This window comes from Arachis hypogaea, chromosome 14, assembly GCF_003086295.3.
Source record: "Arachis hypogaea cultivar Tifrunner chromosome 14, arahy.Tifrunner.gnm2.J5K5, whole genome shotgun sequence".
Taxonomy (NCBI): Eukaryota; Viridiplantae; Streptophyta; class Magnoliopsida; order Fabales; family Fabaceae; genus Arachis; species Arachis hypogaea.
Window position 1 is genome coordinate 119,084,168 of NC_092049.1, and position 59,934 is coordinate 119,144,101.

Here is a 59,934-nt window from a genome sequence, read left to right on the forward strand (position 1 = left end):
GAATTCTGTATTTCGTTGCTTGCATTCCAAGGAATCTTCTTTCTTTATTCACTTCATGAATATGCTTCGCTTCGAGTGCTTTGTATCTACTTGGCTATAGGCTTATACTATATTATTTCTGTTTTTCAGGATGTCGGATAAAGGAAAGGCTATAGCCGCTACTTCCAAAAAGAGGAAGCGCTCTAAGACCTCTACACCCTCACCATATGCTAACTATGCTAAGAATCCGATGAATGATGAAGAAAAAGAAAATCAGTTACTTCCATCCACTGATTCGATTAAATTCCCAAACCTCTACTGCGAGCTACGCCTTTCTCGTTATGCAAAGACAAAGCTGAACATTGAGAAGAAGATGAATCTTCCCAATGATGTGAGGCGTGCCATAAATGCCCGTATTTCTGAGTTGGGATTGGATTTCGTCGATAGAGACTTGGGACGGATTAACATCTCGTGGGTCAGGGAATTTTACTGTAACTTCTTCCGACCAGGCTTGGATTCAGTACACTTGAGGGGTAGAGAGATTATGATCACTGAGGATGCCATAAGGGATGCACTGCTTTGCAGAGTTGGTACTCCTGAGACTTGTGCCTACCAGCAGGCAGAGGTAGCTCTCCTCTCCATGACTTTTGACTATGAGGCACTTAAGCGCGTGATTGCTACACCAGATGCCTCCTGGGTGATGGATTCGAGCACCACGAATCCCAAGGGAATGCTATTTGCATATCTGACTAGGGAGGCTAGGACCTGACAGCAGATATTTGCCCACTATGTCTTTCCTACCACTCACTTCTCAGAGATTTCGATGGATATGCTAGTTCTAATTGGGTGTGTCATGGAGGGGAAGGAGGTGTATTTCCCCCAGTTGATTAGGCATAGAATGTGGAGAGCTCATATCCGTGGCTTGCTACCGTTTTCGACACTGATTACTAGCTTAGCTGAGCTAGCTGATGTCCCATGGGAGGACGATGACGTGACACCACCACCTCCAGATGACGATGACAAGGAAGTTACTATTCCCTGGGGTCTATGGGTGCACGAGAAGCCCCCGACTAGCCGCCGTTCTCGAGCTAGAGCGGTAGCCGAGGCGGCTAGACCTTCATCCTCCATAGCAGCACCTGCACCACCATCAGCACCTGAGCTGACCTATCTGTTAGTGCAGCACCTTCTTCGCTTCATGGAGCGCTTCGAGCATCGTGTCATGCGACGCCTCGACCGCTTAGACCAGGCGGCTGCATCACAGGGTATCGAGCTCCCTCCACTTCCAGAGTCCCCCACTTCTGATGAGCAGGATCTGGAGGAGGAGCATGGTGAGGAGCCGATACAGCAGGAGGCACCACCAGAGATGCAGAACACCACTCCTGAGGTCCAGCATGACATTCCTGAGCCACAGCCAGTGCCACCTCCAGTTCCACCACCCGAGCCTGAGCATGAGCCACAGCCTGGTGCGATAGTTGACCCCCATTCCGAGCTTCCGTAGTAGCATCGAGGACGATGCTAAATTCTAAAGTGTGGGGAGGTCACCGTTCGTGACCGGTGTTTGCACTTATGTGGTGAACTTTCAGACTTTTATTTCTATTCGCTGCTACTCTATTTTGTTTTATTCCGCACTTTATGTTTTAGATCATTTTGGGATTACTGTACATAGTTATGCTTTTGTAGACACTCTTATTTTGGTTGTTGCACACTTTTAGTATATATATATATATATATATATATATATATATATATATATATATATATATATATATATATATATATATATATATATTTTGCATCTTAGTTGTTGGTTGTGATTAGAAAATTAATGGATTGCTGAAAATCTAGTTGACCCTTCTTATAGAAGAAATGTGTTTTGATTGAAAAAGGGATAAACTAGAAAAATTTTAAAATTTTTTTTCTAAATCACAATTTTGCATTAGAATAAGCTCAATCAATATGATGAAAATTTCCAAGAAACTCATTTTTAGGGCACCACCTCAATTGGTTGAAAAATTTTTTGTAGAACTTGCTTGAAATATATACTTTGTGGATCATGTTTTGAGCTAAGAACACAAGCATGTGAGGTTTGAGCCTAATTGTGTGGTTACATCATATATAACCACTTATTTTCATTCTTGTGTGCATTATTCTCTCTCTATAATTGTAATCTTTGATTTGTTTGATTCTTTATATCCATTACTTTGTGTATACATGCATTTAAATGATTGAGGCCATTGTTCAAATAGCTCACTTACCCAAATAGCCTATCTTTTATCTTTCATTGTTAGCCAATTTTGAGCCTATGCTTAACCCACTTATTCTTAATTGTAGCACATTACAAACCTAAGTGAAAAACAATAAATATCCCTTGTTTGGATCTTTGATTAGCTTAGGCTAGTGAGAGTGTTCATTATTTGATTTTGGGAGAGTTGGGAACATTGGGTAGAGATAAAAGTGTTCTTGTATTTTTGTTGAAAAATCTTGGGAATTGGGTACATACTCATGTAGTAATCAAATGTAAAATCGTATGCATTGATATCCTTGTACATATACTTAAAAAAAATTTATAATATAAAATTTGTAATAAAAAGGGGACAAAATACCCCAAGTTGAAGTTCAATAAGAGCCAATGCATATGTGTGATGATCAAAAAGAGAATGCATGAGTGTGTGAAAAAATGAAGAATGGGTAGTTAGGTTTGTTTAGAATTGTATAGATTATCATAGGTTAGGTGGGAAGTTTAAGTTAATCAAAGATTCGAATTTCTAGCTCACTTGACCATATGCAACCTACCTTGACCCTAGTCCCATTACAACCTATGGGAAAGCCCTCATGATAATTGTATGCATGCATGATTTGATTGTTGATTGTTAGATGAAAAAAACAAATCTTGGAAAGCATGATTAGGGGAGAATTGAGTAAATCAACCCTATACGCTTGAGTGCCTAGAGCGGATACATATCCGGTGAGGGTTCGATCGCTCAATTACATGTTTCCACCCTTAATAATCTGCTCTTGCAAGTTTGTAAACTCTTTCGATGATTCAATCCAATTGTGGTTTGCTTGATTGCTAATACCCTAGCCCTTGTGCTTATGTATGTACTCTTGGAAATTAACTTGTTTTGACTGAGCCATTGCATTCATGTAGATAACTTGCACATAGATAGATTGCATTTAGTTAGTAGTTTGCATTGAATAAATGTGATACCCCTTGCTTCTTTCTTAATTTTAGCATGAGGACATGCTTAGTTTAAGTGTGGCGAGATTTGATAAACCCCGATTTCATGGTTTATTTTGTGCTTATTTTGGGGGATTTATTCACCTTTTCCCACATTTATTCAATGGAATAGCATGGTTTTGTAATTCTCCCTTGAATTATGCTTAAATGTAAAAACATGCTTTTTAGGCCCTAATTTGGTGATTTTAGATCCACTTTAATTCCATTCGATGCCTTGATGTGTTTGTTAAGTAATTTCAGGTTCATAAGGCAAGTATTGGATGGAAGAAATGAGAAGAAAAGCATACAAAGAGGAGAGTGCATGAAGAAACAAAGATTTGGAATGTATCAACGGACGCGCACGCGTACAAGGCGCGCACGCGCAAAAGTGGTTTTTCACAAGGACGCGCCCGCGCACATACCGCTTCCGCACAGATTAGGAATTTGCCAGCGACGCGCACGCGCACATGGCGTGCGCGCGCCGATACTCTTACTTGGCCCACTTAATGGCAAAATGCTGGGGCGATTTCTGAGCTGCCCAGGCCCAAATCCAACTTGTTTCTGAGTGTATTTCATGCAGAATTGAAGTCCAAGCAAAGGGAGAGCAATTAGTTTAGCCAACATGAGTCTTTAGTTAGTTTCTAGAGAGAGAAGCTCTCTCTTCTCTCTAGAATTAGGTTAGGATTAGGTTAGATTATTTTATTTTCATGTTTAACTGCTTGATCTTATTTAGTTTCTTCTATAATGTCTCTTTTCTACATCATAATTCTCTTAGTTTTTATGTTAATCTTCCCTTTTGCTCTTTTTTGTGATGATGAACTCATGTTGGATTTGTTTATATTTAATGCAATTTTAATGTTGATGTTTCTTTAATTGATGTTGATTTGGATTGTGATTTTACATTTCTTGCAATTGATAGTTAGTAGATTTACAATTCTTGCACTTTCACTAAGCTTTTCTTTACTACCCACCAAGTGTTTGACAAAATGCTTAGTTGGACCTTAGAGTAGATTGTGAGCATTCTTGGCTTGGAAAGAGTAATTGGGCGATCTTGAGTCATGAAAACCCAACTTACGTTGGTGATTCAGAATTGTTAGCTAGTATTGTTTCCATTAACGCTAACCTTTTGCTAATCTGATTAGTAAATGGGTTAGGACTTTTGGATTGAGACTAGCTAGTCTCGTTAGACTTTCTCCCTATTTGTTGGAGATGACGTAATGAGATAAATTCTTGTTTATAACTGTGACTCGATTAATTGGTCTTGTTTGACATTCTCCCGATGTGTGAGTTAACTAAACAAGATAAATTAATCGTGCATGACTAGGATAGAAAGCCTAAGATCTCAATTCAATGCCATGAATGTCTCTCTTCCTTAATTGCTTCTTTTAATTGTTTGCTTGAGTTACTTTCCATGCACAATTAAATTCCTTGTCGATCATCAACCAAAACCCCCTTTTTTTTTTCCCTTCTATAGCCAATACACATGCACTCCATTGGTTCCTAAGGAGACGACCCGGAGTCCAAATACTCCGGTTATAATTTTATTTGGGGTTTGTTACTAGTGACAACCTAAATTTTTGCATGAGAGGACTCTTGATTGGTTTGGAAACTATACTTTACAACGAGATTTCATTCATTTGAGGAAATTCTAAACCGAACAAGAGAATATCGTTCATCAGTAAGCTTTGATGTTCCAAGACCCAGAATAATAAAACCTAGGAATAAAAAAAAAGATACTTTACTATAATTTTCACGATTCTTCAAAATATTCGTGGAGCCCTCAAATACATCCGTTGTCACAGAATGTCGATGTTGTATTTGATATTGTCAACAAACAGCATATACACCCTAAATTGAATAAGACCAAAATCAAATGGATAAAGAGATAGAAAAACACAATAAATTAAAAAAGGTAATAGCTTAATTAAGCATTGGGGACTTAAGAACTTCTAAAGTATACAAAGTTAAAAATTTGACAAGAAAAATGATAATGGGATAGCAATTGCAAATCAACTAGTTCATTAATTCTTCTATAGTAAGGTTAACCACTTTAAGTTTAGTGTTTTTAGTTGTAATTTCTCTTCTCTACAATAAACCAAGCACTTTATGCTTGATCTTCATTCGATTAGTGTTACTCAACTCCACTCCCTTAAGTAGTTGATATCCTAACTAAACCACTCTTAACACCAACTTTTGAGATCAGAGTTTCAAAGTTAAAGCAAAAATCAATTTTAATTAGAAAAAGATATATCTAAGATTATGTTTGAGAAGTGATGTATAGAATAATAACACAGTTAAGCAATTCTCATATATTTTGAGGCAAGGTAGCACAGTTTGTTATAAGCTACTATCGCTTATGTTGTTTATTGTTTCTACTCCTAATCCAATGTGAATTCTCTCATACAAAACATCATGTATTAAATTTTGGCTCTTCAGAATCATTGTCCTAGTTTTACAACAGAGGTTAAATTTCAAATAAAAAAAATAGGAATTTTATTCAATTAAAAATTAAAATAGTTTCTACCAACCAAATTACAACAATCAAATTCAATCATTCAAGCATGATCAAAGACTCCTAATCCATTTTAAAACTTTTCACTGGTTTATTATGAAATTCTTTTAAAATTAAAACAACATTCAAGTAAAACTATTAAACTCATAAATAAATTTATTGTCAATGAAAATTACACATTTGCACACTTTTCAGAAGGCATATTCTGCCATACGAAGAACATTTAAATTCACATAAAATTTTCATAGAAAAGGAAATAAAGTAAAATAAAAATAAAAATAAAATGGAACCTTAAAGGAGTAGGTCGCAGAGATAGAGGTGGAGGGAGAAGGACAGAAATCAGAGTCGCTGGTGAAGAAGAGGAACAGAGAGGCGACAAAAAACAATGAAGTGGTCGACCTGAGTGTAACAGCGGCAGCGCAGCGTATTGCGACGTTGAAGATAGCACGGTGCAGGGGAGAATGAGCAACCGCGCAAATGGAGAGGATCAGAGAACAAACACGGCGTAGGAAGAGGATCAGAAAGCGAGTTACCGCGGAGAGGAAGGCATAAGAAACAAGTGACGTTGAAAGGAAGTTGAGAGAGGGGCAAAAATCTTAGGAGAACTCTTGTCTCTTTAGTCTTTTCTTTGAAACTCAAATTAAAAGGGATAAGAGGAATATGTAAAATAAAGAAATTAGAGGGATCAATATTTAATTATTAATTTTTTTAAAAATAAAAAAGTAGAGTTTATTTTGTAAATATTGTAGTGATGGTTAATGATACTCCCACATAAAAATGGGAGTAAGGAATTCATAGCCTAAATAAATTAAGCTTAAATGCTCAAAGTCTCAAACCCATTTTTTAATTTTTTTATTATTTTGACTATTAGTTAACCTAATCAAATTTAGTCTTCTTCCATTCTCAAATTTCAGCCGTCACTCTTTTATTTCTTTAAACGCTTAGTTTCATGTTTTTAATTTTTTTCTATTCCTTATCAAGTGGTCATCTTCTCTTTATTAAAAGATAAATTTCAAATTTGTTACCTAAATTATTTTCTTTATTAGTTTAATATTGATGGTAATTAATTATAGTAAGAATACATAAAAAATACATAAAATTTTTTATTTTTATGTATTTCTTATGTACTCCTATTATAATTAATTACTATTAATAGAGATGTCAATTGAGTCCAATACCTTAAGACTGGCCTTAAATTCTTCAAAATAATTTCAGCTCACAGTCTCATAAATTATAAAAATATATTGTGTAAACCCTGACTCTAATTAAACCCCACAAAAAAATTAAAATAGGATTGATCTTACAAATTTTAAAAACCCTAAAATCTCTCTTCCTCCTAAGACCTACGCGAAAAAGACGAATGCGTACGATTAAAAAGACGAATGCGTGCGATGAACATTACGTCGAAATAAATGCATATTATTTTTTATGTGAGTTGATATTAAGTGCATATTATTTTTCACGTGACTTGATATTATCTTAAGTATGTCACGCTTGGGTTGATATTATTTTTCAAAGGATATTATAGGAAACATTGCTCTCAATGTAAAAATAAAAAATATAAAAAATTATATACAAAACGGAATAATGGACAGATTATAAAAAAAGTAAATAATAATTAAAAAATATAAAATAATTTTAAAATTATAAAATAAAGTAAATAATAATTAAAAAAATAAAATAAAATAATTTTATATAGCTAAGGTTAATCATATTTTTAACTTTTTTTTATTTTTTGTCTAGATGATCTTCTCTTTATCAAAAAATAAATTTTAAATATTACTTAAATTATTTTTTTATTAATTTAATATTGATGGTAATTAATTATAGTAGGAGTACATAAGATTTTTTACTTTTATATACTCCTTATATATTCTTACTATAATTAATTACCATCATCTAGTCTATCAACATTACACTAATAAAAAAATAATTTAGATAACAAAATTCTTTATTTTTTTTATATAATTCTATATGTATCTCCCAATTTCATTATTTCTCTTTTTATATTTTTAATTACAAATTTTAATTCAAGCAATTATAATTTAGGTAATAATATAATTTTTTATTCTCTTCATGAATTTATATATTTTATTTTATTCTCAATTTATTGATTTTTTTTATCTTTCGTTCTATTTTATTATATATAACTATCTCCATATAAATTTTTAAAGTAAATTGGTCAATCTACTAATTTAAAATATATTTTTTATTTTTAGAAATAGTAATAAAAATATTTTAAAAGAAAGTTACCATTAAAATGTGGAGTCACTCCATTAGTATCTTCTAATCAAAAGATGTTCTTAAAATTCAATGTAAAAAATATGATAGTAATGTGCACTTCGAATAACTAATGTACACTTTTTTAATTTTGAATTAATATATCCTTTGACAGTAATGTGTATTATTTTTGTTCTCCCAACATAAATTTGTTAGGTCCGTCATCTATAAGAATATCGTTTATTAGTCTTTTCAAATGTATTGCATATTGCGTATAATATTGCTTTAAAATAAATTAATTAAAAATATAATTTAATTAAATTTAGGCATGACTAATTAAATAATTTAATACATGTGAATATTATTATACATAAGAGAATATATTATTTAGAGTAATTATCTAGATCAGTTTCCGAAGTTTTTAAAATCAGACACTTTAGTCTCTGAAGTTTTAAAATATACAAAATAGTTTCTAATGTTTATTTTCATTAGACAATACAGTCTCCCTTCGTTAGTCACTCAGGTTTTAGCTGGCATGGAATGTTAGCTTGTACATGTGGTCCCACAGTAAAGTACAAAATAATCCTCGAAAAATTTTAAAAATCTCAAAACAGCCATTGAAAATATTTTTAAAATTTTAAAATATTCTCTTCAAATATTTTTAATCTTTTTTAAAAGTCACCGTCTTCGGTGGCGGAGCTTGAAACAAAATTTTGGCGGGCCAAAAATTTAACATAAAAATTTAAGGTCAAACTCATCTGATGCAACTCTTTGAATTTTTGAAGGTTGTATCTCGCTTTCTTCGTGATTCAATAAAGTAGAAGAACTATTTTACAGGTGTTGATATTGTAGAAATTATATGTTCTCCTTCTTAAATATTAGTCTTCCTTTTAAAAAATACATCAATTCTTTTATTTTTTATTATTATTTTGTAAAAAAAATTGAATATATATCCTATAAAATATATAAAAAAAATTAGAAAGATAAATATTAAAATTTATAATATTTATTGATTTTTTTATCAATTTATATAAATACAATAATATTAATATTTATTAAATATTCTAATATTTTTTATCATATAAAAATTAAATTAAATAAACAGTAATATATAAAATAATATTAAATTAAATAAATAAAAATATCTAATTTTATAACGAGAAGGAAAGCAGCAAGCAAGTAGCAAATGTGTTGTGAAACCAACAAAGTAAAGTATTTGAACCAATTGAACTACTCTATATTTTTTGAAGAACTACTACTAATTTTTTTTATAAAAAGTTTGGAGGGCCATGGCCTTATTGTCCTAGTTAAGCTCCACCACTGACCGTCTTATAATATGTTTGTAAATAAAATATTATTAAAAAATATATAATAAATAAAAAATACAAAAAATAACAAAATATATTCTGAAATATAATTTTATTTATTAACACTAAATGTTATAAAAAATACTATTATTTAATCATTAACATATGATACTTATATTGAGGTGATGTAGAAACCATAATAATAACAACTAAATTTAAGAGGTTATTGAATTATGAAGGCCATTATTTATATATCTAACCTCCTAAGATATTAACACTAAATAAATTTAGAATTTTTTTTTTGGCATAATTGCTATCTATGATAGCACAAACAACTTTAACTCTAAGCCCATTTTGTGCAACATTACAATAATTAAATTTTAAAACTTTTTAAAGAACATGAACAGAACACTTAGATTTGCCAAGATATTTATTCTTCAAGTATTGTAAAGTACGAGAAGTTTCATATTAAAATTTTGTAAATTATCTACGTTAATTTTGTGGTTGACTAACTTTTACAAATTTGACCTCAGATAATTTAGTTCACATTGCATATAAATTATTTGTACAAATACTTTTAATTATTTGTATGAAAAATTAAATGTTCAATAAGAATTCTCCAATCTTTTTAAACAACAATACTCATTTTCTTCTCATTATAAAAGAATGGTCATAAAATATGACATCTATAATTACATTAAATTTATATGTAGCATGGTCAAAAATAAATATAGATTTATTTATTTTATAAATTGCTTTTTAAAAAATACCTTTTCAAATCAATTTATAATTTATTTTAAAAATATATAAAAAAATTTTGTATATAAATAATCAAATTTGAGATAAATAGACCGAAAATATTAGAAATTAAAATTTATTAATTTAGAAATAATTATATATAAATAATTTGAAATGACTATTTTAAAATTTTTTAAATTTTTTAGAGACTGTTGTGAGATTTTTTAAATTCTCTAAAGATTATTTTGTACTTCATCGTAGTAATTGATTTATCCAAAACACACATATGGACACTTAACGGCCACATGTGTAACACCCTAACTATCAAAATGTCACGCTTCCGGCTGCGCCACTCTGATAGCTCGAGTATTACCACGACTCTTATAATATTTAACACTAAAATATGAGCCTGCTTAAAACTTAAAACCGCATAACCTTTCGATAACTCTTTTTCGTGAAAACATAAACATACATGTACATACAAATCAGATACAACCTTAAGCTATATATATATATATATACATAACACTAGTTTACAAATATACATATCATAATTTCCTATCCCTCTTACAAACTTAATAAGGATAAAGGCGAGGGAAAAACAATAGCTACGGTAATACAAAAAGACCGAGTAAACAGAAAATAAACATAACTCTCCTGGAGCCTCATCTTCCATATCCTGAAAAGAAATAACCTGTAGGGGAGTGAGAACGTCGTCCTCGCTTGTTCTCACTATAGAATTACAGAAATTGTTATAACAAGATACGTAAAGACAAAATCATTCTTAGAGTTCAGTGATCATTGCTCGTCTTATGAGTCTTTCCAAAAACCATAGGTTCACATTCGAAATCCAGAAAATTCCTTTTTGAAGACTTGCTAAGTTTCTCAAATATTCTAAAACAAAACCTTTTTCCTTTCTTAAAGAAAATGTCTGAAAAGTTTTTCCTAGACCGCAACCATGAAAGCAGTTACCTACGCGGTATAAATGATCATCCCGTTCCAAGCATAGGTTCATTAAGTCTATGCTGAACCGATCAGATACTTTATACAGAACTAGGACTCAATATACCAATCACGGCCTCAAGCCCATCCAATCCAACACGGCCCCCGGCCCAAACAACTCAAACATCAACTAATTCATCACAAGTCAACCAATCAAACACAATCACAAATAATGTAGTTCAAACACAATCAAGAGCAATTACAACAAGTATAACAGTTAACATAAGTATTCACATAAGCAAACCAAATATAATATGCACACCCAAACAATATCACATAGATGCAAATGATGAATGCCTGTCCTACTGGCTGTGATATCACATTGTCGGTTCAATTGCCAACCCGACACATTCCCATGGGAATGTTACCCTTCGGTCACGTATAAATGGGAACCCTCTGGGATAACGTGCCTGCCACACGGTCCAGGATGTCAGTGCCTGCACACTCTTGTGATCCGAAAGGATGTGAGCGGGATACTTTGCCTCCGACCTCACATCTACACGTAAGCGAGATTAACCACCGTCCTTACGCGGGCGTCGCAACCTCGACAAGCGGGATTAACCACCGTCCTTGCCAGGCGCAAGCGACTTATCAACAATCTCGTCAATTATCAATCTCTCAGCATAAGCGGGACGAACCCGGCCCTTACGCCTACCAAACAATAACTCATTAATCTTGATGATATCCACAATCAATCAGGCTCAATACCTTATTTCAAAATCATTCTTGGCCCATTTACTTTTAAATAACAAACGTAGTCAAATCACAGCTAGCCAAGAATCACTTTTCAAAACGGAGCCACTTTCCACATCTTTCCAACACTTCCAAAAATCTCAAAACCATGCCGAGTTCAAAATCTCTTTGAAAGACTCAATCATTCATTTCTAAATCAAGATTTGGTCGTAAGATTCCTCAGCAGAGTCCCAAGACTTCAGGGGAGAATAACCTAACTTATTTCTTAAATTCCTTGAAAACCTCCGAAACTTTAACTTCTTGAGTTGAATAAATAGAATAGGGTTTAAACCCAAAACCAAATCGTGTTTCCAATTATGCCGAACCAATTTCAAGACCAACCAAACTTAAGCCAAAACCAATTTCAGTTTCATTCTTAAATCTGTTTCCAAGGGCTCGGGAAGTGTTTCAATTTTAATAAATCAAAGTTCCAGAAAATACTTCAAGCTCTTCCTAAATGTCGTAAAGTGAAATAGATTAATTGAAAACCAGGTTTATTTTAAATCCATTAAAACCCCTCCAAAATCTGTTTATGTAAATAAAATTCCAAAACATAAAAAAATTTCATATTTAAATTGATTTTTAAGGCATAATTCCTTTCTTAATAATTACATCAAAAATATAGAGATTTTCCTAATAAGGCAAGTTCAAACATAATTTATTTCTCAAACATTTAAGTCAAAGCATAATTTATTCTTTTCCAAAATAACAATTCCAATCAAAATCTCAGATTTTCTAGAAATTTCGGCAGCATCTCCCCTAAAACTTGGACTTTGCCACCCTTTCCGGGTCCCAACAAAACCAATCATCAACTCTTTCTAACAGGTTCAAGACCAAATCAGTTTCCAATAAAACAAAACTCAACTTTCAAATTATCAAAAATCATTCAAATCAACCAATCCAGAAATCTCCAATTTATCAAAATCATACATTGTTACAATCAAACAGGCAACCATATTCATTCAAGATAAAACCAGACAATTCATAAGACTCACATAACCACCAAAAATACATTTTGTACAGCATATCTATTTATAACAATTTCTAATTTAAATAAAACTAGTTTGTACAAAAGCCCCTACCTCAAAACGCATAACATAACCCAAACGCGTCACAGAGTCCTTTTCGCCTCAACCCGAAATCAACAACCAAAACCTCGGCTCCAAGTCACTTTCGCAGTAGCCATAGCAACTCTAATCGCAACACATAACAACCAAAACTCAATCTTATAGCAATTAACGTCACAAACCTCAGCGTATGATAACAGAACAATAACCAGAGGGCTTTTCAAATCGAAGACGCTTATCGAACGAAGAAGGAACGACTGAACTGATACAGCGACGGTCTCTGAACCGGTTTGGCGGCAGCCCGGCAGCCACCTCAAGCAGCAGCGGCGACCCGGACTCCGGCAATGAAAACTGAAACCAATCATACAACAACAATAAAGCTTCTGGAAACCCAAAGAAAACGAAGATCAACTTAAACCCTTACCGGCAGGATTTTCCGGTGACGGCGGCGAGGTTTTTCCGGCAGCCAGAAACACAGAAGCGCAGCTCCCTTCTCCAGCAGCAATTCCTGCGGCAGTGGCTGGTGCAGTAGCTCACCACGCAAGTAGCAGCGGCGGCCTAAACCTCTCCTTTCCCTCCGATCAGGTCGGGCGGACCTCCAGCCGTGGCGGTGGACCAGAGAAGTAGAAACGGAGCTCCATCAATGGTGGCTTGGACCACAGGACCCAGGTAGCGGCGACGGCAAGGCAGCAGCAGCAGCGGCGCCTCCTCTCCCTCACGACACCTCTCTCTTTGCCCGATCTCTCTCTCTCGCGACTGGTGACGGCGCGGCTAGTGGTGACGGCGTGACGAACAGTGGCGGCGGTGGTGCCAGGCTTCTCCTCCGACGACGCCCTTCCTTCACAGCTCTCTCGGATCTCACTCTTTTTTCTATCAACTGCGGCGGCAACAAGAGAACGGTGATGGCACTTCGGCGGTTCGGTGGCAGCACGACGGTGGCAGGGACAGGCTGAACGGCGGCGACATTTTCTCCTCCCTTCCCTTCTTCCGATTGCAGCCCCTCTCCTCGTTTCCCCTTCTTTTTATTTTCCTTTCCTTCTTTCTTTCAAATTGAAGGAGCTAGGTGTGTGTGCGTGCTTGCTGAGAGCAAGAGAGGGTTTGGATGTGGCTGAAAGGGAATCGGGTTATTGGGTTAGGGTTTCAGGGTTAGAGTTTCATTTTCAAAAATTAGGGTTATGGGCATTTTAGTAATTCCAAATAAAAGTAGGGATAATACAGTAATTAGAAATGAATTTTAACCCAACAATGATAATGTATAAAAATACTATTTGTGCATCAATTTTACAAATTATTTTCAATAAAATAATTTCTTGAAAATAAAACTGTAAATAAATATATGGTTTGAGATTAGTTTAAAATAGGACTTTTCAAAAGTCTTGGGTCTTACAACATGTGCGAGTTAACATTCCACGTCAGCAGTCATCGTTAGTGACTAACAAAAAAAGATTGTATTGTCTAACCAAAATAAATGTCGGAGAATATTTTGTATATTTTAAAATTTGAAAGACTAAAGTATCCAACTTCAAAAAACTTAGGGACTAATTCGAATAATTATATTATTTAAATAAAAATAGCCAATAAAAAATACAATTATTTAATAATAACCTAACATGATAAAATTTTACGAAAAAAATTTATTTTATATATAATTAATCAAATTTTAATATTATGCTCTTTCAACGAATTAAATTGAATCCAAATAAGCAATCATATCAATTAAATATTTAACTCAAATGAACCAAACTAACAAATTCAACCAACTTAAACTCACATGGTTTATATTTCATTTGGATTTGGATCCTCTAAAGTTTGAATTTCATTTTAGAGAATAAAGTGTAATCTTTCACCATTAATTTCATAGGTGGGACCAAGAATAAATATAAAAGAGAAACTATTCAAGGGTAGAAAATCACACTTTACTCTCTAAAGTGAAATTCAAACTTTAGAGGATCCAAATCCATTTCATCTAACTACTTGAGTTTAAATATGCTAGCATGACAATTAATTAATTATAACAAGATAAACTAATATATCATTATTCTAACATATTCTTTAATTAAAAATATTCAACATATAATAACGTATCAACTAAAATTTAAATAAATCAAAATATCATAACATATTAACTAATTAACTATTCAAAATAAGAAATAGACAAACTAACCTCAAAATTCAATGTCTTGACCACATGCTATGTTGTATTCATTCTGTTAATGTTTTCCGATCGCATGTAACCCCTTCGTTGAGCCATGTATACTTTTTAAATTTTTCTAAATTCAAAAAAATATCAAATGAACATAAACATCTCAGATGTGAAAGAGTCCAACAACAGAAACAACACAAATATCTAATACAAGAATAATATGAAAGTACTCACAACATAATATGGCAGCAATTATAAATAAGAAAATGCATCAACTAAAACAATAACAAGAACGCACCGATATTTTAACGTGGAAACCCCTCAATGTGAGAGGTAAAAACTACGAGTCACCAAGACCAAGAAAATGGCTCGACTATAATCAAATATGAGGTACAAGAGAGTCTCAAATAAAGCACAAATCATGCATACAATAAGTTAAAATACCAAAGCACCAAAGCTTACAAATGAGTAATAAGAAGATAAAAAATATCCAATAATAGAGCTATTGTTCGAAGTAGATTTCTCCCTCTACAAACTTCTAATCAAACTCTCCACCGTTCAGAATGAAGAACAAGATGAGTTGAAGCTGCAGTTCAAATTTCAAGTCGATCCAACGGTGAACGAATAAGAAACTGCTATTTAAAATCTGCTGCTCTGTACAAAAATAAAAATTATGTTTTCTCTCTTTTCTCTCTTTTTGTGGCTACTCTCTCACTCTTAATGACAAAAAAAAATCTAATTAGGGTAGTGATACAAGGGTGCAAGAAAAAACTCCAAAAATTGGATTTGGGCCTCACAATAGAGAGAAAAAACCCAACAAATCTTCTCTTTCTTGACTAGGTGGAGGCCCTCGCCACCCCGGCGATTAAACAACATGTTTCAAACTTATATCTTGACAATGCTTTTGTCATCATATTAGCACCATTATCATCAGTGTGAATTTTTTCAAGTTCTAACAACTTGAAATTCAACACATCCCATATCCAATGATACTTAATATCAATATATTTAGATCTTGCATGAAAAGTAGAATTCTTAGCAAGATGAATAGCACTTTGATTGTCACACGACAACAAATAACAGTCTTGCTTGAAACCAAGCTTTCGAAGAAACTTCTTTTTCATCCATAACAACTCTTTACATGTTTCAGTTGATGCAATAAACTCAGCCTCTATAGTAGAAAGTGCAACACACTTCTGTAGTCTTGACTGCCATGAAAGAACTCTTCGTGCAAACTTGACCAAATAACCTGAAGTAGACTTTTGAGAATCGACATCTCTTGCCATGTCTGCATCAGTAAAGCCTACTGGCAAAGGTTTATCACCACCAAAACTCAAACTCAAGTTAATTGTATCTTTGACATATCTCATAATCCATTTAACAGTATTCCAATATTCTTTACTTGGATTAGAGAGGAAACGACTCACAATACCAACCGCATGAGTAATGTCTGGTCTAGTATACACCATAGCATACATCAAACTTTCAGGCTAACTGTTGTGGCATAAGAAATTTCTTCCATTGCTTGTTTTTTCTCATTAGTGATTGAACACTTCTTAGTACTCAACTTAAAATGAAGAGCAAAAGAACTAACAACATATTTAGTATCATTCATGCCAAACCTTTAAAACACTTTCTTTATGTACTTCTCTTGTTACAAATAAAGCTTCTTGGAATTTCTATAACGAGTAATAGTTATGTCCAAAATCTGTTTGGCAAGACCCAAGTCCTTCATAGCAAAGAACTTGCTCAACTGTTCCTTTAACTCATTAATCCTCAAAGCATTCTTACCTACAATTAAAATATCATCCGTATAAAGTAAAAGAATAATAAATCACCATAGAAATTCTTGCACAAACACATAATGATCTGAAGTTGTCTTATGGTAACCATGCTTACCTATAACGGATTCAAATTTCTTGTACCATTATCTTGGAGCTTGTTTCAACCCATAACGACTCTTCTTAGGTTGGGTTTGGTAAAGATTTTCGAAGAGGTGCTTGTGTTTTTTAAAAGCACAAGTATCTCATTTTGCGTTTGGTAAATTGAAAAGCCTAAGTGCTTGTGCTTGTGACTTTTAAAAGTTAGGGGTGCTTTTGAAAGCACCTAAGAAGGAGCTTTTCAAAGTTGGCTTGTGCTTATCAAAATTAAAAAAAAATCTAATATAATAAATATTCAAAATTACCATTAATAATTATTAACACCAGATTTTATTTATTTTTCCACATATATTTTCCGCCATTATATTGCCATTGAAATACTCATATATTTCTAATTTCTCAACTTAAACTTCACAAATTCTAACACAATCTTCATATATTTTTTTATTTTTCAACCTAATCTTCACAATTTCAACACAAATACATCTCTATCACGCATTAGGTATGAACTTCTATCAATTTATATTATTTTTTATGCGTTGTTTTTGTATTTTTTAGTAGATGTTTGTTTTTCTCTGTTCTTTAAAAACGTGAAGGAGACCTGATATATGAAAACCAATCATAAAATTTTCGTACACCAATTTCATGAACATTAGTCAAAATTATAATAACAACATATATATACATATGTAAATATAGATATATAATTTTACTTGAGATATGTGTCCCATTTTCTGTGATTTGTAAAAGTGAGTCAATATATATAGATGGGTAATGGACGTATCAGAAAAAAATATTGGATTACATACAAGTTTTATTATTGACTAATGATAACTCTATTTATATTAATATAGAGAGTAAATTAAATAAATATTTAAATTATTGGTCTCTAAAATTTGAAAAAAAAAAATTATTCTTCGTTATAAATATGTTTATTATAATTTTTTTAATTTTTAAAAGTTGCTTTACTAAACACAATTGTAGTGCTTGTGCTTATTAAAAGCTATTTTTAACGTAATTTTACCAAACGCAAGTGCGACAGCTTTTAAAAAGCTGTCTTTTAAAAGACAGCTTTCATAAGCTACTTTCGAAAAGTAAAAACTTTACCAAACTAAGCCTTAATCTTGCACACAAGGTCTTCCTTTTCTTTAACAACAAAGCTCTCTGATTGTTCGATGTAAATTTTCTTGTCCAAATCACCATGAAAAAAGCTATCTTCACATCCATTTGCTTAATCTCCAGATCAAGAGAAGCTGCTAATCAAGAATAACATGAATGGAGGACATCCTCACAATAGGAGAAAAAATCTCCTAAAAGTAGACACATTTTCTCTGACTAAAGCCTCTAACAACCAATGTATCTTTATACTGAGGTTTAGAATTGTATTCTTCATTTTTTATTCTGAATATCCATTTGTCCTTCAAAACAATAACACCTTTAGGTAGCTTCACCAACTCATAGGTATCATTCTCAAGCAAGAACTTCATTTCTTCTTGTGTAGCTTCAAGTCATTGAGCTTTGCTTTCATCTTCAACAGCCTCTCCAAAGCATTTAGGTTCTTCCTCATTAGTCAAGAAGACAAACTCATGTGGAGAATACCTTGACAAAGACTTTCGCTCTCTTGTAAACCTTCTGAGTGCATTTGCAGGAATTTTTAAAGTTGGTTATTCATCATGAGCATCATCACCAACTATATCAAGCGTTAGATCAACCATTCCATCTTCACCTGCACATGTATTATGCTCATTATTTTGAGCTTTAACTTTATCATCTTCCACCATAGGTATAAAGAGAGTAATATCCAAGTCAGAAAAATTATCATTAGACTGAACCATTGGCTTCTCTTTATTATCAATATTCTTCAATGTTTGGTCTTCAATAAAGATAACATCTCTACTTTGAATCACCTTCTTGCTAACAGGATCATAAAACCTGTAACCAAACTCATGCATGCCATAACCAATAAAAATACATTACCTAGTATTTACATCAAGCTTTGATCTCTCATCTTTGAAAATATGAACAAAGGTTTTGTATCCAAAGACTCTTAAATGATTATAAAAAATATCTTTATCTGATCATACCTTCTTTGACACTTTAAATTACAAGAGAATATATGGTGTCTGGTTCAAGACATGAACAATATTGCTCAAAGCTTCACCTCAAAAGGATTTTGCCAATTTATACTATGACAATAAACACCTAACTTTTTTAACGAATATTATGTTCATCTTTTCAGCCAAATCATTCAACTGAGGAGTCTTCGGTGGAGTCTTCTGATGTCTTATACTATACACTTTACAATAAGTATCAAATGGATCTATGTACTTGTAAGAACCACGATTAATTAACTATTTAATTAAATAATTAAATTGAACAAAATAGGTTCCAAAAATTTAGAATGATAATTAGAAAATTTAAATATAATTTTTGGACTTAGTAGATTTTTCTGAGTTGGAAAATGTAATTTTCTGTAAAAAAAACCGCATAAAAATGCGAACCGGTAAATTAACCGGCAGTACCGGCTTAAATCTGTCCAGTACTGTGCAAGAATAATAAAAGCAGTAGAAAACCTTAGGAAAATAATTAAAGTTGAAAACTAGGTACTAATTTTAAAGGTTTGTCCCGAAATTGGGCCAAACGGACTAAAAAACACTAACAGGTTGGACCGGGCCCAAGTTGGGCCCAAACCCAACACATATAACACTCCAAACATAACCATTCAGCTCATAACTCCCATTCAAACATAAATCCAGCTGCATGAGTTAAGAGTAAAAGGGGAGAGAAAGTTACTATTCACACCTCACTTCAATTAATCATATCTCGAGTTACAGTGCTCCGATTCGCATGCCGTCAACGGCTATGCAAAGCTCTCGCCGAGCCCGTTAGTTTCATTTAACTTTTGTAGGTAAGATTTTGAAATTTTATCTCCTTCTTGCAGTCCTAAAAAATTCGAAAATTTTGATTTTGGTTTTGAGTGAATTTTTGTGTTTTGATTGTTTAGGTGGTATCTAAGGTTGGGCTATTGGTGGTTTGTGCCCCAAACACCATCGGAGTAGGTAAGAAAACTTTTTGCCTTTGTGAATCTGTGATTTTGGTAACTCTAGATTGATTGGTGGTAATTTGTATGATTTAGTTGAGTTCTTGCACTTGTTGGAGTGATTTGGAGCTTTGAATGTGAGATTGGTGATTTATTGGTGGTTGAAAGCTTGTTTGGGCTCAAATTTGGTGTATAGCACATATTGGGACCATGGTATGGTTTTAGTTTTCTCTATGTAATATATAATATTTTTGGACACTTAGGCTAGTGAACCTTAGGATATGATTGAATTGATTGTTGAATTTGATAATGTATGATGGCATTGTTGATTTTGATGAATTATGACGTTGAACTTTGAGATTGTTGTTGGTTATTAAAATGGAAGTTGAAAATGATGATTTTGAGTGTTGATAAAGAATTGTGAAGCTTATTGATGTTGATATGTGTTGAGGTTAGGGAAATGATGCTTTTAATGTAATAATTGAGAATTTGAGGAAGGAAAATGAGGATTATTGGATGAAATTGGTGAAATGACATGTTGGTAGGTTATGAAATGAATTGGAAGATATTTGAATATCATTTAGGTCTATTGAAACTGCTATAGTTGTAGGATATTTTGTATCGATCGTGAATTTTGGAAATTTAAGAACCTTGCTGATTTTTGCAAAAATCTTGTTTTATCGAACTTTAACAGATCATAACTTGAGCCTCAAAGTGTGAAAGTGAATGAACTTTGTTTTGAATTAAAGGCTACTTTGAGAGCTTTAAATTGATATAAAGTTTGAGAAAAATAGATTTTTATAGAGGGAGTTATGACTGTTTAAAGTTTGGTGCCAAAAACTGAATTATGCAACTTTGAAATTTTACTAAGTCTGGTGAGAGTTGCGAACGCAACATGGTGCACGCGACGCGACCAACCCATTCGAGTTGGGCATCTTGCGTACACGAGCAGGGGGTTGCATACGCGACCACCCCTTTTTCAATAGCATGCGTACGCGAGGCAGGGGCTTGCGTACGTGAGACGCCTGTTTTGCTGAAACATGATTTGTTTTTGTTTTCAAAGGTTCTCCTACTTTCTAAAATTTTTTCAAAGGCTGATTAAGAGTATTGTCTAATATTTAGGTTCTAATATTGCTAAAGATAATTAGTGAATTATTTTAGTAAATTTCTATGTGTGTTTAGAAAACGGAGACTTAGGTTTCTGGAGTACTGATGGCGGATTAGTTAATTGAGATGGTGAAGTACTATATTGATGATTAGTGACATGAGTTGTGAAAATTGTGGATCTCTGAGTACTGAAAAATGATTTCTGAAACCATTGATGTATTATCTTATAATGATTTTGTTGAAACGCTATGCACCTGGCAAGGACGGTGGTTAATTCCGCTTACGTTGAGATGTGAGGTCTGAGATAGAGTATCCTGCTCGCATCCTTTCGGATCACAGGAGTGTGCCTGGCACTATAGTCGTGGGGGGTCCCGTATCTATATTCGTGATCGAAAGGTGACGTCTCCATGGAGATGTGTCGGGTTGGCAGTTGAACCGACAATGTGATATCATAGCCAAATAGGACAGGCATTCATCATGTGCATCTTCTATCTGTTTGCTTGCTTTGCCGACTTGAATTGCTTGCCTAATTGTATAACATGATTAATTGCTTCTTGAAATTCTTGATATACATGTTATACTTGTGCTTTACTTGCATTGTCATTACTTGTGTTTTCTGCTGGGATTGAGGAGGTTCGGAAGGCGGTGGCGATGGGATTGCCTGACGGTTAGGCTGGCAAAGGCTGTGGGATAACAGAGAATTGCTAGATTAGAAATTCACTAAGTTAGATTCTCCTATTTCATTATAGTTTTTAAAGTAATGGTTTTAATTTTAGTATGCTTTAAGTTGAATCTCATAATTGATATGAAGCTGTAGGATTGCTTCTGGCGTCCCAGAGTCTTATATCTTATATTACTGGGCACTGTTACCATTCTGAGAACCTCCGGTTCTCATTCCATACTTTGTTGTTGTTTTTCAGATGCAGGTCGCAACCCACCTCGGTGAGTTATTTGATAGTGGCAGAGCGGAGGACCTTATTCTATTTTGTTGTCATTTTGGTCATTTTGACTAGTTCTCTCACTTTTGTATTTATATTTGCCTTAGAGGCTTACTTTGAGAGAGATATTCTGTATGTGCTGTTTTAACTTTCAAAATTCTGTATGTCTGTATAAAACTAGTCGGCCTAAATTTTGCAGGCTGAGGCTAGTTCCTTATGATTATTATATTCATATATCTAGTTATGCATTCTTATCTTATATATATATCTTGTACTTTAAGTTGGTAGTTTCGTGTGAACGTTCGCGCTTTTGGAATTCTGTTTTTGAGCTTATTTCTTCATCGGACTTCTAGAATTATTATTTCCTTCTATATATATTAATGTATAAGCCTTAGAATTGTCGTAACCTTTGATTAACCTTTGCTTTACGGCATGAGGTAAGGCTTAGGGTAATTAGGGTGTTACAGTACTCACCACCATTGTAAGTACGAATGCATTTCAACTTCTTCCCAATTTCTCTTTCAACATAAGCTTGAAATTGTTTAAAGATATTCAAAACTTGATCTTTGGTCTTCAAAGTGTAAACCCATAACCTTATAGAATTATCATCAATAAAGGTTACAAAATAGATAGACCCTCCAAGTGTTATTGTCTTCATCAACCCATATACATCAGAATGCACCAAGTCAAGTATCTCCGGCTCCCTTGAAGGTGGATGGTTTTTGAAAGAAACCCTGTTTTGTTTCTCAACAAAGCAATGGTTGCACTTTTACAAAGAAACCTTGCAACTAGATAAAAGATTCCTCTTGGATAACATATTCATGCCTTTTTCGCTCATATGACATAATCTCTGATGCCATAAATCAGTTCTATCAACAAACTCAGCAGCATTAACAACATCTTTCACAATCTCTGCTTGAGTTAAATAAAGAGTAGAGTGTCGTGTATCTCTAACAACAACCATGTAATCTTTGGTGAGCTTCCAACTATCATGAGAGAATGAGCTATCCAAGTTTTCATCACACAACTTACCAACAGAAAGTAAGTTTAACCGAATATCAAGAACATGGTTCACACGTTTCAAAGTCAACTTGGTATTGTTGGAGGTTTTCAAGCAAACTTGTCCAATAACGGCACCTTTGCAATACCTTGATGAGCCATTTTTACATCACCAAAATCACCAAGAGTATAAGACGTAAATAGATCCCTCATAGATGTAACACGAATAGAAGCACAACTATCAATCACCCAACTAGTGCCATTATCAACAAGGTTAACAGATTGAAACTCCTTAACAAGAAAAAAAAATCATCATGATTTACATTAACTTTGTCTTCATTACTACCATCATCTTTATTTGCGCTCTTGTCTTTATTACTTGCGTTGACTTTCTCCTTCTTTAGTTGCCAACAAAATTTCTTCACATGTCCCTTTTGACCTCAATGATGACACTCAATATTTTTATACCTTTTTTCGAGACTTGTTTTTGCTTTGATCTCTACTTTTAGGACCTCGACTTTTGTTTCTCTCCCTAAACTAGAACACCTGAATGTGTAGCTGATGCACTTTGTGACTTTCTTATCATTTCTTCATTCAAAACACTGCTCTTGACAAGATCATAGAGATTACACCATCAGAAACAGAATTGGATAATAAAATTCTAAGAATATCCTACGAATCTGGTAAAGAGCTAAGAAGTAACAATCCTCGAACCTCTTCATCAAACTTGATATTAATGGAAGATAACTAATTTATTATTCCTTGGAAATTATTCAATTGATCTGTCATTGATGTCCCGTCTGTATATTTTAAATCCAACAACTACTTAAAAAAATATCTTGTTATTTCCAGTTTTCCGAGCATACAACTGTTCAAACTTAATCTAAAAGGTCTGAGCATATGTATCTCCAATAATATGATTCAACACATTGTTGTTAACCCACTGTCTAATATATCAACAAACTTGTATATGAAACAAAGTCCAATTATCATCATATTTATCATTAGGATTTTCTATACCAAAAACTGGTTGATAAAAATTATTAACATAAAACAAATCTTCCATCCTTAACTTTCACAAATCATAATTAGGACAATTAAGAGTGATCATCCTACTAGTATTAATATTAGCTTCCATTGTTCACAGAATCACAAGTCTAAAAACTCTGATGCCAATATGAAAGAGTCCAGCAGTAGAAATAACACAAATATCCAAGACAAGAACAATATAGAAGCACTCACAACACAATATGGCAGCAACTATAAATAAGCAAATATATGAACTAAAGCAACAACAAGAACGCATTGATATTTTAACATGAAAATCTCCCTCAATGTGAGAGGTGAAAACCATGAGTCACCAAGACCAAGAAAATGGTTTCACTATAATCAAATATGAGGTACAAGAGAGTCTCAAATAAAGCACAAATCGTACATACAATCAGCCAAAACACCAAAGCACCAAAATTTACAAATGAGTAATAAGAAAATAAAAAATACCCAATAATAGAGCTGCTGTTCGAAGCAAATTTCTCTCTCTGTAGACCTCAATAAAAATTTTCATCGTTTAGAATGAAGAACAAGACAAGGTGAAGTTGCAGTGCGAATTTCAAGTCGATCCAACGGTGAACAAATGAAAAATTATTGTTTGCAATCTACTACTCTGCACAAAAATGATAATTCTATTTTTTCTCTTCTCTCTCACTTTGTGACTGCTCTTTTTTACTCTCAATAATTCTAAAAAATCTTATTAAAATAGTGATACAAAAATACTAAGAGATATCTCAAAAAAATAAACTTGAACCTCACAAAAGAAAAAAAAAGTCCAACACATTTTTACTTGTTTAGAACAATATAAGTGTAAATGAGTTAATATATTAATATAACTTTAAAACTAATTAAAAATTAGTATTTTTTATAATATATAAATAAATTTTTGCAGAACAATTTACAACAGATGAGGAGTTAGTTTTTTCTATTGATGGTATATTGGATTCTTTTATTCCCTCCTTATTATTACATGTAATGGGTTGATTTTTAATTTCCTTCTCCTTTTTATTAGAGTTTCTTATCTTGATCGTAAAACCAACTTATTTAGAGTATTTTTCCTTTTTTTTTTTTTATAGAATTCACCTGCTTCCACAAGTGCATTGAGAATCATCCCAACTTTAGCACATATTGAATATCCACATCAAACTAAAACCACTAGTTTAACATAAACAAAAATAAGAAACACTGAAATATATAACTAGCAAACGTAGGAAAGTATATATTACAAGGAAACACAATTATTTTCACTAAACACAAAAATGGTTAATACTAAACACAAAACAGTAACTAGGAATCACTGAAACTGTTGCTGCAAAACACATATTTATGTCTAAATAAACAAAAAAACTGATTAGACCAAAATTATTTAAAATGAGTAAAGAAGCATTAAAAACTCCAATAAACCATATTCAACAAATTAGACCAAGATTCTAACCTACTTTATTTTAGTTGTTTTAGATAATGGAACCAATTCATTCTAATTTAAATTATTTACACTACAATCATCCATTGTTAGAGAGAGAATTTGAAAATCGATAACGATGGATAATGAGTATAAGTGGATAACTAGCTTCAAAAATAACTAGAACACGAATTTTGGAAGAAGATATTAAACTACTCTTCCATCTTAACCTATGACGAAATTTCGTGACCCACAAATTTAATTTAGCAGAATACATAAATTCAATTACAATTTTAGTCTTTATTATCTTATGAGAAGTGCTAGGGGGCAGCAGATTTTGTAAATTGCAGCTATCAATTAGCCATCAATAATATATTTAATGGTATGAGATTTCATCTAAGAGTAGAAAATCACTCATTTTTGTTTTGTTGGCTAAGTGCAGGCCAAATTTATTATTTTAATAAATCTGCTGGCTCCTGAATTTTTCCATTATCTTATTTTATTTTATCTTTATCTTATCTTTAGTTATTCTTACCTTATCATTATTTGCTTTTATCATTCTTAAGTCTGTATATATATTTAGTTTTACCTTTATAATTTACAATTAAATTCAAACGTCGAATACTACCCAAAAAAAATTTGAACGTGACGGGTCTAAATTCAGCATGATGCAAAATCACCAGCAGCAGATGCAGGGATTCGACGGCGGAATCATTGGGCCGCAGTATTGTGCTCCATATAATGTTGACCTAGCAATTGTGAGGAAAGGTGTTGACTTTGGCTGACAGTTTTAGTGTTACTGATATTAATGGACAATCCCTCTTCACCCTTAAGGGGTCCCTTTTGACCCTCCAGGACCACCGTGTCTTGCTTGATGCCACCGGAACACCCGTTGTTACTCTTCGCCGGAAGCTTATGACGGCACATGATCGGTGGCATGTGTTCAGGGGTGATAGCTCAGATATGAAAGATTTGATCTTCAGTTTCAAGAGATCATCTCTCTTCCAGCTAAAGACCGAATTAGACGTGTTCTTAGCCCATAATACAGAAGAAAAAGTTTGCGACTTTAAGGTTAAAGGAAGTTGGTTCCAGAGATCTTGTGTTATTTATGCTGGTGAATCTCTCAACATTGTGGCACAGATGCACAAGAAGGACACTGCTCAAAGCATTATGTTTGGGAAAGACAATTTCTTGGTCACAGTGTATCCCAACGTTGACTATGCCTTCATAGTTGCCCTAATTGTGATCCTTGACAAAATCAACAAAAGACCAAAAAAGTGATTGATAATGATTCAACTTTGTTTATTATGTTTATGTAGTTTTCTTTGTTTTGGTTCTTTCAATTTCTTCTAGACGTTCACATGATACAAAAAGTAGATTGAACAGATTTTGTGTGCTACGAGACTTCTTTATTATTGGCATGTGTTAAGGTGAAAGAATAATTTAATAGAAGATAATGTCGTAAAAATAAGGATAGGTTCTTATTCAACCTATAAAGACGAATAATTTCGATAGTCATTATTAATATAAGTATAAAATAATATTTAGTATTTTTTTGGTGCTCAATAATAATTTTAAAATATGTAATTTTATTATTTACTTAATTATCATACATGCCAAGTATTTAATAATTTTTTATGTTCAATAATTACTTTTGAAAATCACTTTGCCGTCAAACGAATTTTTATTGAAATTTTTTTACTATCATTAATTAATTAATTGCTAAAGCTCAATGAAAATATTCGAAACAATGACTGTTTAATAATTAAGTGATTACCAAAAATATTTTTAAATACTTTTTTTATAGTTATTGATTGTTAAGAATATTAAACACTTTTTTTTAATTAGTAAGCATAAAAATTTGAACGTAATTAATTATAATATAAATACTATTATAAAACAGTGCAACTAGATGTCTGTTAAAAATTATTCTTTATTCAGTCTTTTATAAAAAACAAGTAATTTCTTGATTTTTTTAAACAACCCGTATCGTAAAGGTGGGTATAAAAAATTAAAATAATATATTATTAAGTTTAACGAAAATATTACTTATCTTTTAAATTTTAATTTTTGGTTATAGCTTTTAAATTTAATAATATATTATTTTAATTTTTTATACCATTTTTACGTATTAATTGTTTAAAAAATTTGAAAAACTACATACTTTTTATTTTTTTTCAATAAAAATTGAATAAAAGATAATTTTTAAAGAATGCATCGTTGCATTGAATTAATTATTTTTTACGCTAATAACTGTCAATATTGTTATGTTTTATTTGTGTTCCAACATCCAATGAATATATTAACCTGACGAAAATGACCAAAAGAATGGGTACCACTTAATGCATTAATTGTAACTCACAATGCTCAAAACTTTTAGTAGTTGCTTTAGTTGTATCTAACAGCACCAACATCTGATCAATTAGTTAAAGGAGATACGTGTAAAGCTGCAAATGATTGAACCCAAAAAATACAATTTTAAAAAGAAAAAAACGCTGTCCAAATGCATGCATTATTATTCCTTTTACAAAGACATTGATCCTCGAGGGAGTGGTTTAAACTTGGCTTTAGTGGAACATGAAGTTCATTTCATATTCATATGTATTGTAGCTTGATTTTGAGGGTCCACCTTGCTGCAACACAAGTGACATAAAAAAAAACTAGATGACATAGAACTATATTAGGTTAGTTTGCTTACATAGAAATTTCCCTAACCCGCGTGACGGTTCATCTTTGTCACCTGCTCCTCATTGAAAGTATATTATATTATTTTCATGATTTTTTTTACAGTGAAATAGAAAGAAAAATGAATATCGTAACTAAATTTTTTTAAAGGTAAAAATTTACATTAAATTGTCTTGATATAAAATTGATATCGATAAATTTAACTAAATTATTATTTAATAGTTTTTAATTATCAATCTTACGTAAAAACAACTGTATATGTCTTTATATTTTTTTTAAAAGTATGCATTACATATGATTTTTTTCTATTGTTAGAAAGATAATCTTTATTTTTTGATTGAAAAACATTTGTTACTATAACATAATCATATTTTCATTATACCAATTAAGTAAGATTTAAAAAAAAAAATAGTGAGCATAGATTTTGGAAAATTGTTTATCTAAATAACTGATTTTGATATATATTATATAATCATACCAAAGTGAACGAAATGTATATTTTAAACTTTTTATGTAGGATTCATAGTATACATTTTTGTTATTTTTATAATTGCTAGTATAATTAACAAAATTAATTATATATTTACACATATATTTTTGTACGATTTTGGTCTCTAAGGTAGGGGTTGAAAATTTTTTTTATTCCCGACCTTTTTTTTTTGCTACAAAATGGTCCTGAAGGTTTAACTTAATTTTAAAATCGTCTTTCGGACGAAAATGTCCTTCCCCTTTTTTCCTAAAATAATCGATTCTTCTTCTCAATCACAGCAATACCAGTACCAGTTCTTCACCTCAATCACAACTATATCTCTTCTTTTTCTTCTTCTTCAATTAAAATTTCAACGAAATTTCAACTACAAATTTTAACAACAGCAACATAATTTCAACAGCAACAACAAAATTTCAAATAACGAATATAAAAAAATCAAAATAGAGAAGAACACAACAGCAACAAAATTTCAACATATCAAAAAATTAAAATAGAAAAACAGAAAAAAGAAATAGAATCAGAAGCAAAGCAAACACAGAAAAATAGAAAAAGAAAACCAATGGAATGAATACCCATAATGGAATCAGAGTAAACAACAAGAGTGTGATTAACAAAATCAGAATTAGAACAAAAGCAGAATAATCAAGTTAATCTGAATCAGAATTGGAATCCAGTGGCGAGAAGCAACGAGGAGCAGCGGCAACGTGCGACGAGCAGCGGCGAGCTAGCGAGGAAAAGGGCAGCGGCGAGATCCAGGACGCAAAGTAGCGGAAGAGCTTCGGCGACGGCATTGGGTTCAACGGACGGCAGCTGGCACGATGGCCGCGACACTCCTCCTTTACCCTCAGCTCGCGCATCCTTTTCTCTCTCTCTCTTCGCAGTCAGCGTCACGGTAGCGGATCTAGCGATGACAAAGCAGCTCAAAATGACTATGACGACCCGGCTCAACGGCGGCGACGAGCGTAGTGCGACGGTGGCCTCCCTTCCCCCTCGCGTGATTCCCTTCCCTACCTTGGCACCTTTCCTTCTCCTCTCCTCTCTAGCCGTTAGTGTGAGTGAGATCTGGAACCCCTCCCCTCTCTTATTAGTGTGACTGAATGACGAGGAACGATAGCGACGGCGGCGGCAAGGAGCAGCGGCGCTTCCCCTCCCCTCTTCCACCTTCCCTTCCCTGTACAACACCCCCCAACAAAGCATGATTCCCTCCCCCCTCCCCTTAACCTATTTTCTCTTTTTTTTTTTAGTTAAGGGTATTTTCGGAATAAAAATTACAAATTAGTAAAAATGACGATTTTAAAATTAAGTTAAATCTTTGGGATCATTTTGTAGCAAAAAAAAAAGTTAAGGACAAAAAAAATTTTCAGTCCCTATTTTAGGGACCAAAATCGTACTTAACCCTAAAATAAAATAAAAACTAGGTTTATTTCTAACTAATACGTACCGGATGATATCGAAAGTTGTATTTCTACATAACCTTCAAATAATATTTGTGTTTGTTAGAAAAGTTAAACTTAATTTGCTTATATTATTACTGCTTGAATTATCTTTTAAGATAATAAGTTATACGCTAAAACTAATATAGGTTAAGATGGTTTTTCAAATATATTAGTACTATGATAGATATATTGTTTGAGCTATGTAAATTATTAAAATTTTAAGTTTGAGCAACGGATCATTAAAATTTTAATATAGTTTTCTTTATTTTCGGTTAAATAATTTGTGGACTTATTACATCATTTAAATATATTAATTTATAATTTTATTTTTTAAAAAAATTCAAACACACTAATTTTTATTTAACATTAATAAAAGTAAATATCGATATAATGGGAATGTGGAGCTTCACTCAAAAATATAAAGTTACTAATCAATTTGGGTCAGTCGAGTAATCAGTTATCATTCGTCTACTTGAGCAAATATCAAATGCATGTTTAAATTCCAACTTGTATATGTGACTGTTAGTCGAATAAAATAAATTATAAATTGAAGATGGTGCAATAATCAGCGTCAAAAATTGTACACGGTAAGTCTTGTCGAGCATGATGAGTTTTTGTCAAAGTAAGGTGGACGATATAGAAAAAAGACATTTGGTTTGATGAGTTTTATCTAAGTGAAATAGAGAAGTTAAAACAGTGTTAGCATCGATGGTCAAGATAATTAAAGGCGGTTACACAACACATGTATCTGATAAGAACAGTTACTTTTTAAGTTTTGCATATGGAGCATGTGATAAAATTTGATTTGTTGAGGAAGTCTATAAATATACAAGATTTATAAGAATGGTTATTGATGGCAATGCCGAAGATGACTATGGATTGAATTTTGTACTTGCTATTTAGTTTTCTTTTGTTCTGTTATTACTCCACTCTATTATGTTGAGCTCCTTTACTTAAGAAAAAAAAGGTTGGAATTCGATTTCAGATAATACTCTCGCATACTCACATCCCAGTAACTTTTTGAGTTTGCCAACAACTTTTTTTTTGTAGGATTCCTTTCATATTTTTATTTTTCATTTAAATTTTCTGTAATTTCCTTTTCAGTAAGTTATTTTCTTTTTGCAATGTACTTTTTTCTTTTCTTTCAAATTTCAGATTAGCCATTTTAATTTCAAAGTATTTTGACTTTGTCAAAGTTTACAATTTATTTCTTTTATTTTCAAGTTCTTACTTTTCTTCAATTTCTTTTCTTTTCAATTCAAGCATTTAAATTTATACATTTCTCTTTTTTCTTGGTCTTGTTCAAAGAAGGATCTTTGATGCATATTTAAAAACTGGCACTCGCAAAGAGTAGGTTTCGCTCCCATATAGTATATATCGAACTAACCAAAGATTTGCTAAAAATTTGCATAACAAATTGGCACACTTGATGGGACAGTTTTAACAAAGTGTGTCAAAAGATTCATTGATTTTTTTTGTTATATTTTAGTTTATGCAATTTCGAAGTCGCAGGGTCATAAATATGACTGATAAAATTTTGAATAGCAATATTGGGTCATCTTCAAATAATAATATCCCTATAATAATTGTACAAACTTCTGCAGAATTAACACCACACACAGAAAGGAGTATTCAAAATCAAGGCAATAGTTCTGGAGACAATACTGTGGTCAATAATCCTTCTGCATGAAATAATGGGCGAAATCCATGTCCACGAATTAATTCAACACAAACACAACTTCCAATAACTGCAAGATGGCCTCCTTTTGTCCTTCCTCTAAGTTATACTCCACCTATGAGTGATTACATATCTCTAATTAGATTTGGTAGTGCACTAGCTAGCAGTGGTTAATAATCAACCACATCTACAGAATCATGAGTTTGCTCGAGATTATCAAGTGAGATCAACATCGAATTATTATAGTTTGATGGCTGCATTTCGACAGTATGTCAATGAAAGTCATCATGACTTGGTCAATCTATTGACTCAACAGATACTACTATCTTGAATTCCACGATGGTTATCATGAGACAAAATTCGAGCATTTGGCTAGGCAAGTTGAACAAATCGCTCGAATTGTTGATTATGATGAGGGTGATCGTCAAAATTTAGGAATGAATCCCAAGGACCTAAGAAATAATCCTAGAGATATGAATGACAATGTGAATTTAGATGGGAATGTTCATCATGTAGTTCAACGCGATAAAAATGATAATGATGTATTGGATAAGATTTGTGTTAATCAGCGAGGGAAATGTTATCAAATAACTAGGATTGTCGAGAATGTTCTTAATAGGGTTGGTAATAATGTAGATTTTATGAATCGACCATATTTTATTTCCGCATTCCCTGCTGTTGTGCAAACGGCAGAAGTGTTAAGAGGAGTGAAAAACCCTAAAATAGTAACATTACAGGAGAAGTTGGAGAGTCTACTACTGAGAATATTGCTCGATATGTGGTTGAGTTAGAAAATTTGGCAAATGATGAAAATTTGAACATGAATTTTTTTTCTTTTTCATTAATGAAGAATGCTTTTAGTTAGTTTTCGAATTTAAAACCTAACTCGATTGTCATTTGGGCACAATTGAAAAGTGCTTTTCATGCTCAATTTTATAGGGGAAGTTAAATGTAACAATTACTGATTTGGTTGCTTTGAAGCATGATGATGGTGAATCACTCAATGATTTTATGATTTGATTTAAAAACGCTCGAAGTTGATGCTATGTTTCTCTTCCCAAAAGTGAGGTAGTAAAGATAGCAACTATGGGTTTAAGTTTTTACATGTATAAACAATTTCTTAATGTACATATACCTAATTTGGCTCACTTGGCAGAAAGAGTTAGACAAGTATAAATTCTTCGAAAAGGAAAAGAGATGTTTAAAAGTGAGAAAAAGTTTAAGAAGTCTTTTTCTCGAAAAGAGAAAGTTTCGTATATCAAAATGGGATCTTCTAGTGAAGAATCTAATTTTGAATTTTTTGAAGTCGATTCAGCTGAACTAAAGAAAGGACCACCTTATGTTTGTTCTTCACTTAAGAAAATTGCAAATGTTGAAAAGTTCAATGATGTGAAGTATAAAAATAGAAAAAAGTATAGTTTCGATATTTCAAATTCAGAACAAATATTTGATGTGTTGCTTAATGATAAATAATCGATTTTACTAGAAGGAAAATCATTGCTTTCAATTAAAGATTTGAAAGGAAAACCTTATTGTAAGTTTCATCAAACAACTAGTCATTCGACTAATAATTGTATCCGTTTCAGAGATTTTATTCAAGAAGTGATTATGGAAGGAAGATTGAAGTTTGATAATGGAAAAAAAAAAGAGATGAAGGTTGATACTGATCCCTTCGATGCTAAAGCAAAATTGCTGAACCCTATTTCATAGGAATAAACATGGCTGGTTTTACTTCCTTCGAGTTTAATTCAGTCTTGGGGGATTTTGACGGGAATGTTTAAAAAGTGTACCTAAGAGTGGGTGAAAGATTGTTAGAATTTCTAATGCATCAAAAATTAAAGGATCGATATGTTTCTTTATGCCCTCGATGTAATGTTGTATTTGATGCAGAAGTTGCAGCTATTTTCGAGAAAGAAAGGATAAAAAAAGAATTGGCTCATAAAGAAGAGCAGGTCCGTCAAAGGCATTCGTCTCGACATCAAGAAGGGTAGAGTTCTCGAGGTCATCAAGAGAATTATTCTCCTTCGTTTAATCGTTCTCAACACTTAGGGTTCAATGGATTAGGAATCGTCATGAGTTCCGCAATGGAGAAGTGCAAGAGTATCGACAGTGCCAAGCTCAAAGGGGCTATCGAGGATTCAATCGGGGTCGTTACCCATATCCTCGAGGAAGTTCAAGAGAAAATCGAGGTGGAAGATACTTTCGATAAGTGGCATCTGAGAAGCCATCTACTTTGTGGATAAGGGGGCAACATCTTCTGTCCATACAAGGGTTGTTTTTCCATCAGATGGGAAAACTTATCCAAAGGGAATACCTTCTCCAGCAAAAGAAGGTAAAGGGAAAGCTATCAAACTTGATCCTATTAAATCTAATGAGAAAGATGCTGATCTCGATGATGAATATTTTGATGAAGGTGATGAAGAGATGGTTAGCACAATCTCCATTATTCCTACAAAGTATTTAGGAGAATATGAGGAAAATTCGAATGATGATTATTATTCAGAAGATAAAGAAGCTTTTGCTTTCATTTGTGAGAATGAAAAGGTAGGTTGTTTCAAAGGTCTATAGAAAAGCAAAAGTCACACCTTCGACCATTGCACATTAGCGCTACAATGAGCGGCATATGTGTTAACAAAGTCTTGGTCGATGGAAGAACGACGATTAGTTTATTACCAGAAAGGATATTAAACATGGTTGGGAAAGCTTTCAACGATCTGATTCCTACTAATATTTTGGTAATAGACTACAGTGGAGTTTTGACGCCAGCAAAGGGTTTGGTTACTCTTCGAGTTTAGGTTGGTTATTCATCTCGAACCACTGAATTTGTAATGGTTTCTTCAAAGGTCAGTTATAATTCATTGCTAGGCCGAGATTAGATTCATGGTGTTGGGGCTATACCGCATCCTTCTTTGAATTGATGAAGGAAAATCTGAAGTAATAAAGGCAGATGAAAGTCTTTATGTTGAGCAAATGCATGTCGATTTTAAAGTGTATAATGATAAGCTAAAATCTCTTTATGTCGACAGGATGCTCAATTTTATGGAGGTTGTTTTTTTACTTCAGAGGTGCTGAATGTGAAGCTTCGACATTCAAAGCTCGACTATACTCCTACAAGGTATAGCTTTTATGATTAAATAGTTCGATTGTGTTTTGAAATGGCTGCTGATCAAGCCATCAAGATGTGTCGAGCTATTTACTTTCTTTAAAAAAATTACTTAAGTAGTTTTGATTCTGTAGCATATTTTTCCATTCCTAGCGATGATTCTTCTGATAAAGTTGAGTCAAATAGGGATTTAAATTTAGCAATGTGTCATTCAATTTCTAGCACAGTTTCGATTCCTAAATAAATGAGGAGTTTCTAATAGAGTTGATTAAACTTTTGATTGAATACAAAGATTGTTTTGCTTTAGATTACGTTGAGATGCCTAGTCTTGATCGATCTTTGGTGGAGTATCTATTACCACTAAATTCATTTTCTCGACCAGTGAAGCAAGCTCCAAGGCATTTTGCAACTAAAATAAATATTATGGTAAAAGAAGAAATTGAGCATTTGATCTAGGCTAAAATTATCCAGACTGCTCGATACATTGATTGGGTATCGAATGTTGTTCCTGTAATGAAGAAAAATTGAAAGTTACAAGTGTGTAATGATTTTCGAGACCTAAACAATGTAACTCCTAAAGATGAGTATTTTATGCCTATAGCAGATATGTTAATCGATTCTGCTGCTGGAAATAAAATTTTAAATTATATGGATGGTTATTCTGGTTATAATAAGATCTTTATTTCTAAGGCTGATGTATCAAAAGCATCTTTTCGATGCCCTGGTGCTTTGGGTATTTATGAGTGGGTTATAATAACTTTCGGTTTGAAGAATGCGGGCCGGGAGAAACATACCAACGAGTAATGAATACAATTTTTTATAAATATATTAGAAAATTTATGGAGGTCTATATCAGTGATGTTATAGTTAATTCAAATGATGTTGATCAACATCTTGAAAATTTACGAAAGGCTTTTAATATAATGCGTCGAAAAGGTTAGAAAATGAACCCTTTAACGTGTGCTTTTAGAGTGTCGGCTGGAAATTTTTTGGGTTTTGTAATTTAGAGAAAGGGAATTTCAATTGACCAAAATAAAGCTAAATCCATTTTGGAATTACCACCTCCAAAATCGAAGAAGGAAATCAAATCCTTTTTGAGAAAAGTGAATTTTTTACGACGGTTTATTTCGAATTATCTGGTCGAACTTGAATATTTTCTTCTTTGGTGAAATAGAGAAATGCATCACAATATGTTTGGATCCAAAAGCATCAAGAAGTTTTTGAATCGATAAAAACTTGTCTTTCTAATACACCAATTATGGCTAAGATTTGACCTTATAAGCTGTTAAGATTATATATTGTAGCTTCAATGAATACAATTAGGTGTATGCTTGCTCAAGATGATAATAATGGTAATGAAAAAGCAATTTATTATTTGAGTAGGGTTCTTTCTGATATCGAGACAAGATATTCTCCTATCGAAAAGTTGTGTTTATCGCTTTATTATGCTTGTACTAAGCTTAAGTGTTACATGATTGCGAAGATTATTCAAGACAAATTGATCTTGTCAAATATATCTTGTCTTACCCAGTTTTACATTTTTGAATAGGCAAGTGGATACTTGCTTTGACTGAGTTTGATCTGCAGTATGTTCCTGCTAAGGCTGTTAAAGGTCAAGACATTACAGATCTCTTGGTTGATAAACCAGATGATCTTCATCACTAAGGGCAAATCAAGAAGTGAGTATTGTTGAAGTTGAACTTTGGAAGTTATATTTGATGGTTTGAAACACAAAAATGGTGCTGGTATTGGAATTTTGATTATAATTCCAGATGGAATTCCATCGAAATTTCTCTTTGAGTTAAAATATCCATGTTCGAATAATGTGGTTGAGTATGGGGCTTTAATATTAGGACTAGAGATATTGATTAGTAAAGGGGCACAGGATGTTCAGATTTTTGGTGATTCTCAATTGGTGTTAAAACAGCTTTCCAAAGAATTTAAGTTTACAAATGAAGTATTGCAAAAATATTTATCGATGGCATGAGAACTATTGGTGTCATTTCGAAATGTAATATTAACACATATTCCGAGGATTCAGAATGAAAAAATAAATGAATTGGCTCAAATTGCTTCAAAGTATAAAATTTTTTCTAAGACGTTAGAGAAATTGATAAAGGTAAAGCAAATTCTTGTCCTTATCGAAGAAAGAGAAATTTTGGTAATTGATGAATGAGATGATGATGATTGGAGAAAACCAGTTACTGAGTATTTAAAGAATTTCAATATTCGGGTTGATCAAAAAATCATATTAAGAGCAATGAATGTCGTAGTAATAGGTGGTGAGTTGTACAAAAAAGGTGTTGAAGGAAGTCTTATGAGATGTTTGAGCAAACCTGAATAAGTAATTAATCTTGGTGAAGTTCATGAAGGCATCAAGCAGGAGAAAGAGTGAAATGGGTGCTTCGACGTGATCGAGTGTTTTTGCCAACATTGATTAAAGATTGTATAGAATACGTGAAAGCGTGACAAGAATGTTAGAAACATGGTGTAATACAACAAATACCTGCTTCTAAATTACATTTGATTATAAAACATTGGTCATTTAGAGGTTGGGCTTTGGATTTGATTAGAATGATTTATCCTTTATCATCAAAAAATCATAAGTTCATTTTGGTAGCGATTGATTATTTTATGAAGTAGGTTGAAGCTGTTCCTCTGATAGAAGTTTGTCAAAATAAAATTATTGATTTCATCGAGGAACATGTAATTCATCGTTTTGGAATTTCTCAAACTTTGAGTACTAATTAAGGTACCATGTTTATTGGCCAACGTATTAAGAATTTTGCAACACCAAAAAATATAACTATGGTGACTTCGACCCCGTATTATGCACAGACAAATGGCCAAGTTGAGACTGCAAATAAAATTTTAATTAATTTAATTAAGAAGTAAATTGGTCAAAAATATCGTACTTGGCATGAGATATTAAGCTAAGTTTTATGAGCTTATCGAAATTCATTAAGAGGCTCGACAAATACATCTCCTTATAAATTGGTTTATGGCCATGATGCGATGCTACCTTTGGAAATCAATATTAACAATTTAACATTATGAGAGTGATGAGGGAAGATAAGTTGCAAATCGAAAATGATTGGAATGCAATGTTTGATGAATTAAATGATTTAGATAGTGAGCGTGTTTTGACACTTAATAATCTTATTCATTAAAAAGAGAGTATAACTCGTATTTATAATCGACGAGTGAAAGGAAAAATATTTTGCATTGGTGAGTTAGTCTTAAAGGCTATTTTACCATTAGATACAAAATTGAGTGTTTATGAAAAGTAGTCCCCTAATTGGGAGGGACCTTTTCAAGTGATCAATCTATATTCGAGGAATGCCTATAAAATTAAACATATAGATACTGGTATCAAGGTCAAATCGATTAATGAAAAGTATTTGAAATGATATCGATATTTAGAAAATAGTACTTGACATCAAAGGTAAAGTAATAAAATTAAAGTTCCAAAATATCGAAGTTATAAGAAGTGAGTAAAAGAAAATTACAAAAGAACTTAGCATTCTAAGCCTTCAAAGATAAGGTTCTAATAATTCTTCCAAGTCAAGTCGAAAATACACTCTCTCTTCGTCATAAAAAATGTAGATTCCAATTTCCTCATGCTCTTCAAGTTATATCTTCTCATATTTTTTTCTAATTTCAGCTCGAGTGTTTTCTATCTCACATAGTTCTTGAAACAAGTCTTTCTTCCTCTTTTCAGCATTTAGGTATGGGCTTTCCAGCAAAGCTTCTTCTTTACAAATTTTAGCAAGTTCTCTTTCGAGTTATTCTCTGCGTCAAGCTAGTTGTTCTCCAGCCCTGACGGCATGAGCAACATTTATTTCATACTTCTTGTAAGTTTTTTGTGTTGATGCAAAAGAAGTTTCAAGTTGCGTAGATTCTGTTTTGATTTCTGCCATATTTTTCTTGAAGTTGGTGAGCTTGTTGTGGGAAATGATAAATTGTTGACAATTTTCTCGACTTTTTTCACCACTTCGGAGAAGCTGAAAGGAACTCGATATTGAAGAGAAACACTCAGAATATCAGAGAATATAGAGTTTAAGTCATCTCGATTTACCCATTCATCAATAGTATGCTTCAGAAGTTGAAGAAGGGCTTTTAGCCCTTCGATAGCATTAGGAGTTAGTTCTTTAGGGAGCCCATGTCATGGTGATTCCTCAGTTGCCGGAACTGCAGATGGAATTTTATTTTGTGAGAAATATTGGACATGACAGAAAGGAGCTTGTCTAAATTATCTTCTAGTGGACTAGAGATTGTGGTCGATGGAGGTTGATAACTTGTTTGAGGCTGATTAGAAGCATGTTTAGCTTGATTGTCAGGATTGGGTGTAGTATTGGTTTCTGGACTGGTATAAGAAATGGTTTTGCCCATTTTGTTATCTTTTTCAATTGGGTTATCTTCTTTAGAATGAGAAGAAATGAGGGAGAGATCGACATCGATTCTTTGAATAGAAAGTTCTTCCGTGACTTGGACTTTTGGGAGATATTCTTGATTTTGTTCATTTGAAGAATTTCCCTCTTCGACAAGCTAAATGGCTTCTTCGACAGGCTGGATGACTTCTTTAGGATGTTCAGTTTGTTCATAAGGCTGTTGGTTTTCTTACTCAATCTGCAGGCAATGTGATATCAAATGGCCACTTGACGAAGAATTCGAAGAATTTCCTTCTTTTTCATTGATAGGAGCTTTTGTTGTCGAAACCAATGATGGATTCTAAGGAAGTATCTCGATCTGAAATAGTTTAGCTTCAAAATTCAATTTTAGTTTTAGTTCACTGTTATAGCTATTTTTAAAAAAAAAATTGATAGCTCACCTCTATTTCTTGGGGTTGAGTGTGGGATGAGTGAGTAAAGCTTTTCGAAGTGCTGCTAGAATCCGAAGTACTGAAGGTGGCAGAAGAGTCACTCGAATGAGTGGGAGCCCTTTTTGGATAAGAATTGATAGGTTTATCAAATGACCCTTGAGTAGAAGAGTATCCCTACGTTAAAGTTTGAAAGTTTTTCAAGATTCGAAGCTCAGAAGTTAATGATATTGAAATTCATATAAGAGGATTAAAATTTGATTAAAGTTACCTTGTTAGTTGGAGGAGCTTTTGTTGAACTGAGTCAAACTTTCTTTCCTTGTCGAAGTGTTGGTGACTCAGCTTTCCTTTTGGAAGATTTCTGAGCAGGTACATCGATGGTATTTGGAAAAGTCTTTATGAGCCCTTTCAAAATGTCATCAAGAGATCGATCATAGCGTGAATAGTAATGGTCCCACCATTCAACAAAAGATTTGGTAATGTAACAGCTTCGAACAAAGTTGAGTGGGAAGTAATTGCTTCGATTTTTCTCGTTGCACTCAAGACATTTGTCAATTTCTTCTTTTTGTTGAAATTTATTTGACAAAGAGGAGGAGACTTGTTTGGAAATGGTGCTAGAATGGCTTGAGAAAAACTCATTTGTCTTGCAATGTAATGTGGAGTCTAAAAAGTGGCTCGAAATTGTTCTTTTTTGTACTGAGGAATTCCTGTGGGATTATTTGGATGGCAAAAAAAACTAGACCACATGGAATCATTTGGGTGTTGTTTTTTCTCATTCTCCTCTCTTTGAACAATAGGGTGTCGAAACTAGGTTGGTCCACATCTTTGGTCGACAAAGGGAGCAAGTTTTAAATCTTCATTTTGAAAATTCTTACACGAATGAAGTTTCAAGAAAGCCTTCCAGAAAAGTTCACTAGTGGAATTAGAGTTAGTAAAATTTGGTTGCAAGCTGACCAATCGAAGTCCTTCAATGCTTTTTCTCTCAGAAGAAGCAATCCCCTTGTTTCATGTGTTTTTCGAAAATGGCATTCAACTATAATTGCAGCAGCCAAAAGGGACCCCAACACTAATTGAGGATTTTCTTTAAAAGCTATCAACCATTTGCCCTAATTCATCATAGAGATTACCGAGAAGCAATTTGGCCAAGATAAATATGCAATTTTCATGAATAAGAGCAGTTAATGGGAGAAACAGCTTCTGTATTGAGACACTTCTTGAACAAAATATAATGGCATTGAGCTAATAGTATAGAAAAGCAACATGTTTGTCATCCGTAATTGGACTATTCTCAGCTCCCATATTGTGCTTGATGAATTTTTATAAGAGCTTTTTTCAACAATGTGGTATTTTTTTAGCTTCCATATCGAAAGTAGCTACCACATCGAAGAGTGTAGGCCTGACCATGCCACAAGGGAGATAAAAGTTGTTGGTAGTTTTATTCTAGAAACATAGTGCAGCCCCAATCATCTAATGATGCGTTGTTGGTAGAAAGTGGAGAAGTCTAAGAAGGTCATAAATCCCTCGAAATTCTCATCCTTCCCGATTTTCAAAATCCAGTCTTCGGTACCAATCGAGAAAACTTGCATTCTTGAAAGAGATTTGGGGGTTATTGTGAAATGGTCGTCTGTTGTCAACAAAAGGGGCTACAAATAAGTCATCTTTGATAAGCAAATCTTGACTCTCGATATTGAAAAAATACTGGAAAACCTTTTTCGCTTGATCGGGAGAATTCAGAGGACCCAAGAAGCAATGAAGTTCATTTTCAACAGAAAAGGAAAAAAGGATCTTCTTGTCATTCGTTGTGTCAATTGGATCCTCAATGATTGTATCTATTACGTGAGATAGTATTTTTAGACTTAAATTGTAAACCCCACTAAAATCAGTAAATAATTAGTCAATAAATTGAATTTTAATTAGAAAAATTAAAAATACAAAACTAATATTAAAATAGGATAGAGCTAATTAAAACGAGAATTTTAACACCAATTTTAAAAGATTTGGCCCAAGATTGGGCCGAACTAGCCGAACCGATTGAACCGGATCCGAACCGGACCTGTGGGCCCAACCAACCCATCATACTTAATGAGCTTCAGCTCGTTATCTTCCCCATTCAGCATGCAGACACGCTGGGGGATGTTCAAAGGGGGGAGAACATAAGGTAATTCACAAACCCTTGATTTCCACTCAAATCCACGTAACTTTTGATCCGAAGCTCTGATCGCCGCACCGTTTGCGGCCACGCGACCGCAGTGACGAGCTCTACAAAGTCCAGTATCTTTCAAGGTAAGAAAATTATAATCTCAGCTCCTATTCTCTATTCTTCAATTCGGGAATATTAAGGTTTTTGGGTGTTAAGATTTTGGATAAATTGATGTTATAGGATCAAATTGAGTTGAAGAATGAGTGGGCTTTGGTTTGATTGAGGTACATACAAGGTAAGGTTCATAAACCCTAGCCAATTTCGGTTCTAGTATGTTAAATGTGAATTTTGAGTATGTATGGTGATATATGTGAAATTAGGTGTATAAGTGTATATGTTGGAGCTTGAATTGTGAGCATTGGAAATTTATGGAGGTTGGGTACTTGAGCTTTGATGATTTTGGGGGCTTGAGGGACTGTGTTGGTTGGTGTTTTGCCTTGGACAATACGCGAAAATCGACCAAGGTATGTTTTAAATTTCGCGCGTTTAACATTTAAGATTTTGTCAAAACTTAGGCTAGAGCACTATAGGATAGGTTGAAATGGTTACATGCTTTAAATGATTAGTTTTGTGATGTTGATGGATAAGTGGATGTTGAGTTTGCATTGAGGAATATGGTTAGTTTATGATGTTTCTTGAGATTTGGTTATTATTGAATGTGTACATATATGTGCGTGTGCGTGTGCGTGTGCGTGTGCGTGTGTGTGTGTGATGATAATGTGAGTATGTATAGTAATATGTGGTTTGTGGCTAAACTTGTAAAGTTGGGTGAAAGGTGGTGTTATTGAGCTAAGTTGTAAGAATTATTGTGCTATGATTAAAAGGCTAGTTAGATTGATGGTTGTGGTATGTTGAGTTGAATGAAAATGAGCTTTGAAAGGAAAAAAATGTGGTTTTGGTAAAAAATGAGGTTTGGTGTAATTTGGTAAAAAGTGGTTTTTTGACGAACTTTGGAAGTCCATAGCTTGCTCCTCAAATTTTGGATGGAAATGTGATTTATTTCAAATGAAAGATGGTTTTGCAAAATTTTGAACGATATAAATTTTGTGAAAAACGGAATTTTGTAGAGAAAGTTATGGACGACGGAAGTTTGGTGAGAAAAATGTGTATGCAGGTTGTTAAAATCTGGTTTTGCAGCTTTTTGGACAATCTGCTATTTTTTTGAAAAAACGTACATCCACGCGTATGCGTGGCGTGACATTTTAAACTACGCATGCGCGAGTAGCCCATGCGTGCGCGAGTAGCCCATGCTTGCGGGTGATGAGCCAACATGCATGACCACGTGTACGCATGACCCACGCATACGGGTGACATGCTGTTCTCACCTACGCATACGCATGGTGGGGAATGCGCCCGTGTGCTACCTTTTCATACTACCACGGGTACGCGTAACCCACGCGCACGCGTGGCTCGATTTTCTGCAAAACTAGTTTATGTGTTTTAAAAATCAATTTTAGACTTCCAAACCTCTATTTTCATTCTCTTAGTCATAATAAGTGATATTAATCCTAGTGATTAGTTGGAGCTAGGAAATAGAGATAACTTGGAAATGAAGTTAAGGTTAAAAATGATGGATTGTATAGGAAGAGGGTATATATGAATGAATTATGATGTTAAGGCTTGAATGATTGATTTTCTATATTATGAAATGTATGAGGCAAGTAAGAGTGTAATGTAAGAATTTGAGAATTGATGATATTAATTAACCAAGGATAATAAAATATATGATCAATGAGTTAAGTGAAATTGAGAATGATGATATGAGACATGAATTAGTATTGAGAATGAAAATGATAAATTGTAAGAAATGATCAAATAACTTAAGCTTGGGGCATTGCCCCCATGTCAGCCGGGATTTTTTCCGTGGTTATTATTAAGCTTGGGGTAATGTCTTCCCCATGTCAGCTTGGGGTGTTGTCTCTTCTCCCCATGTCAGTTTGGGATTCGTCCCATGGATATTATTGAGCTTGGGGGCATTCTCTTCCCCATGTCAGCTTGGGGATTCTCTCCATCATGTATTTTTGAGCTTGAGAACATGTCAGGATGGCTACGTAATCGACAGTTGATATCAATAGCCATAGGACAGGCATGCATCATGTGCATTTGTTTGTTTTTTCTGCTATGCATTAGTTGGGAACGCTTAACTGATTATTTATCATGCTACTTATTATATTTGCTACTTGCACTATCTGTTTCATACTTGTGTGTGAATTTATTTAGTTGCTTGTCTCTGCTGAATCACGGATGATGGAGGAGTGGAGGAATGGTGGATTGGTTAGGTGTTAATGTTAGGTTTTAAAGTAAGTAAGTTTTGGATGCTTAGGTCACTTACCCTCTTTTATGGCTTCTGCTTAGAGTTTAAGTTTTATGATTGTATGTTGGAGTTCTAGGATTGCCTCTGACATTCCCAGGGCCTTATTTATTATACACGTGGCACCTTTACCATGCTGAGAACCTCCGGTTCTCATCCCATACTGTGTTGTTATTTACAAATGCAGGTCGAGAGGCTCCTCGCTAGGCGCCTGGATTTCCTCAAGCGGAGTAGTCCCGGGATTGTATTTTGGGTTCTCAGTTTGTATATATATGTATATGTACTTAGCTTTCTCTCCAAGAAATTTGATTATTTTGTTCCTCATAGAGGTTGTCGGAGAGTTAGGGACTTATTTCTGTATTTTGGGTATTTGGGATACTTATGTATATATATGTAAATATTCTCCGGCCAGCCTTAGCTTCGCAGGCTGAGTCAGGAGCTAGTTTCACTGTATTCTTGACTCTCTTTTCGTTCTTTCGTTTATTTATATCTTTAACCCTTTAGGTTTCTTAGCACACAAGTAATTCTATTTCCCGAACGTTGTGCTTTTTATTTTGCGATTTTGTTTTACCCATTTTTCAAGGCTCCTAGTATATTATATCTTTCCAATATTACATCTAAATAATTTTTTTATTAGAGGTCCGTAGCACCACACTACCTCTATTCTACAACTTAAGCATAAAACTCTGTGTAGTAGGATGTTACATAAATGTTCGAAAACTTTGGTGGTAGCTTGTTCTTCTGGTTGCTCGGCAGTTTGTTTTCCTTTAATCTTAGTTGAGGAGGTCGCAAGAGAGGATGATTTATCCATTTATGTGTAACAGAGGAAATAAAATTAGGTTTTGTGAGAAGTTTATTTAATGAAATTGGGAAAGAAAAATGTATTAAATTATAGCATATAAGATGAAGGAAAAACTTACCAGAATGAATGAAGAAGTATGGAAAAATTAGGAGTTTGAAGTTGTTTGCAATGATTATGTTAGAGGAAGAGTACGAAATAGACTGGTAAAACTCTTTTGAAGCTTTGTTTGAAGATGAAGGGTTTTGGATTTTAACGGTAATTTTTTTGGAAAAGTAAAGTTGGAAGAGAGAAAAGATGGTAATTAAAGAGGGATGTGCATTGTGGGCATATTTAATGGAATTGTGGAGATATATATGGGCAGTTAAGAGACGTTTAAACCAACTTACCCAAATCCTTAATTAATTTTAACATTTAAAGAATTTCTTTCATTTAAAATTAAGCATTTTATCTTCAAAATTCTGCGTTAATCCTAAGAGAGAAATTTGTTAGTCGAATAAAATAAATTATAAATTGAAGATGGTACAATCGGCGTTGAAGATTGTACACGGTAAGTCTTGTCGAGCATGATAAGTTCTTGTCGAAGTAAGGTGGTCGATAGGAGAAATGTATTTGGTTCGATGAAATTTATCAAAGTGAAACAAAACAGTTAAAACAGTGTTAGGATCGATGATCAAGATAGCTGAAGGCAGTTACACAATACATGTATCTGACAGGAACAGTTACTTTTCAAGTTTTGCATATGGAATATGTGATGAAATTCGATTGGTTAAGTCTATAAATATACAATATTTATAAGAAATAAAGGTTGGAATTCGGTTTCAAAAAATATTCTCGCATATTCATATTCCCAGTGACTTTCTGAATCTGCTAAGAGCCTTCTTTTTTGTAGAATTCCTTCCATGCCTTTATTTTTCATTTAAATTTTCTATAATTTTCTGTTCAACAAATTATTTTTCTTTTGTAATGTACTATTTCTCTTTCTTTTAAATTTTAGATTAGCCATTTTAATTTCAAAGTATTTTGATTTTATTGAAATTTACAGTTTATTTCTCTTTTTTTTAAGTTTTTATTTTTCTACAATTTTTTTAATTTAAGTATTTAAATTTTAGTTTATATATATATATTTGTATTGTTTAAAGAAGGATCTTTGATGCATATTTAAAAATTAATACTCACAAAAAAAAATAGATTTTACTCTCTCAAATAACAGATATCAAACTAATTAAAAATTTGATAAAAATTTACATAACAACGATAATTCATTAGCCAACGATTAATGTTTTAATAAAACTTAAATTTATAATAAATTAATTTTTAATTTACCAAATTAAAGGATTTTGTAGAAAATCAAACGAAATGCAAAATTACCATTAAGTAACTATACATGCATCTTGAAAAAAAATAATAAACAAAAAAAAAAATTATACATGCATGTATATATAAAAGTACTCTCTTTCCTCTTTTCTCTTTTCTCTCTCAATTAGGGGATCTACCATATCCCATCATTTTCAATTTTTGATGGTTTAATTAATACAGAAGCTTAGGATCTAACTGCTCACAAAACCTTTAAAATAATGATAGGTATAACTTTTCTTCCTTTTCCTTTTTTGTTTTAATTTGATTTTCCAATAATAGAGACAACACTATATATACAACAGGCACCTCAAGAATCGACATCATCAGAAGGTGCTAGAAAAATATCGGAGAAAATATAATCTGTATCTGCCCATTATTGTGGACAGTGAAGTATATAGAATATATCAAAGATATTTTTAAGGTTTTGTGCTTTTCCCCTTTATTTTACTCCATCAACTTTCGTATCTTGTTTTTTAAGAAAACGATAAATAAATTTTTTATTTTTTATTTTTTAAAATGCAGAATATCACAGTCTCTTTTAAAGATTTATTTATTTTAATATATTTTAGATGAAAAAATTAAATATTTTATATTTTAAAATATAAAAATTATTTTTATATTTTTAATTAATAAAAAATTTATATGTTTTCCGACTATAAATTTAGGACCTATTTTTTTTTCTTTAAATTGCTCAACCTTTACTCTTAATTATCTTTTTTTTTTTTTTTTGTCAGTTTTCAGATTAACAGAAAGTTCACTATTACTTTTGACATATCTGATGTCAAAAGTAATAATAGGGCCTATGGTCAAATGAGACTGTGGCAACGAAGTTTCCACTACCATCTTAACAATGAGAAAAGTTAGCAGAATAGAATTTAGATCATTTTGTATTGGCACTTATAGTACAGCCGTAGAATAAATGTTGATTACAATGGATTTGAAACCAACCTTACCAAGATTCTAAACAATTTTATTCTGTGACTAAACTAACCTATGCTTCATTAATTTAATTATCCTTAAAACGTGTTGGAATAAAATAATAGAAAAAGGAATATTTAGAATATATCATTATTGATTTAAGTTAAGATTAGATTAGTATAATTTAATATAATCGTTATGTATATTTAGATTTTATCTTTAAGCTGCTTTATGACACAACTGAACACACGACATACAAGAAACACATATATATATATATATATATATATATATATATATATATATATATATATATATATATATATATATATATATATATATATATTATTTTGAATTAATTATAATAATATATCTTAATATTTCGTTGATATCAAATTGTAAATAAAATAAGCGTTATTAGTTGTATTGTGAAAATATGAATACAAAAATATTATTTACATACTAAAATTACCTATTAAATATAGGGTAAAGTACTAAATTGGTCTTTTAGGTTTGGGCGTAATTCTATTTTAGTGCTTAAGGTTTAAAGTGTTTAGCATCAATTTAGTCCTATAGTGAGGTCAAAATTAAATAGTTAACAAAATGTCCTACATAACAACAGTACAAGTACAAAATCGATAATATGGAGAACAAGTACAAGCTCCAGAAGCATAAAATCAACCATTGATACATCAATACATTTATTTATTATTTTTTTTATAATATAAATAAAATATTTTCTATAAAACTAAAGAAAATGATAAATAAATGTATTGTTGCATCAATGGTTGATTTTGTGCCTCTGAAGCTTGTACTTGTTCTCCAGATTATCGATTTTGTTCTTGAACTGTTGTTATGTAGGACATTTTCTTAATTATTTAATTTTGACCTCACTGTGAGACTAAATTGATGCTAAATGAAACTTTTTTGGATTCAAATAGAACACTTTAAACCTTAAGGACCAAAACAGAATTACGCCCAAACCTAAGGGACCAATTTAGTACTTTACCCTTAAATATATGTATAACTTATTTATAATGTGTATTTTATTTTTTAATGTATATTTTATCTTGATAGATAATTTTGGTATACATCTAAAACGATTGTATAGAATAAAATATTATTCAAAATATTATTTGTATATTAAAATCGGCTATTAAAATTAGTCACTATATATTTTTATATAAATATTAGTTTAATTTTTTTAATATATTTTATATTTTAATATATATTAATATTAATAATTAATTTAGATAACTAATTTTAATATATATCTAATATGGTTGAATATTATTTTGGTCTTAATGTTTAAGTTAAAAGCAGGCTAAAGAATTTTAATATGGAAAAAAGAAGTGAGCTTTATCTGAAAATGAAGATTTTTTGTGTATATACAGGTGAGTGGAGGTCGCAGAGATGCAGGGACAACACGCAGGTAACGTGCTGACTCAACACGCACCTAAGGTGTTGGACACGTGTCACAATAGCACGCAACACGCACCCTCCATGTTGAAACGTGGCGCTCATTCGTTCAACACGCATCCTGCATATTGCACACGTGGCAGACGCTGGTTGGATGGCGTTGCAACACGTTGCCTGCGAGATGAGTCTTCTGCCTATAAAAACCAAAGCTCATAACTATTTTACTTCATTGTGAGAGAAGTATTTTCCTCCAAGATCAGTACGATGGAGGGCATTGCAAATATAGTGGACTACCACAATGGTGAGGTCATACGAAATACATATCAGGGGGTGTGCTTTGCGTGTGAGAATATGTTTTTGTTTGTGGTTCCGTGCACTATAACGTTCGTGGAACTACAGTACAGGCTTTGTCAAAGCATAGAGGCTGATATTTTAAAGAGGGTGACCAACATTCTCTACAGGAATCTGGTTGTCGTATTTGGCGGCCTGATACTGTTTAAGGTTATGCTAATCGTCGACAAAACAAGTATTCAGCTGATGTTTCATATTCACCAACAAACTCAGGTGCAACAACCAAGGATTGAGTTATACGTTGAGTTTGAGCATATAGCTGCAGATGAGGTTAAACATGACACAGATGTGCAAGATGACAGAGCTGATGCGTACTTGGGAATGAACGATGATAGTTTGGCAAGAATGATGATGCCAACATACGGCCTCCAGACAAACTGCAAAATGTTCTGAGGGGCATTAGAGTATTAATAATACTGTAAATTATAACATAAAACCTCAAAACCCATACTCACCTCTTCCATAAATTTGATTATGTGCTTAATAGACGCCTGACTCATAGGCATCTATTTTCGGGTTCATGGATGATGACTCCATTTACAACACAGAACATTATTCACATAGTTTGAATTACATCTTCCTAGTAAACCATAAATAACATACAAGTTAAATTTTAATAAAATAATGATGGTTACCTGCGTGCCATCGGTATTTTAGCTGGCGCAAGCTGGTGTCGGGGAAAGGGCGCCAGCCACGACATACGCTCTCATGCCCAAGCAAACAACAAATTAAGTGGGCTATCCATCTCCTTGCAATCGTACCATGATGCACGACACAGTGACCTATAAAGGTGCGCAAGACAAGCTGAACCCCAGCTATTATTGCCAATCTAATCGAAATTCTAGAGCAGTGGTAGATATTTTGCGTGGGCATATGCCGTCGACTTATCCGCGAAGAGGGTGGTACCCAACAAACAGAAGATGTGACACCTAACATAGCATATAACAGACTCCCACGTGTCCAAAGACTGTGTGTCTCTAATATGGCGAACCCATGAAAGATTTATGTAACTCTTGGAGGAACTGTTCGCTTGGGGTTCGCTGCTGAATATCGCAAGGCTCTGGGTGACCAAGAAGTCGTGACTACTTGATAAACCCATATTTCATGAGTTCTTTTGTGCTTAATTTGAGTGATTTATTCAATCCTCCACCTACTTATTCATATTAACTGCATGGTTTTACTTTCCCTTCCTTATTATGTCATATTGTGAAAAACATGTTTTCTAAGCTTTAAAAATAAATTATTTTAATTACCTTTATTTCCATTCGATGCCGTGATTAGTGTGTTGAGTAGTTTCAGATTTTCTAAGGCAGAATGACTTAAAGAATGGAAACGGAAACATACAAAAATGGAAGGAGAAGGCAAAACGGAGCTTTGAAGGAAACTGGTATTCACGCGATCGCATGGACGACGCGATCACGTGCCAGAAGCGAAGATGCAGCGACGCGGCTGCATGACTGACGCGACCGCGTGACATAAGCAGAACGCATACGACGCGGACGCGTGACTGACGCGACCACGTGGCAAGGAAAAGCTCCGAATGACGCGACCGCGTGACCCACGCGGACGCGTGACAGAGGTTACGTATCAGAATTTATAGAATACGCCCCCAGCGATTTCTGAAGCCCTTTTTGGCCCAGATCCAAGTACAGACAGCATAGACCAGAGGTTATAAAGTGTGGGAATGCACCCATTCAAAGAGAGCTCGCAATTTTTGTTACTTTCGATGATTTAGATTTAGTTGAGAGGGAGATCTTCTCCTCTCTCTCTTTTAGGATTAGGATTTAGGATTTCTCTTGGTTTGTAAGAGTGACTCTCGATCCAGGTTTTACGTTTCTTTGTTTTAGCTTCCTTTTACTTTTATTTATTCCAGCACTTGAATTGATCAGTGAATTTATGAATTTCTTCCATATTATAGATTGTTATTTGAATTAATGATAATTGAGGTATTTTCAATTTATGATTGTTTTCTTTGATTTAAGTTACCATTGCTTCCCATCTAAGGACATTTTTATTATTCCAGCTATTTTACTTTTTCCCCTTTTGGTCCTAGTTAAGAATTCAGTAACTCAACAGTTATTAAACTCAACATAACTGATAATCGTTATCTTGCTAATTGAGCTGAACTTAAGTAATCCCAACCTTTTCTTAGGAAATAAATAGGATTCAAAGGTCAATTTAATTAGTCCCTTGACTTTCCTTTGCCCTAGTAAAGGTTGACCAAGTGGAGTTTAGATTCTACTTTCATTATAGTTGAGAGAGATAACTACGTTGGACCTCCAACTTCTCTTACCTTGCCAGAAATCTGCCTTACAGTATTTATTTATTTTAAGTGCCATTTACTTTACTTGTCATTTAAATTACTTGCTTCTCATCTTCTAAACCCCGATTACAACCTTTATAGCCAATAATAAGAACATACTTCCTCGCAGTTCCTTGAGAAGACGACCCGAGGTTTGAATACTCGGTTAACAATTTTTAAAGGGGTTTGTTACTTGTGACACCCAACACGTTTGTATGAAAGGACTTTTGTTGGTTTAGAAACTATACTTGCAATGAGGATTTATCCGCAAATTTCTAGACCACGCAAAAGTTCTCTCATCAAAATGGCGCCGTTGCCGGGGAACTGCTAACGTGTGCCTTATTATTGGTTATTGTAAATATTTTTTATTTTGCTTGTTTATTTATTTTTGTTTTTCCTTTTTAACTTTATTTGCTACTATGAACTCTCACCCCTCTCGCTTTGAGTATGGTTCTAATATTGTTAAGGGAAATAGAAGTTACAGCAGGAATGTGCACCAAGGTCAGACCAATCAAGGATGGATGGAACCAAGAGGATCTAATCAACCCTTTTGGCAGCGACACCCTCCGAGATATCCTGGACAAAGACCATTCTACAGTGCATACCCAGCTGAAGGATATGGTGGACAACCTTGTAACTACCAACAAGCCCCACCCCGTGCATATAAACCATCCTTTCAATATAACCTCGAACCACCACACTCACAAGCTTCTCTTCACCATTCGCCACCATATGATCCTTCCTTACCCCAATACCAATCCAATCACTCCCAATCACCACCACTTTCCTTTGTATCATGTCCAAGTCCAGCAACCCGAGAAGCAGAGGCTCGCCTAAAAGAAACAGTAAGTAAACTTCAAACAACCATTCGACAACTGGAGCAAGTAGCAATTCAATGGGTTTCTAGGCGCTCAACTACACAAGGATCATCCACAATCCCATGTGGACAGTCCAATGAAGATCAGAGCATGAAGGAAATACCAGAAACTCCAGTGGACAAGACAAAGCATGAATTTGTACTAGAACAAGTAGAAGAAGCTGTCATTGTTCAAGAAGAAGAGTTGGTTGAAGATCTAGGAGATGCTGAACCTCCATGGGAATCCAGAATTGAGGAACACGCCATCAAGGAGACTACAGTTGATGCTAAGGAGGATATTTCTCCAAGGCAAGTCGTTTATGAAGAATCAGACGGAATAATCCAAGAAACAAATTCCCTCGATAGTGATAGTCACAAGTCTAGCTCTCTTAGTGATGAACTTGCATCCGCAAGTGAATTCTCTGAGATCGAAGAATCTTCCCCAAGTGAATATGAAGATGATGCAGAGGTAGATTTCTCTCAACCTCCAATCTATGACTCAAGTGATGAGGAAGACACAGAAGACTTTGACCAGGACACAAATACAATTGAAGATCTTTGCAAAGAAGTGGAGGAATTCACAGAAGAGCACAAAGAAATGAAACTTGCAGAACCACCAAAAACACCTATCCCAAGGCCATTACCACCTAATACAAGCTTCAAGTGGGTACAATCCTTAACTTATAACTTTACTTATTCACTTGAATATGGTTTGCTTGAAACAGATGGCCAGCTTAGAGCTCTCTGCGGCTTTAAGAGTAAGAGGGAAATGGCTCGTACTCAGAGCTGGTGCACAAGGTTCAATAAGGTTCCACGCTTCACCTCGAAGTACACGGATTGGTATCATGCTCAATTGCATGGATCATAGAAAACGTTTGGTCACCAAGGTGAGATTCTACTTTTTAACCCGCCCGAATGGAAACATGTAGATCAAGACGGAGGCAGATTTAAAAGCAAGGCTTGGAATCCTGGACTCTATCCTGACATTCGTCGTCCCGGGAGCCTGAAAATCTGTTTGGAGCTGCTCAGAAGCTTTGCATGCTTGGTTTGGGACCCCAGAGGCTATTGGCATTCCAAGAACTGGTGGAGATTTTTAGACGAATTTAAACATAAGCCGCCATAACAGGATACTCATCCAATGTCCAACTTAAGGACTTTAACTAAAAGTGCTAGGTGGGAGACAACCCACTATGGTATGGTCGCTTCTTTTTCAATTTATTTCTTGTTAATTACTTTCATTTTTCCTTTTTCATTTTAATTTATTAAACCTGGAATCATGCATAGCATTCATGTTAATCATTGCATTCTGCATTTTTCATGCATATATAAAAAAAAAGGGGTGCACGACGCGACTGCATGCCCCATGCGATCGCGTCATATTGCGAGAAACACCACCCACGCGACTGCATGACCCACGCGGCCGCGTGATATATATATATATATCGGCGTAAGGATCCAACGAACAGAAAGTTAGGCTGGAATCGTGCGGCCCTTGTGCGTTTCGCACAAATTGGCCCACGCGATCGCATACCCCATGCGATCGCGTCACTTGCACAATACCAATCCCACGCGACCGCGTGAGTGACGCGATCACGTCGCATGGATTGCACATCACCCCAAAAGGAGACAGAGAGTTGCGCTAAAACGGCGCTGGAGTCATGCGTTTAGCACGAATTCCAGCGACGCGATCGCGTCACCCCTCTTCCCCCCCCCTCTCATGCGATCGCGCGCCCCACGCGATCGCGTCACTCCCATTTTCACCCCAACCACGCGACCGCGTGGATTCGAAAATATAACCCCCCCAGCCACGCGAACCCTATCAGTCTCGCATCCCCCACCCCCAACCCTCTTCTCCCTCTCTGCTTCTTCTTCCTCCAGCCACCACCCAGCCGCTACCGCGCCACCACCCAGACGCCGCCGCCGTCCAGACACTGCCGCCGTACCACCCCCTCCCCCTTTTTCTTCTTCTTTCTTCCTCTCTCCTCCCCTCTCCGCCACCACCCAGAACCACCACCCACCACTGCCGGCCATCCAGCCGCGCCCCCCCTCCGCCACCCACACGCAAACCCCCATCCCTTCCTCTATCACTAACCCTAAGACCCTATCCCCATTCCCCCTCAGCCACCACCGCGCCGCCGTGCCCCGCCACCGCGCCGGACACCACCGCCGCCTTCACCCAACCGTTCTGCTTCTTTCGCTTTCCAGGTTCCGCCACACGCACTCCCTTTTATCCGTTCGTCATTTTTCTGTATTTTTTCTGTTTTTGTTCATACTTAGGATAGATAGATATGCATGCTGTAGTGGATTTTTAGGTTGTTAGGTAGCTTGGGCTGTGGTTAGTGGATCTAGGTCTGTTTACTTGCACTGTTCCTGTTTCTGTTTTATCATAACTGCAATTCTGCTGTTCCTGTGACCTCGTTCATATGCTGTAATTTCTTGCATTTGCTGCTTGTTACTCTGAATTTTCCTGTTTCTATTAATTATAGCTAACTACAGCAAGTTTTTAATTCATATGAACTGCTATGATTGCTGCTTATTTTCCGGGACAATCCAATTTTAGCCGGAATGCTGCCCAAATTTTTTGTAAATTGTTTTCATTCATGTTTTGGTTTGGCATTTCTGAACTCTGTTTTACTCTGCTTTACCCAACCCGTTTCATGCATGCTATGGCAGACTTTCTTATCCTCTTTGATTTTCTAGTTCATAAACTGCATTTGTGATTCACTGATTCTAATTTTTGCTTTCTTTATTTCTATTCGAATCAGCATCACCCTGTTTTCCTTGTTCGATTATGAGTACTTCTATTCTTACCTGTGAATCCTTGTTATATGGAATTTTTCTCTATGCCACTTACTTTAACCCGCACTTTACTAACTCACTAATTTTAATTTACTAATTTCTTTTTCAAATTCTAACCATACTAACCCTTTTGATCTCTTTTCTGATTATTTTCACTTTCCTCTAACTTTCTAACCATGGCATATTGATTATTTTTCCATTTAACATAAATTCAATCACATTTCATATACTCATTTTCCTTATTTTATTTCTCCTTTGCCGCTTTGAGTTTCCTTTGTTTAAGTGCCTATTTGCTTTACTATTTTTATCCATATCCTGGTTTTCTGTTTTTCAGGATGTCTGCCTCACAAAAGAAAGGAAAAGGCAAGGCTACTGGCAAGCGCAAGCGAGGAGATTCCTCCCAGTCCATCATTACCCTCATGCACGATTCCTCATGGCGGGAGAAGAACTTCACACAGCAGGAAAAAGCTGACCAGCTGCTCCCTGCGAATGATCCTATAAAATTTGCAAACCGGTACTGTGAGCTGAAGTACCCGGCTTTTGCAGACTCCAGGAATCTATACCTGGAGAGAACCCTGAGGATTCCAGAAGCACTCCAGCAGTACACCACTGAACAAATCAAGCAAAGAGGCTGGTTCTTTCTGGAAAAAGCACTGACAGAGGTAAATGTATCTTGGGTACGGGAATTCTACTGCAACTACTATCTCACTACCCTAGATGCAGTGAACCTGAGAGGAAAACAAATTCTGGTCACTGAAGAGGCCTTAGAGGACATTCTCTAGCTCCCAGCCAAGTCCGATCAGCCTGATGGTTATTCAAAGGCTGAGGAGGACATGCGCCAGATGCAGTTTGATTGGGATGCTGTGAAGGCACGGATAGCTCTGGACCCGACTGTTCCTTGGGAGATGGGTCAGGACACCACCATGCCTAGAGGGATCAAGAGGGCGTACTTAAATGATGAGGCTCGGTTATGGCACCAGATCTTGAGTAATTATGTGATGCCGAGTACTCACGAGACGGAGATCCCGGCTGCTATGATCACCCTCCTTTGGTGTGTGATGGAGGGGAAGGACCTTTATCTGCCACGCTTTATCCGGCATTTTATGGCCAGGATCTACGTCCGAGGCACCCTCCCTTTTCCGTATCTGGTTACATAGCTAGACCGTCGAGCTGACGTGCCATGGGAGGATGCCGATGAGAGACCACCAGCGGCGGATTGTCGGAAGATCATTCCTCACAGCAGGAACTTCTTAGCTTTGGGCTACAGACCACCACCCTTCACTGCTACTGATGAGCCAGCCCCACCGTCTGCTGGACCCTCTTCATCCACAGCTGCCACTGCTGCTCCTGCTGCTACCACTGCACCTTCACCTGCCTCTGAGCCCGTATACCGCCTCGTGCACCGCCTATTCCGACAGCTTGATCAGATGGAGCGCCGTAACCGGCGCCGGTATGAGAGATTGGAGCGTCGCAGCCAGCGACGCTATTCGCATCTGAAGCTGATGATCCGACAGGGTGGTGACATCCCCTCTGAACCCGACACACCATCTGAGCCATCAGAGGAGGAGGAGGATGGGCACGAGGAGGAGACTCATTTCCAGGAGGAGACCCATCAGCAGGCAGCCATAGAGCAGGCCACCCCGCATCAGGAGGTTATGCCCCAGATAGAGGCTGCGGATCCAGAGATCCCGATCCAGTCAGCCCCACCTCTACAGCAGCCAGACTCCCAGCCCACCACCACTGAGACTCCAGCTACCATCCCTTCCGGTGATGACACCCCTTCACACCCGGCTTGATTGAGCATCAGGGGCGATGCTTCATTTTAAGTGTGGGGAGGTCGCCATCTCTGGCGTTTATTTTGGTGAACCACTACATACTTTTTCTTTTATTTTGAATATTTTTCTGTATTTTTCTTTTTACTGTTATTTTCTGAGTACTTATACATTGCTTTTATGTATTTTTACTCTATTTTTTGCATATTGTATCTTTAGTTCATATTTTTAGTTATTTAGTTTAGTTTGCAATTCTGATTTATTAGTGAATTAATTAGTATAGTTTACCCTTTTTAGCATAAGATAGTATAGTTTAAATTGAAAAATATAAAAAGGAAGTAAGCTAGAAAATTGAACATATCAGATTTAAATCCATAAACCTTGTATATAGCATTACATGATATAGTTAAGCTGACAACATTTCATCAAGGAGGAACATTAAAACTTTAAAAGCTACCCTAAATAATTTTTTTATGAGAATAATGGGAATTTTTAACTAAACCTGCATAACATATATGAATGATATATGATGCTTGAGTTAGAGAACACACAGCCTGTGAGTCTTGAGCTTAATTGTATGGTTGCATTCAAACCATAACTTCATTCCTGTGTGTTTCGCGTCTTTTTATTCTGATGTTCTTTACTTTGCTTTAATCTATATGTCCAATTATAGAATATAGAATAGATACATACCAAAAGAATGATTGAGGCTATCATTTGATTTTAGCTCACTTACCCCAAATTAGCCTACCTTTTACATCACCGTTGTTAGCCCCCTTGAACCTTTTAAAACCCCTTTATTCTATTTAGCCAAATTACTAGCCTTAAGCAGAAAAATAAAAGAAAATCCCAAGTGAATCCTTGGTTAGCTTAAGATAGAAAATTATAAATAGAGTAAAATGTGGGAAACCTTTTGGGAACATGGGTGATAGAAACAAAAAGGTAGAGAAGTTAAAAGAAATAAAATAAATTTGGGAAGCATGCTCATGAGAAAATCAAAGTGATTTAATTGCCATGTGCCTTGAAAAAAAAATTTATTTTTTTCAGCCATTAATAAAAGGGGATACAAAAGAAATTTCCCAATGCAAAATAAAAGTAATACACATGGAATATAAAAAAAATAAAAATAAAAAGTGAAACATGAGCATGTAACAATAAGTGGGATAATATGGGAAAATAGGTAAAGAGATTTTGTTTTACTAAATATGTATGTTAGGTGAGATCTATAATTGTTGATTGGTTAGATGAAGAACAAAGCTATAGAAAGTAAGAATAAAAAGAAAAATAGAGTGAATAAACCCAATAAACACTGAGTGACTAGAGAGTAAACACAAAATCCAGTGAGGGTTCAATAACTCATCAACATATATCTGTGCTTAAATTTACTAATTGTTTTGCAAGTTTGTACAATGTTTTCTTTCCCATCTCATTTGCTAAAATGCTTTATTATTTAAGGGTTGGCTATATATATACATGACTCCTTGAGAATGTGAATTAACTTGACTACATGTAAGCTTTATATATGAGTGAATAATTTAGAGTTGCATGATGCATCATTCACTTAGGTAGTTGTATTTAAATTAGATTGCATTGCATGACATTCCATCACTTTAACCTTAATTATTTACCTTGGGTTTAGCATGAGGACATGCTAGTGTTTAAGTGTGGGGAGGTTGATAAACCCATATTTCATGAGTTCTTTTGTGCTTAATTTGAGTGATTTATTCAATCCTCCACCTACTTATTCATATTAACTGCATGGTTTTACTTTCCCTTCCTTATTATGTCATATTGTGAAAAACATGTTTCCTAAGCTTTAAAAATTAATTATTTTAATTACCTTTATTTCCATTCGATGCCGTGATTAGTGTGTTGAGTAGTTTCAGATTTTCTAAGGCAGAATGACTTAAAGAATGGAAAAGGAAACATACAAAAATGGAAGGAGAAGGCAAAATGGAGCTTTGAAGGAAACTGGTATTCACGCGATCGCATGGACGACGCGATCGCGTGCCAGAAGCGAAGATGCAGCGACGCGGCCGCATGACTGACGCGACCGCGTGACATAAGCAGAACGCATACGACGCGGACGCGTGACTGACGCGACCGCGTGGCAAGGAAAAGCTCCAAATGACGCGACCGCGTGACCCACGCGGACGCGTGACAGAGGCCACGTATCAGAATTTACAGAATACGCCCCCAGCGATTTCTGAAGCCCTTTTTGGCCCAGATCCAAGTACAAACAGCATAGACCAGAGGTTATAAAGTGTGGGAATGCACCCATTCAAAGAGAGCTCGCAATTTTTGTTACTTTCGATGATTTAGATTTAGTTGAGAGGGAGATCTTCTCCTCTCTCTCTTTTAGGATTAGGATTTAGGATTTCTCTTGGTTTGTAAGAGTGACTCTCGATCCAAGTTTTACGTTTCTTTGTTTTAGCTTCCTTTTACTTTTATTTATTCCAGCACTTGAATTGATCAGTGAATTTATGAATTTCTTTCATGTTATAGATTGTTATTTGAATTAATGATAATTGAGGTATTTTCAGTTTATGATTGTTTTCTTTGATTTAAGTTACCATTGTTTCCCATCTAAGGACATTTTTATTATTCCAACAATTTTATTTTTTCCCATTTTGGTCCTGGTTAAGAATTCAGTAACTCAACAGTTATTAAACTCAACATAACTGATAATCGTTATCTTGCTAATTGAGCTGAACTTAAGTAATCCCAACCTTTTCTTAGGAAATAAATAGGATTCAAAGGTCAATTTAATTAGTCCCTTGACTTTCCTTTGCCCTAGTAAAGGTTGACCAAGTGGAGTTTAGATTCTACTTTCATTATAGTTGAGAGAGATAACTACGTTGGACCTCCAACTTCTCTTACCTTGCCAAAAACCTGCCTTAAAGTATTTATTTATTTTTAGTGCCATTTACTTTACTTGTCATTTAAATTACTTGCTTCTCATCTTCTAAACCCCGATTACAACCTTTATAGCCAATAATAAGAACATACTTCCTCGCAGTTCCTTGAGAAGACGACCCGAGGTTTGAATACTCGGTTAACAATTTTTAAAGGGGTTTGTTACTTGTGACATCCAACACGTTTGTATGAAAGAACTTTTGTTGGTTTAGAAGCTATACTTGCAATGAGGATTTATCCGCAAATTTCTAGACCACGCAAAAGTTCTCTCATCACTACTATCAGTCCAATCACTCACAACCTCTTCGTCGATCGGTAGGCCGAATATGTGTAACACGTCCTCCAGTGTCACTGTAACCTCACCCACTGACATCACAAACGTATGTGT

At 34.3% G+C, this 59,934-nt stretch overlaps 2 long non-coding RNA genes and 1 pseudogene across 2 annotated transcripts; 2 read left to right on the forward strand and 1 right to left on the reverse strand.

Annotated features, from left to right (window-relative positions):
• Nucleotides 1-10,386: 10,386 nt before the first annotated feature.
• LOC112743835 (uncharacterized) lies at nucleotides 10,387-13,930 on the reverse strand. The gene is made up of 3 exons (XR_003172456.3): nucleotides 13,199-13,930; nucleotides 12,790-13,125; nucleotides 10,387-10,667 (listed from the first exon to the last, which is right to left on the reverse strand). It is a non-coding gene; the product is annotated as an uncharacterized lncRNA (long non-coding RNA).
• A 12,053-nt stretch (nucleotides 13,931-25,983) lies between these two features.
• Nucleotides 25,984-26,716, forward strand: LOC112740558 (protein LURP-one-related 15-like; annotated as a pseudogene).
• A 14,948-nt stretch (nucleotides 26,717-41,664) lies between these two features.
• On the forward strand, nucleotides 41,665-42,654 carry LOC140178878 (uncharacterized). The gene is made up of 3 exons (XR_011871859.1): nucleotides 41,665-41,827; nucleotides 41,925-41,979; nucleotides 42,065-42,654. It is a non-coding gene; the product is annotated as an uncharacterized lncRNA (long non-coding RNA).
• The last annotated feature ends 17,280 nt before the right edge of the window (nucleotides 42,655-59,934 follow it).